General features: G+C 51.8%; 2 protein-coding genes and 3 long non-coding RNA genes across 11 annotated transcripts; 4 read left to right on the top strand and 1 right to left on the bottom strand.

Annotated features, from left to right (window-relative positions):
• Window positions 1-19,516: 19,516 nt before the first annotated feature.
• Window positions 19,517-24,864, top strand: TMEM106C (transmembrane protein 106C). Of its 5 annotated transcripts, none has more exons than XM_003252229.3 (8): window positions 19,517-19,605; window positions 20,180-20,394; window positions 21,264-21,327; window positions 21,818-21,977; window positions 22,069-22,209; window positions 22,663-22,712; window positions 23,190-23,243; window positions 24,114-24,864. In XM_003252229.3, exons 2-8 carry the CDS (start codon window positions 20,208-20,210, stop codon window positions 24,208-24,210), a joined length of 753 nt encoding a protein of 250 aa, XP_003252277.1. In that variant the 5' UTR covers window positions 19,517-19,605; window positions 20,180-20,207; the 3' UTR covers window positions 24,211-24,864. The 5 variants fall into 5 exon arrangements, with proteins under 5 accessions (XP_003252277.1, XP_030672536.1, XP_030672533.1 ...); XM_003252231.3 differs by having other exon boundaries at window positions 19,568-19,676; XM_030816676.1 differs by lacking the exon at window positions 23,190-23,243.
• A 2,731-nt stretch (window positions 24,865-27,595) lies between these two features.
• On the bottom strand, window positions 27,596-59,130 carry COL2A1 (collagen type II alpha 1 chain). 2 transcript variants are annotated; one of them, XM_003252227.4, is made up of 54 exons: window positions 58,891-59,130; window positions 54,582-54,788; window positions 53,082-53,098; window positions 52,836-52,868; window positions 52,699-52,731; window positions 52,538-52,591; window positions 52,273-52,374; window positions 51,215-51,292; window positions 50,542-50,586; window positions 50,377-50,430; window positions 49,921-49,974; window positions 49,090-49,143; window positions 48,660-48,713; window positions 48,475-48,528; window positions 48,124-48,168; window positions 47,544-47,597; window positions 44,421-44,465; window positions 43,888-43,941; window positions 42,272-42,370; window positions 41,931-41,975; window positions 41,740-41,838; window positions 41,497-41,550; window positions 41,000-41,107; window positions 40,577-40,630; window positions 40,393-40,491; window positions 40,188-40,241; window positions 39,650-39,748; window positions 39,200-39,253; window positions 38,741-38,794; window positions 38,334-38,387; window positions 38,036-38,089; window positions 37,751-37,795; window positions 37,506-37,604; window positions 37,160-37,267; window positions 36,765-36,818; window positions 36,434-36,487; window positions 35,992-36,045; window positions 35,563-35,616; window positions 35,198-35,305; window positions 34,653-34,706; window positions 34,152-34,205; window positions 33,241-33,402; window positions 32,935-33,042; window positions 32,654-32,761; window positions 32,246-32,299; window positions 31,966-32,073; window positions 31,731-31,784; window positions 31,441-31,548; window positions 31,143-31,196; window positions 30,585-30,692; window positions 29,948-30,236; window positions 29,306-29,493; window positions 28,718-28,960; window positions 27,596-28,182 (listed from the first exon to the last, which is right to left on the bottom strand). In XM_003252227.4, the coding sequence occupies exons 1-54, from the start codon at window positions 58,973-58,975 to the stop codon at window positions 28,036-28,038; spliced, it is 4,464 nt and encodes a 1,487-aa protein (XP_003252275.2). In that variant the 5' UTR covers window positions 58,976-59,130; the 3' UTR covers window positions 27,596-28,035. The 2 variants fall into 2 exon arrangements, with proteins under 2 accessions (XP_003252275.2, XP_003252276.2); XM_003252228.4 differs by lacking the exon at window positions 54,582-54,788.
• On the top strand, window positions 35,294-40,216 carry LOC115836315. Its single transcript, XR_004031261.1, has 5 exons — window positions 35,294-36,076; window positions 36,318-36,508; window positions 37,073-37,279; window positions 37,455-38,869; window positions 40,144-40,216. It is a non-coding gene; the product is annotated as an uncharacterized LOC115836315 (long non-coding RNA).
• On the top strand, window positions 41,832-44,723 carry LOC115836313. 2 transcript variants are annotated; one of them, XR_004031259.1, is made up of 4 exons: window positions 41,832-43,611; window positions 43,706-43,970; window positions 44,306-44,598; window positions 44,692-44,723. It is a non-coding gene; the product is annotated as an uncharacterized LOC115836313 (long non-coding RNA). The 2 variants fall into 2 exon arrangements; XR_004031258.1 differs by having other exon boundaries at window positions 41,832-43,970.
• On the top strand, window positions 44,915-49,579 carry LOC115836314. Its single transcript, XR_004031260.1, has 3 exons — window positions 44,915-47,625; window positions 48,015-48,188; window positions 49,410-49,579. It is a non-coding gene; the product is annotated as an uncharacterized LOC115836314 (long non-coding RNA).
• Window positions 59,131-68,681: the final 9,551 nt, after the last annotated feature.

The following is a 68,681-nucleotide window of genomic DNA, read 5'->3' as shown; positions in this document are numbered from 1 at the left end:
TTAGCATGGCGCCTCCCCTGGGTCGGCCTGGTTGGCTGTCTTGGCCAGGCCAGGCTGTCTCGGCAGAGCCTCCTGAACTCAGGGTCCCTCAAGCCCGAGTTCCTCCCAGTTCTGGGAAATTAGCCAGCCTCAGAGGCCAGGAGCTGGGAAGCAGGGAGCCCACGCAGGAGACCCCCAAACCCACAGCACTATACAGAGGTCAAGGGTCAGAGGGAGAAGGGCAGGGGGACAGAAGACAGAGGACTGGAGAAGGAGGTATGGACTTGGGGGTGGGTGGGGTTGTAGAGGTGGTGAAGGAGCAGAGTTCTGGAATCCATTTGCAAGATGTCAAAGGGCAGCTGAGGCTGGGCTGCTTCCCAGGGTATGGCCGACATTGACTAGTCTCCTTGTCCTCACCCCATCCCTCTGGCACCCTACTCTTGCAGCTTCTGGGGGAGCTAGGCACGGAATGATGAGTCTACCCGGGTAAACAGATGATGAAACACCTGTTTAATGGAGTACTCTTCAGCTGTTAAAAGTGACATGAACCCACTGATACTGGCAGAGAAAATGACCAAGGTTTACTAAGTGGGAAAAAAAAGGTAAAAAATGATATGTAGATTCCGATACCATTTTGTTAAAAATAAACCTAATACTACTACATTTGGATATGTGTATCTAAATCATGTAAATAACTATATATTTGAATGTACTTGAAAGAAATATAAAAAGATAAATATGGAATAGTTAAAAGAAATTATATCTAAAATAATTCAGACTTAGACATTTGTATATGAATTTTTATAATAAGCATGTACAATCTTATAATAAAGAAAAAAGGCGAGGGCAGAGAAAAGGGTTCAGAACAATCCAAGTCTGTGGATAGATGTGGACATGCCAGGTACACATGCATACACACACATGCACACACACATGCACGCACATGCACACACGTACACATACATGCACACATGCACACACACATGCACACCTCCCACATCCACACACACATGCACACCCACACAGGCACACACACACACACCGAGCACACCTGGCCCACCAAGGAGGGCACACCTGGTGGATCTGGCAAAACTTGGGCAGCACTTGGCTCAGGCACATACCCACAATCCTGGGTTCCCTTGGCATGTGTCAGGAAGGGCCCAAAGCTCTCTCAAGTCACTGATCCTATCTCAGGTCAGCTCAGCTCCTCTTGCTTCCCCAGCCTCTAACTCTTCTCCCTAGGAGCCTTGCCATTTCTTGCCAGGTACTCAGAAACCAGGATCCTATTGATAAAGCCAGGAGAGTCAACAATTCCTGGTGAGCAGCACCCCTCCTGGCTATGAAGATGCCCTCCCTCTTCTCTAGGGCACTGGGGTGCTATCTGCAATGTTGGGCTGTCCCAGAGTTTCCTGTGGATTCTAGTTTGACCAAGGAACACCCTGGGAAACACCCAGCCAATCCAAAACATGATCCTGGTTCTGCCACTCATTTCTTCTCTAGTGTCGGACTAGTTATTTAAACTTCCTGAGCCTCAGTTTCCTCATCAGTAAAATGGGAATAATAAGGTGATTGTGAAACTCAAAGATGATAATATCTAAGAAACTCTACAGTCTTTGGAAGACAAACAAGGAAATGATGACACAAACATCAGGATCCCAGTTCCCTCAGGGTGGGGCAGGGGTTGTGATCAGGGAAGAACACAGGGCTTCTAGAGTGCTAGCAGTATTCTATGTCTTGACCTAGGCAGTGGAAACCTAGGTGTTTGATTTATAATTATTTATTAATCTGTACATATATATTTAATATACACGTGTTATGTTTCACAATGAGAAAAGAAAAAGTAAATAATTTGGACATTTTTCTGCTCAATATAAATGTAAAAGTAGTGCTAGGAAGTGCAAATTCCCATCTTCATACCCTCAGAGGAGCCTCTGGGACTCTAAATTTCACCTGGTTTCCCAGGGAATTGAAAGCGGGTAGAGAGTGGTAGGGCTGTGGCCGAGTTTGCTGGATGGCGAAGATCAGCTAATGAGTAGAGATTCCAGTTATAAATTCAGACCAATGTCGTTTTCCTTGCTGGGGGTGCCCAGGAGGGCAGATGACTTTCTGGGAGGCTGTCAGTCCACTCCAAACAGCCCTCCCTCCCGTGGTCTCTCTCCTCCGCAGACTGCTGAGGACAGCGGGCACATCGCCCCACTCTTGAATTCCTGCCCGGGGTGGTCCTGTCCCCTGCAAAGCTCCCTGGACCCCAGACAGGCCCCTTTCCACACCTACCCACTGCCCCTATTCTTCAATACAGCCCCTTCCTTGGGCCTGGGCACCCCACCTTGCTGGCCCCAGACAAGGACCCCTGCCTTCCCCAGCCCCCCAAAACCCCAACATCCCCAGCCCTTCCTTCCCTGCTGTGGGTTCCCCTAGACTTTGAGGAACACTCTGCCACTGAGCACAGGCATCACCCCCTTTCATCAGCCCGCTGACTTGGCAATCTCCCAAGGTGAAGGTGGAGGGAGCTCTCAGAAGCCAGGACAGAGGCAGGGCCTCCTGCCCACCCAAGCCCTGGACCCCAGGCATCGGGCAGCCCTCAGGGCTGAGCCCACCCTGCCATCAGAGGCCACAGGAATGTCCATGAGGGCCTGGCCAGGGAGATGCCCAGTGATCATCAACGCCCTCCCTCCACATCTGACTCGCTCCCTGTTCCTCTGACTCAGCTTCTGTTTGACTCTGATTTCGTTTCTCTCCCATCCTTGGTTTTCTGTGGGTCTCTGTCTTCACAGTCCCCAGACTGCACAAGGGCGGCATGATCCTTTCCTCCGACTGCGTGTGGTGTGACCCTGAGCCTCTGGGCCTGGCTGTCCGCCTGCTCCAGGGCCCGCTCTGTCCGGGAGGTCTCCCCACCCCCACCGAGGGAGGTGGCTGAGGTGAAGAAAGAAGCCCGAGGGCCTCGGTGGCAGAGCCGGGCTGAAAGGAAAGAAGAAGCTGATGAAACCAGGGCACTGGAGGACAGGGCCGTGGAAGGGCGAAAGGGAAGTGCGTTTAGGTGAATGGGGTGCATTGGAGGCAGGTGGGGGTGGCCAAGGCGTTACATAATCAAAGCTGAAAAGGAGTTGAGTTCTGGAGAAAAACAAGGTCTTAGGGGAAATAAAGGTGGATTACAGGATGGGCTCAGATACCAAGAAGTTCTTTTCAGTGTCTAACTTCAATCCCGCCTGAGGCAGAACTAGCTTTCTCCACGTGTAGTTCTTGCATCCTGGAAACTCACACACGGCATAATGTGAAAGGAAGCACGAGAAGCGCTTGTGAGGGGCAGAGAGTCTTTCTCCTTGGCCTGCAAAGCCACCACAGTGTCCCGTCCCCACCGCCAACCACCTGATAGCTCCCCAGTCCTTGGCATGGCCCAGAGACCAAGCTGTTGGCAGTGGTAGCTCCTAGCCGTTTAGACAATCTTCCTTTCACAAGTTTATTTATTATTCTTTTCCCACCTCTCCACCCCTTCCCCACCGGCTGCTTAAAATATTTTTCAAACAGAAAAATCCAACCACAGCTGGAAACCAACCCTAAAGTTAGTCCGGAACGTGGGAGCTGCCAGGGAAAATTGCTGGGGCTCAGGCTGTGGGAGGAAGGGCCTGAGCCGTGGAGATAGGCTCGCTCTGGAGGGGCTTGCAGCAGGGACACAGACGCAGGGAGAGGGGATCGGGCCTCATCATCATTCCACAAACCGTCAGCGAGAACCGGCTGTGAACCAGGCCCTGCGCCAGGACCGTGAGGGACATAAATTGCCTTAAGTAAAAGGGGCTGACCCCATTCTCAAGAAGTTACAGGCTTAATAAGGAGGTAAGGCACAGACACAAACACTCCAGTGGCAATCATAGCATGCACTTAAAGGGTGTTTGCCATGTACAAGGTCCTGACCTAAGCACTTTACATGTAGTAATTCATTAAAAACCCTCATCAGCCCTGTAAGAAAGGTACTCTCATTATTCCCATCTTATAGAGGAGGAAACTGAGGCACACAGAAGGTAAGAAACTCTTTTTAAAAAAAAAAGAAAAAAAGAGTTGCACTCTGTTGCCCAGGTTGAAGTGCAGTGGCGCAATCATGGCTCATTGCAGCCTCAACCTCCTGGGCTCAGGTGATCCTCCCACCTCAGCCTTCCAAGTAGCTGGGACTACAGGCGCACGTCACCACGCCTGGCTAATTTTTACTTATGTTTTATTTTTGTACAGGCAGGGTTTAACCATGTTGTTCAGGCTGGTCTCGAACACTGGGTTCAAGTGATCTGCCCACATCAGCCTCCCAAAGTGCTGGGATTACAGGCGTGAGCTACCGCACCCAGCCAAGAGACTGTCACCCCACAGTACAACTAGTAAGCAGTGGAGTCAGGATCTGGGCCCGGGGAGTCTGTCCGGAATCCATCTTAGCGGCTATGCTATGTCACTTCTGTACAGTCATGCAAGGGGAGAAGCAAAACCCCATGAAAGAAGCATAAACAAATTAACATGAGAACTCAAGGAAGGGAGAGACTGTCCCCGGCAGAGGGTCAGAATCAAGGAGTGCTCCCTGGAGGAAGTAACACAGAGCAGCCTCTGGAAGGATAGTGGGGCTTCTGAGCCTATATTCAGGGGCAGGGACGGAAGCTCTACAGCAGAGATCGCTAAAGCAGGAGCACAGACAGCACCCAGGAGGTCAGCTGCTGGTGTACAGCACCACCCAAAAGCCTGTCCTCATGGCAGCCCAGTGCCCAGAAGGGACGCTGGCCAGAGGAAGATGTCCAGGCAGGCCAGGCTCAGCCACAGTGGAACAGCAATTCAGACTCGTGCTCCAGCTCTCCAGCACCCTCGGCCTGTATCATCTCCCTGCACCTCCTACCTGCTCCATTCTCTCACTCTCACCACTAATCCGGATCCCCATGCAAATCTGTTCATGGGGAGAGTGAAAGACAAAACTACAACACTTGAAAAACTCTTTATAATACAAATATCTGATGGCATCTAATTTAGACAAAAATCACCCAGTTGTCTTGTTTGGACAGTTGGGCCCAGTAGAGTGGCCACAGAGCCATGTGGCCTGAAGCCTCAGGAGATAGGCTGGTGGGTGTGTGGGCAGACTCTGCCTCTCCCTGTCAGGCCTGTACTTGGCTGAGATGCCAGGTCATTTGACATCTCTGGGCCTCAGTTCTCTCAGATGTGACGATGAAGAAATATGAGCCCTTTCCTGGCTCTAGACCGACAGCTCCAGTCATAGCCTCCAGCTGCAAGCATCTACCTATTCCAAGGTGCATCCCCATCCCTTCCTGTCCCACCAGGCAAGAGCAGGTCATACCAAACCCCAGCCCACGGTTTTGGGTAATCCAAACTTGGGTGGGCTCCTTCCCTTTGATCCTGGCTGCCTCCTGATCCCTTCAGTGGAGGGAAGCAACCTCCAACCTCTTGTGGATTTGTGTTTTGTTTTGTTTTGTTTTGTTTTGTTTTTCAGAGATGGGGTTTTGCTGTGTTGCCCAGGCCAGAAAACGCAGTGGCTATGCATGGGTACAATCATAGTGCACTGCAGCCTCCAACTCCTGGGCTCAAGCCATCCTCCTGCCTCAGCCTGCCAAGTAGCTGGGACGACAGGCGCGCCTGGATCCTCTTGTGGGTTTTAAGAAAGGAAGGAATTACTGGAGTCTGGAGGCCCGGCCCAGGCCTCCTACGCCCCCTGGCGGAAGGAACAGAGCTGTGTCCAGACCTGCACTGGAATCTTTGGCCAACCTTCCCACCACTCTCCTCCCACCCGTCCTGTCTTTTCCTCTGACGTTATTCATTCACCCTTAACTGCACATGTACTGGGTGCCAGGCACATGCCACGAGATGGGGCGTGGAAGTGACTGAAATTGTCCCTGTCCCAAGGTGCTGTCTGTTCACTCAACTCTGTTCAATTCATTCAATAAATATTTATGGAGCTTCTACTCTCTGCCAGGCTCTTCTCAAGGCCCCAAGGACACCATCCTGCCCTCACAGAGTTTAGTCTAACAGGACCTATGGCCTGGTAAACAGACAATCATCATACAGTAGATGAGCCACAGGTGCCAGAGGAGAGGCCAAGAGGAGACACGTCAGATGCGCCAACAGCGGCCCTCACGCCAAGCAGGGGGCTGGCGGGGCAGAGGAGGGTGTGGGTGTGCACGCGTGTACATGTGTGTGCATGCTGGGGGATGGTGGGAGACGGATTTGCAGAGATGGCAGAGCCACATCAGGGCTGGGCTCGAGCAGCTGTGTAGGATCCCTCCAGGCGCAGGAAACGGGGTATGGGGTGGGGCAGGACGGAAAGAACATCCCACACCAACAGGACAGAGCGAGCAAGGGCACAAAGTCCCGGCATGTTTAGGAAGCTACAAATAGTTTGCTGTGGTACAAGTGTGTGGTCAGTGGCAAGGAGGCAGCAGGACGGTGGGAGAGGCCTCGCGGGTTGGATAAGGGGCTTGGGTCTCATCCTGGAGCCTGTGAGGAGCCACTGAAGGCTTCGAGAGACAGAATGATACGAATGCTTCTGCTTTCAGAAGAAGACCGCTAGACGAGTGGAATGTGGAGCGCGGCTGGGAAGGCAAGTGGTCGGAGATGGCATGGTGCTTGTACCCCAGCTGTGTGACATCAGGCAAGCCACATCACTTCTCTGAGCCACAGAGGCCTCATCTGTTAAATGGGGGTGCATCTGCCAAATGGGGGTGATGATACTCAGCCTATAGCCTTGTTAAGAGGAGTAAGTGAGATAATATACAGAAATGCCTACTGTGGTACCTGACTCATAATAGACACATAGTAAATGATATACATATGCATATATATATATATATATATATATATATAAAACGTCAGAGAGCCTACCAAGAAGGCTATTGCAATTGCCTAGGCAAGAGATGCAGAGAACCTGAATTCAACCATTGCGGAAGGTGAGAAGAAGGGGACGTCAAGAGCTGTTTCAGACAGTTGCCCTTTGGGAATGGGTTGGATATGGATCTTGTCTTTCTAAAAACATCCCAGAGTTCATCTCAGCCTTTTGTCCTCAGGCACTAATCCGTGACTCCTGCATTCCTCATCACCTTCTCGCATTTTTTCACTGCCTGCTTTGTATTAGGTGTACATATGCTTGTTCAAGGCTTGTCCATTTGCAGTTTGTCTGGCTCAGGCACAGGCTGCCTGGAGTTCAGGCAAAGGCCCTGCCGGCTGAGCCTCTAGGTAGGTATGTCTCGGGCAGCAGTGGACAGATTCATGGAGGTTTTGGATGACAATCAGATGAGGATCTGTCCAGCCACCACGTTCATCCCTGAAGCTAAGGTTGAGAAAGGAAGTGCTGGGAAAGTTGACCACGGAGATTGTCTGGCTGGCGCCTGGGTTTCATCAAACACTCATTGCTGAGTGGAAATCCAGCAAGCCCATCTCCAGCCTACCCCTCAGGCACAGCTCCCCCAGTTCCCCGGCCAGTCAGCCTTCCTCTCACACCTGCCTCCAGGGTGCCAGCTCTTAACACAGGTACCACAGGTACCATTCGGGGGGTGCTCCAGCCCCTCTAGAAGGGCAAAAAGGGGCAAGCAGTTTGCGTGTGTGTAGCTCGATCACCATTTAACCTACTTAGAGTGTGTTCATCTGAGGTTGCCAGCGGTGGAGAGAGTTGTGGCAATTATTAAGGGCTAAGACCCCCCAAAGCCATCTCATGGTGTTGTCACCCTCTCCAGGCCATACTGAGCCTGGGGCAGTTGTTAATAGTGTCAGAAGCAGCTATTAGTCTCCGTGGTCTGCAGGTCCCCCTCCAAGATAGTTTGATAATGTTCATTTTAAGATGTTAGTTTGTGTTTTGTGTTTTTCCCCAGTATCTGTCCCCCGTTCCAAAGGGATAACTCAGCTCTTTAGATTTCTTTGGGGTAGAAATTTAAAAAAAATCATTCAAAGACAACCTCTTGAACTGTCTCTCATGAATTCCTGGGCTTACTCAAGAGATGATATCAGGTGTTCAAGATGCTGTTGAGAGAGGAAAGCAAGGAGTGAGCAGGGTGAGAGGAGAGGAAGCTGAACTCCTGCTCCAGCATCACTGTGGAGAAGGGGCAGGGTCTCCAAGGGGCATGGCTGCATGGGCGTGTTGGACCCTGTACACCAGCTCTACCAGCCTGGGCCAAGGTTCCCAGGTCACAAGGAGCAGTAACATGACCCAACACAGAGGCCTGTGGGAAAAGGAACAAGGAGGAGATCAGCATGACATGGTGAGAGGCCCTTGCGTACCCTGCCTCCTGGGCTCCAAGAAGCAATTCCCCAGGACTCCTGAGCGACCTTGGGGAGGGGGAGGTAGCCTCAGTAATGGAGGAGATTAAATCCCCTGGGGCCAGTCAGGATGGGGCTTTGAGTTAGATTTAGGTTGGTTTAAATTTTTTAAAAATAGGACCTCTTTCGTCCTCCAGGATTTATGGAGGAAGATTCATCCCTCCAACTGCAGCCAGGACATTTATTGGCTGTTCCAGGTGCACCTGAGAGCCAGGTGAACATGGGCACAATGCAAGCGAGACCCTCCTTCCCTGGTCCCACAGGCAGCCTCGTCAGGTCCCTCAAAGGAGGACCTGAGGATGTGGCTTTTTGGACCACCTTGGTTGACTGGCTTCCAGGTCCCCTTCACAAGGTCGTGGTGAATTGTCAGTTCCTTGATGTCATGCCGGACCCCTATTAACTTCAGTAGGGGGGGCACCAGGTTCAAGAGACCGAAGAAGAGAACCAGAGCCAGCATACGAGACCAGGGGCTTTATTAATGGGAAATTTACACATGGGGATGCTCCCATGGTGGCACGCTGGGCAGGAGAACCACAGCCACTTGAGAAAAATATGCAGTTTATAGCATTTTCACTTCGCACCCTTCCCCTAACAGCCTCCACCTGGCAGCCTTCATTTAATCCAAAAGAAAGGGCCTCAATCCCCTGTATGGCCGTGTCCCACAGGACAGCAGCGAAACTCAGATGTTCTCATAGATAAGAAATAAATCTCCGGGTCGGCCACTCCCAGAATCTTTAGCTCAGACTTCTGAACTGCTTTCAGGTGCATCTGCTGTACAGGGTCCCTCTCAGGCTGTGCTTGAGTTATCACTCTCAGCTGTGTCTACCATACACTTGAACACATAAGCCCCCTGCACCCTCACTGTGTCTAACCTGTCCGAGCAGAGCTCTCTGCCTCCAACTGCACCCACAGGTGCAGACCCCTGCCTGGGACCTTCTCTATGTAGACACCCTATGTGCTACTCCTCCAAGAAAAAGTCTGTAAACTCTCTTCCTGTGTCCATTCTTCACACAAATTAGCACAGTAAGGAAAAAAGAGACGACTTGGGAGCAGAAATCGCAGTGATCCAGTTTGGACCCTACCACAATAGTTAAGACAAAGCAGCCTCCGTCTCAGTTTTTCCACCCGTAAAATGGGAATAACAGCTGCCTCACATCAAAGGAAGTGCCATGTAAGTGGTAAAATGCTCTAAGGTTGTAAGGAGTTTTTAAATGCAAGGGACCTTATTCTTCATTTAGAGAACTGAACCCAGAACTTCAGAGGGTGAGACTCTCTCCTCACTCTAGATCTATGAGCCAGGGCTTTGGGCTCTGAGATCTCTGATTCACATAAGAATAAACGCAGAATCCATTAAATAAAGGTCGTGTGCCTCTTAAGTCCACCCAGGTACTACAGTGGCTGCAGCAACGGGGTCATGACCTGGCTCAGCCTTCAACTCTCCAAGCTTTAGCAAGTCCCGATCTCTTGGGAAAGTGCACCCAATAAGCAAACAACGGACTTGGTTCTGGTCCTGATACTTTCACTCACTGGGTGGCATTTAACCTCAAGCAAGCTTTCTCAAGTGTGGAATCAAGAAAGTGGGGACAGAATGAAGACCATGAAGAGCACCTCCAACTCGAATTCCTCAGTCTCCCCGCCAGTGCAAAGGGAGGTCAAGACAGCCCTGAAGATCCTCCTGCCTCATTCCGTTCCTGCACATGAGTCCAGGGAGGGATGCAGAGCTGGGCAGAGCTACTCGCTGACCTGCCCCTGGCCCCACAGGGCCTTTTCGGACCAGCAGCCCTTTCCGGCCTGCACTGCCCTGGGCCTATGGGGCCAAGAGTACATGCACGTGGAGAGATTGAGGAGGCTGGGAATACAGGAGTACACAGCTGGCCCCCTCTGCCCAGGCCCACCCAGAGAGCCCCAGTGAGCTCACGTCTGCAGTAACCTCACTTCTCATAACTGCGACGGTGAGACACGCCTGGGAAGCCAAGCCCAGGTGAGAAGTGATGGCTGTCTCCTCAGGAATGTGCTGCCCAATTAACACTGCCTCCCAGATGGCTGCTGCGGAGGCTAGGACTACTCCGCCAGGGCGGTGCTGGCCAGCCTCCAGGCTGAGTCATTCTGTGAGCATTTATTGAGGGCCTACTATGCATCGGGCATAACAAGGAGGAATAAAAGCCACACTGGAGAGTACAGTCTATCTGTCCCAGACACACTTTTGGAGACAGATTGTCAGACAGCCTCAAGAGCTCTACTGGTGAAGCCCCCAGACCTCCATCAACCCAAACCCGCCCACTTCCTGACCACAGCTGCAAGCCCTTAACTTGCTTCCCTCCCTTTTCAAAGCATCCACAGTTCCAGTCTCCTTCTAGGCTCCTCTTCATCTCAAGCTGTATGAATCAGGCTGCTGCCTCCTCATTTTCCTGCTTCTGGGACAGTCTGAACCACCCACTGTCCACCCACTTGCAGACATTAGGTTTGTCGCTTCCTGTCCTTGGCAGGGTGTCCAAGAGAGGCCATAAGGTGAGGCAACACCCACGTGCCTGGAGGATGGGCTCTCACTAGAGGTGCTCTCCGCGTGAATTACCTACAGAGGCAGGTCCTCAGGCAGGAAAGCCTAACTTGGAAGACAGGCCTCAGTCAGGCAAGGGGCCTCCTCTCAAAGGGCATGTGTCCCGAGGGCTGAAGGTGGAAGAGGTCAGAAACCACAGCGTGGCCTACATGGTATGTGCTCAAAGCAGTCATTCTTCTTGTTACAAGATCCAGTCTTTTATCTTTACTAGCTCTGTATCTGCATGTTAGGATTGCGTCCCACCAGGAAAAAGAGACACCCAAAAGACCAGCCTTACATGATTTTGAGGGGCTATTTTTCTCATTTAATGAGAGCTCAGAGGTTAGGCAGTCAGGGCCTGACCATGGCTCCAACGCCATCAGGGGTTCAGGCTCCTTTTACGCTTCTACCCAGCCTCCCTTAGCATGTACTTCTTATCGTCACAAGATGGCTGCCGCATCTCCAACATCAAGTTCAAATTCCAAGCAGGAAGAGGAAGGTCAAAGGACCAGTTGAGTCTCCATCCCTTTTAAGGAGCTTTCCTGGAAGTGCCACACAAGTTCTTATACCCCTATCTGAGCCACCTCTATCTGCAAAAGAGGCTGAGAAATGTATTTTTAGTTGATCATTTGCTGCCACCAACAACATCGGATTTGGTTAACTGAGGAATAAAAACTGGTATAGAACTTGCAAGGAGAGAGATGTGTAGGAGCAAAGGGAAAACTGCCCCCTTTTCCTGTGAAGGGGCTCCCACTTGGTCATAAGTCAGGCTCTCAACGACATAAGACAAGGCGAGAGGGGGATGTCATCCAGTTTTTATTTTGGGGACTCGGTGGTTTTTCTAAATAGACACTGGACTGGTCAGAACCACAAAACTGACCAGTCTGCAAGGCTGAATTGAACAGCAGGCTTTTGGGGTTTTAGGCGTATGTTCTATGCTATGGTACCCACTTTATGGCATAAGAACACAGAAAGACAAAGGCAAAGGAAAACAGGATTTCTGGGCGGAAAAAGGATCAGACAACATGAATATTCATTTGAAAAGTATGCCAGAGTTGCCATACCCAAGACTAGTCAGACAAATGCTTTTCTCCGATTAATCAAGATTTGGGAGAGAAAAAGGCAGTTTTTTTTTTACCGTTTGCTCAACCAGATTCCACAGAAAGAGAGACTGAGAGCCTGGCTGGTAAAAATTTCTTACCCTTCTGCTGACTTGGGAGGTCCTGAGTTCTTTTCACTGCAGCTTCCAGAGGAGCAGGGCAGCATTGATGTGCTGCTCACAGTGCCAAAACGGTAGGGGAAGTTTACTGAAAATCACCTGAAAAAAGGCAGATTAATAGAAGAAAAGGCATACAAATTTTATTAATATGCATGCAAGGGGAGTGCGGGAAGAGGGAATCATAGAGTGATTAGCCCAACACTGAAATGGGGTACAAAAGCTTATACACCCTCCATATGATTTGGATTTGTGTCCCTGCCCAAATCTCATGTTGAATTGGTGGAGGGGCCTGGCGGGAATGATTGGATCATGGGGGCTGTTCTCGTGATAGTGAGTGAGTTCTCATGAGATCTGATGGTTTAAAAGCATGTGGCACTTTCCCTTCACTCTCTCTCTCCTGCTCTGCCATGTTAAGGTGTGCTTGCTTTCCCTTCACCTTCTGCCATGATTCTAAGCTCCTGAGGCCTCCCACCCATGCTTCCTGCACAGCCTGCAAAACTGTAAGTCAATTAAACCTCTATTCTTCATAAGTACCAGTTTTGGGTAGTTCTTCATAGCAGTGTGAGAATGGATTAATACAGAAAACTGATACCAGGAGTGGGGCATTGCTATAAAGATACCTGAAAATGTGGAAGCAACTTTGGAACTGGGTAATGGGCAGAGGTTGGAACAGTTTGGAGGGCTCAGAAGAAGACAGGAAGGTGTGGGAAAGTTTGAAAATTCCTAGAGACTTGTTGAATGGTTTTGACCAAGATGCTGATAGTGATATGGACAATGAAGTCCAGGCTGAGGTGGTCTCAGATGGAGATGAGGAACTTATCGGGAACTGGAGTAAAAGTCATTCTTGCTATGCTTTAGCAAAGAGACTGACAGCATTTTGCCCCAGCCCTAGAGAACTGTGGCATTTTGAACTTGAGAGAGATGATTTAGGTTATCTGGTGGAAGATAATTGTAAGCAGCAAAGCATTCAAGAGGTGATCTGACCTGGCTGCTTCTAACAGTGTACAGTCATATGTGTTCACAAAGTGATGATCTGAAATCAGAACCTATGTTTAAAAGGGAAGCAGAACATAAACGTTTGAAAAATTTGCAACCTGACCATGTGGTAGAAAAGAAAAACCTATTTTCTGGGAAGAAATTCCAGCTGGATGCCAGGCACGGTGGCTCATGCCTGTAATCCCAGCACTTTGGGAGGCTGAGGAGGGTGGATCACCTGAGGTCAGGAGTTCAAGACCAGCCTGGCCAACATGGTGAAACCCTGTCTCTACTAATAATACAAAAATTAGCTGGGCTTGGTGGCAGGCACCTGTAATCTCAGCTACTCAGGAGACTGAGACAGGAGAATTGCTTGAACCTGGGAGACAGAGGTTGCAGAGAGCCGTGATTGCACCACTGCACCCCAGCCTGGGCAACAAGAGTGAGACTCCAACTTGGTGGGGGTGGGTTGAAATTCAAGCTAGCTGCAGAAATTTACATAAGTAAAGCAGATCTGAATGTTAATAACCAAGACAATGGGGAAAATGTCTCCAGGACGTGTCAGAGATCTTTGTGGCAGACCTTCCCATCATAGACATGGAGGCCTTGGAGGGAAAAATAGTTTCATGGGCCAGGCCCAGGGCCCCTGCTGCTCTGGGCAGCATCAGGACATGGCACCCTGCCTCCCAGCCACGCCAGCTACAGCTGTGGCTAAAAGGGGCCAAGGTACAGCTCAGGCTGTTGCTTCAGAAGGTTCAAGCCCCAAGTGTTGGTGGCTTCCATATGGTGTTGGGTCTGCGGGTGTGCAGAAGGCAAGAGCTGAGGCTTGGAAGCCTTCACGTAGATTTTAGAGGATATATGGAAATGCCTGGATGTCCAAGCTGAAGTCTGCTGCATGAGCACAGCCCTCATGAAAAACCTCTACTAGGGCGTTGCAGAGGGGAAATGTGGGGTTGGAGCCCCCACAGAGTCCCCACTGGGGCACTGCCTAGTGGAGCTATGAGAAGAGGGCCACCATCCTCCAGACCCTAGAATAGTAGATCCACTGACAGCTTGCACTGTGCACCTGGAAAAGTAGTAGGCACTCAACACCAGCCCATGAAAGCAGCCAAAGGGGCTATACCCTGCAGAGCCACAGGGGCAGAGCTGTCCAAAGCCTTAGGAGCCCACTGCTTGTATCAACATGCTCTGAATGTGAGACATGGAGTCAAAGGAGATTATTTTTGAGCTCTAAGATTTGGCTGGGTATGGTAGCTCGCACCTGTAACCCTAGCACTTTGGGAGGCCAAGACGGGAGGATTGCTTGAGGCCAGGAGTTTGAGACCAGCCTGGGTAACATAGCAAAACCCCATCTCTACCAAAAAAGAAAAAAATACACACACACAAATTAGCTGGGCATGGTGGTCCGTTCCTGTAGTCCCAGCTACTTGGGAGGCTGAGGAGGGAGGGTGGTTTGAGCCCAGGAGGCAGAGGATGCAGTGAGCTGAGATCATACCCAGGCACTCCGGCCTGGGTAGTGGAGCCAGACCCCTTCTCAAAAAAATAAAAAGATTCAATGACTGCCCTATTGTGTTTCAGACTTGCATGGGGCCTGTAGCCCCTTTGTTTTGGCCAATTTCTCCCATTTGGAATGGGAGCATTTACTCAATGCCAGTACCTCCATTGTATCTTGGAAGTAACTAAATTGTTTTTGAATTTACAGGCTCATAGGCAGAAGGGACTTGCCTTTTCTCACATGAGACTTTGTCAGAGGCATGTGAACCAGAACAGCTCCATCTTGAATAGGAGCTGGGTACAATGAGGCTGAAACCTACTGGGCTGCATTCCCAGACAGTTAAGGCATTCTAAGTCACAGGATGAGACAGGAGGTCGGCACAGGATACAGGTCATAAAGACCTTGCTGATATAACAGGCTGCAGGAAAGAAGCCAGCTAAATCCTACCCAAACCAAAATGGCCATGAGAGTGACCTCTGGTCATCCTCACTGCTACACTCCCACCAGTGCCATGACAGTTTACAAATGCTGTGGCAACGTCAGGAAGTTACCCTATATGGTCAAAAAGGGGAGGCGTGAATAATCCATAATCCACCCCTTGTTCAGCATATCTTCAAGAAATAACCATAAAAACGGGCAACCAGCAGCCCTTGTGGCTGCCCTGTCTATGAAGTAGCCATTCTTTTATTCCTTTACTTTCTTTTTTTTTTTTTTTGAGATGGAGTCTCACTCTGTCACCCAGGCTGGAGTGCAGGGGCCCGATCTTGGCTCACTGCAAGCTCCACCTCCCAGGTTCACGCCATTCTCCTGCCTCAGCCTCCTGAGTAGCAGGGACTATAGGCGCCCGCCACCACGCCCAGCTAATTTTTTGCATTTTTAGTAGAGATGGGGTTTCACCATGTTAGCCAGGATGGTCTCGATCTCCTGACCTCATGATCCGCCTGCCTCGGCCTCCCAAAGTGTCTTTTCTTAATAAACGTGGTTTCACTTTGCACTGCAGACTCGCCCTGAATTCTTTCTTGAGTGAGATCCAAGAACCCTCTCTTGGGGTCTGGATCGGGACCACTTTCCTGTAACAACTTTGGACTTGGACTTTTGAGTTGATGCTGGGATGAGTTAAGACTCTGGGGGACTGCTGAGAAGGGATAATTGTATTTTACAATGTGAGAAAGACATGAGATTTGGGAGGGGCCGGGGTGGAATGATGTGGTTTGGATTTGTATCCCTGCCCAAATCTCATGTTGAATTGGAGGAGGGGCCTCATGGGAGGTGATTGGATCACGGGGGCTGTTCTCGTGATAGTGAGTGAGTTCTCACAAGATCTGATGGTTTAAAAGTGTGTGGCACTTTTCCCTTCACTCTCTCTCTGCTGCTCTGCCATGGTAAGATGTGATTGCTTCCCATTTACATTCTGCCATGATTGTAAGTTTCCTGAGGCCTCCCACCCATGCTTCCTGTACAGCCTGTGGAACTGTGATTCAGTTAAACCTCTTTTCTTCATAATTACCCAGTCTCAGGTAGTTCTTTATAGCAGGGTGGGAATTGATACAACCCTTCTTTACAGGGGAGACAGAAGATGGGGAATGTAAATGATTAGGGAGAATGAAGAGACAAGGCAGACACTTAAACTTGTAGATGATTCTCTTTGCAATCTGAATGAGTAGGAAAGGCAGGCATTATCTTGTGAAAAATTCCATCCAGGCATGATTGCATTCTTCAGTCTTCTTCTCTGCCATAGATCATGATATTTCAGGGATGGGATACAAGCTCTTGGTAAGAAGTTTTCTTGGCCAGGCACAGTGGCTCATGCCTGTAATCCTAGCACATTGGGAAGCTGAGGCAGGAGGACTGCTTGAGCCCAGGAGTTTGAGACCAGCCTGGGCAACATGGGGAGACCCCATCGCTAGTAAAAATTTAAAAATTAGCCAGGCGTGGTGGCACACACCTATGGTCCCAACTACTTGGGAGGTTGAGGTAGGAGGTATCATCGAAAAAAGTATCAGAGGTAAGTCTCAATTAGTTTAGGAGTTTATTTTGACAAGGTTAAGGACATACCTGTGACACAGCCTCAGGAGGTCCTAACGACATGTGCGCAAGGTAGTCAGGTACAGCTTGCTTTTAAACATTTTAGGGAGACATGAGACATCAATAATTATGTGTAAGATGTACATTGGTTGGGTCCAGTAAGGCGGGACAACACGAAGGGTGGCGAGGTGGGGGTTTTTCAGGTCAGAAGTAGATAAGAGAAAAAAGGTTGCGTTCTTTTGAGTCCTAGATCCGCCTTCCACTGAATACACAATTTAGTCTGGCTCAGTACACCTGCATTTTTACATACACCGTAGGGCAGAGGAGGCAATCAAATATACATTTGTCTCAGGTGAGCCTCAGAAAGATGACTTTGAGTCCTGTCTGTCCTTTGTCCACAAGGAAATTCCTTGTGGGCAAATTGTGAGGGGAGTATGTAGCTTTTGATCTTCGTAGCTACCTTATTTAGGAATAAAATGGGAGGCAGAATTGCCTGACATAGTCTCCAGCTTGACTTTTCCCTTGGCTTCATGATTTGGGGGTCCTGAGATTTATTTTTCTTTCACAGTGGTAATGAGGCATGTCTGACTCGCCCTTCCCATCACGGCCTGAACTAGATTTTCAGGTTAACTTTGGAATGCCCTTGGCTGAGAGGAGCGGTCCATGCAGATGGCTGGGGGTAGAGGAGGCTTAGCTTTATTTTTGTTTCACAGAGGACTGCTTGAGCCCCAGAATTTGAGGCTTCAGTGAGCCGTGATGGCACCACTGTACTTGAGCCTGGATGACAGAGCAAAACCCTGTCTCAAAAAAAAAAAAAAAGCTTTCTTGGTGAGACAAGGAAATTCCAGAGACAGTCTTCCCCTGTGCTTGGGGTTGAGGGGAGGAACAAGACAAGGTTAGAGGGACCTTGATTCTGAGGCTTGTTTTCTTTTAATTCTCAAAAGCACTCAGTATGCTCAAACACCATTATTTTGGGGAATCATTTTCTGTGACCCAACAGATGAAAAAAAACATTTCAAGAAGGAGAAGAGGTGGATCAGAGATATGAGAGGGGAAGTAGAGGGTCCTTGTTGCCTCTTACTAAAGACTCAGTGGGCTGATTGTGGCCAGTGCTTAGGCAGATGGCTAGACAACAGCAGGTACACTGGCATTCCCCACAGGAGAAAGAGGAAAATATGGAGGTGGCAGAAACCTGAGGGGTCACCAGCCTCACTCTCTATTGCCAAGTGGGCCCCTTATTCATCCCATTTCAGAATATCTCCTCTCCCCTAGCATCATCTTTAATAATTTCACCTAGTTAATGTCTGTACTCAACTCTTGCTGCTGCAGGCTAAGCTCGACCTGGCAGTATGAACAAAGAAACCCACCCATTAAAAAGTACCCTCTAGGCCTGGCACAGTGGCTCACGTCTGTAATCCCAGCACTTTGAGAGGCCAAGGTGGGCAGATCACCTGAGGTCAGGAGTTTGAGGCCAGCCTGGTCAACATGGTGAGACCCCGTCTCCACTAAAAATACAAAAATTAGCTGGGTGTGGTGGTGTGCGCCTGTAATCCCAGCTACTTGTGAGGCTGAGGCAGGAGAATCGCTTGAACCCGGGAGGTGGAGGTTGCAGCCAGCTGAGATTGTTCCACTGTACTCCAGCCTGGGCGAAAGAGCAAGACTCCATCTCAAAACAAACAAACAAACAAACGAAAAGTGCTTTCTAACCTCTTATGTACGTGCCTTTTTTGCGGAGGTCTGGGGAAGGGGGGCCCTACTACAGAATGAATCTACTCCTTGGTGCCTCTTGGCACCTAATTGTCTTGCTCAGCTGTGGGGTCCGTTCCTGCGAGAAGCCAGCAGGACTCCCCATGGAAGCTTTCCCTCAGGCTGGGCCCCTCTCACTTGTGAGACTTCCAGCAGCACTTTTATCTACAGTATTGGAGGGGTCTGATGAAGCCTCTGGGTCCCCTCCTGGACTGACGACAGGTTCTGATGTAATTGCCCGACGGGTTCTCCTTGCCCGTTGCCCAGAGCTGATTCATCAAGACAGGGGAATTGCAATGGAGATTTTAATTCATGCAGAGCCGGCTGAATGAGATACCAGAGTTTATCACCCAAATAAGTCTCCCCAATAATTCAGAGACTGGGGTTTTTTAAGGATAATTTGGCTGGTAGGTATCAGGCAGTCGGAAGTGCTGATTGGTCAGGTTGGAGATGAAATCATAGGGGGGATCTAAGTGAGTTCTTCTTGCTGTTTTCTGTTCCTGGGTGGGATTGCAGAACTGGCTGAGCCAGATAACTGGTCTGGGTACTGCCAGCTGGTGCCTCAGAATGCAGGGTCTGAAAAATATCCCCAGCACCCATCTCAGATTTTACAATAGTGATGTTATCCCTTGGAGCAATAGGGAAGGTTTGGAATCTTGTGACCTCTGTCTGGATGACTCCTAAACCATAATTTCTAATCTTGTGGCTAATTTGTTAGTCTTACAAAGGCAGTCTGGTCCCCAGGCAAGAAGAGGGTTTGTTTTGGGAAAGGGCTGTTATCTTTGCTTCGAAGTTCAACTATAAACTAAATTCCTCCCAAAGTTAGTTCGGCCTATGCCCAGGAATGAACAAGGGCAGTTCAGAGGTTAGAAGCAAGACGGAACTGGGTAAGTCAGATCTCTTGCACTGTCCTAATTTTCTCACAATTTTAGCAAAGGCAGTTTCTCTGGATGCTCTGCATGTGTGTACCCTCAGCGACTACACCGCTCCTGTGCTATAAAGAATATTTCAGAGTGGCTTTGGTAGCCGGCAGCACCTTCCTCCTCTCGCAGCAGAGATGTGTTTTGCTCGGGAAACTTGACTGGAGCCTTTCCCAGGCTATCTAGCGAACTGCAGAGCATCGTCCGTACTCCGCGGACTACCTCGGCCCTACAGCAAGGGTCGCGGCTCCCCGGCGCTCTCTGCCGCCCTCTACCGGAACCGAGGGAGCTAGACAGCTGCGATATTGGGAAGGCCTCCGGAGCCGCGAAGAGCGCACGCGCGAGCGCGCGCCGGCTTTCCCCGAGCGGGCTTGGTATTTGGCGCCTGCGCGCTGAGTGCGTGCCGCTCCGCCGACCGAAGTGGCTGGTAAGTCCTCAAGCTGGCAGGTGGTCGGGGGAGCGGCCGGAGAGGAGCTGCCGGGAGTTCGTGCCCTGCAGGTCTGGGACGCTGGCGTTCGCTCCTGCCTGGGCCACTTTGGTGGGCTCAGAGCATCGCTTTTTGCCAGGGGGCGTGACCTGAGCCCGCCTCCTGGGGCTAGGGGGTGGAGAGGAATGGGAATCGTTAAGGCCCGTTATCAATTTGGTGCCTGTTTGTTGCTCGAGGAGGGCACAGAGCTTACAAATAGTGAAGAGGAAGGGGCGAGGCTGGACCAGGTGGGAGCAGGGGTGCCCCAAGTCCCAGGGCGGTGAGGATCCAGGCAGGTGCGTGAAAGGCAGGCCCCGTTCCCCCTCCCCACCCCCGCCGGCTGTGTGTGGCGGGTAAGAGGGGAGTGGGGAGCAGTACTACAAAATGAGGGTACCGATAGAAATCGTACAGGTGTTGGGACCACACTCAGGGCGGCAACTTGTCATTTTTGCGTTTTTAATTTTCTTATAGAAACAAGAGATTTCTGTCGTGATTCACTGGGGCCGCTAACGTGCACTCCCTCTTTTCATCTTAGGACATGACACCAGTGGCATATCACGGCCATGGGGTCTCAGCATTCCGCTGCTGCTCGCCCCTCCTCCTGCAGGCGAAAGCAAGAAGATGACAGGGATGGTTTGCTGGCTGAACGAGAGCAGGAAGAAGCCATTGCTCAGTTCCCATATGTGGAATTCACCGGGAGAGATAGCATCACCTGTCTCACGTGCCAGGGGACAGGCTACATTCCAACAGGTGATCATGGAGGGATGATTCCCTGATGAGAATCCCAAGGTACCCTCGGAGTTCTCCTTTCTGCCCAGACAACTTTTCTTCTGGGCAGTAATACCGTAATAGTCAGAGACAGTGCCCTGGACAGGAGCCAGCTCAACTGACTTAATACACTTGGGCAGTTCCACAACTTCTCTTCCTCTGCTTATTTTTCCAACCCTTTCTTCTTTTCTTCACCTCCGCTCTTGTTCTTTTCCTGAGGTTTGGAACGTTCAGTTCGCTCTATGTGGTGGGATTTGTTGACAGGCACATTTCTTTATCTCTGTCACTCACAAGAATTGGGACAGCTTTGCGGGGGAACCATCTTGGAAGCTGCTTTTCAAGGCAATGGATAGCTAATCCTTAACAGGCTAAGGTCAGAAAAATATATCAGGTCAGGAGAGAGAGACAAATACTTAGCCTTGGTACAGGATCATCTATTGCTATTAACAAATTGGCCCTCAGAAAGTCTTTAACAGTTTAGCTGGAGAGTCACAGAAATTTAGAGCTGGTTAGAACCTTAGAAATCATTGACTCCAAAGCTTTCCTATGAAAGGCGAGGAAACCATGGCCTTGAGAGATTCAGTGACTCTGCCAAGCCCATGTAGTAAAGCCAGAACAGGATCCCAGGTTTTCAACTTCCACGTCACTACCCTGGCAGCACTGATAGGTGTTTTATAATTTGTGGCACTCTCTTGTTTCTTGTTCATTAGACCCAACATGTGAATTTCACTAGTATTTTTTAAAATGTCTCATTCCAGAAGAACATTTGTTGTGGCAGGCTCAAGTGAGACGTGAAGGAAAGTACTGCCAACACGTGGGATTTACAAAATAATTGTTTGGCTCTTTTCTAGAGCAAGTAAATGAGTTGGTGGCTTTGATCCCACACAGTGATCAGAGATTGCGCCCTCAGCGAACGTGAGTTACCTGCCTCTCACCTGTTAATACCTACTTCTGTCCCTAATCTCTTTCTGTATGTATGAATGCCAGTTAATTCTTTGAAAACTACATATGTTCTTATAAGTTCCCCATTTTCCTTATAACTGTTTGCCCAAGCAACGTATATCTGCCCCCATCACAATCTGGGAAAAGAAACTTGAAGCTGGAAATGCTTTGAAGGTCAAGGAATGAAATTAGAAGAAATTGGGAAAGTGGGGTGTTCTGGGAGGTGTGGGACTGTTCTGTCCACGTAGCTCCTTTCTTCAGCTTTTCTTCCCAGAGTGCAAACAGTGTTTAAAGGAGTTTTAAAAGGTTTCTCCTGCTTCACTGCTTCTTGACTGGTTTATGGTTCCTGGCTCTTGGAACTTCCCTTTCACTCCCTTCTTTTTCCTGGTTTTGTGTTTAATCTTGACACATTGAACCTTGATATCTGACTGCCTGGGTCGGTCATGTGCTGTGTCATTTGCAGTAAGCAATATGTCCTCCTGTCCATCCTGCTTTGTCTCCTGGCATCTGGTTTGGTGGTTTTCTTCCTGTTTCCGCATTCAGTCCTTGTGGATGATGATGGCATCAAAGTGGTGAAAGTCACATTTAATAAGCAAGACTCCCTTGTAATTCTCACCATCATGGTAAGCCTTAGGGTCTCATTCCCTGGGTTGTGCACCTGCCAGGCTAGGACCCAGGGCACTTACACTTGTTTCCTGACTTGCCCTAATGTAGGCCACCCTGAAAATCAGGAACTCCAACTTCTACCCGGTGGCAGTGACCAGCCTGTCCAGCCAGATTCAGTACATGAACACAGTGGTCGGGACATATGTGACTACTAACGTCTCCCGTATTCCACCTCGGAGTGAGCAACTGGTACGCTGTTCTTTTAGGAACCTTGCCCCACAGGCCTAAGAGAAGAGTACGGGGCTGTAGGAATGCCATAGCTGTGTCACTTTTCTTTTTGTCTCCTCATTTCTACTTGTAGGAACTGGTGATGAGGAAGACCTGATGGGCCCTGTAATTATAAATAATTGTGAGAAAAAGCAGCTAGCATTTAAGCATTTGGGGAGCAGAATAATTTGTAAGAGAAAAAGATTTGCTACAAAATAAGAAGCAGCAGTGTTATAGCCTGAGGTCCATTGGCCTCTCAAAAGGGAAGAGGTTGGCAGTATCAATTAGAGGCTCATAGACTATATTAGGGACAATCTCAGGGAAGTATTTTGTATGTGATGGAAGAATGACCCAAGGTCTTTGGATTGCTAATAATAATACTGTTCTGTGTCAAGCCTGCTTGGCCACAGACCGACTCTGGTATCTTATTTTCAGGTGAATTTTACCGGGAAGGCCGAGATGGGAGGACCGTTTTCCTATGTGTAGTAAGGACACTGTTCTCTGTGTGTGCTCTCTACTGGAGGAAAGGGATGCAAAGTCATACTCCATTGATTGGGGCCTGGTCCTGCCTTAGATCTCAGCGTTTGGCCTATAGGTTCCCTGGCTTTGGATGTCTTGAGATTTATTTGAAGAATGTATTATTATTATGTGTGTATTTGAAGAATGTATTATTGGATATGTGACGGAAGTGCTGGAATTTCTAAAAGAGAACATTAAGCCACTAAAAACATTAGCAAGCTCCAGCACTTATGTGATGGGTTTGAAAAAACAGAAAGTGGTATGACGTTGTGGGAGGATGAAAACGACATGGCAGGGACTGAGAGCTGACGAGCCTTGGCAGCACTTAAGTCGGAAGGGGGAGGGGGCACCCCAAACAGGACAGTGTAACTCTGCACTCTTCTGCTGAGGCTTTTCAAAAAAACAAAAAAAAACTGACTATTTCCATATTTGCTGTTTGGTAGCTTCTTCTGCACGGTACCTGATATCCTGGTTCACAACATAGTGATCTTCATGCGGTGCGTCTCTCTTCCCTATCCCGACGGCCTGTCCGGCCATGTGAGCCTACCACCTTTGCTCAGGAGGCCCCTGTGTGACCACAGGGCAGAGGCACCTAGCCCGAGGGGACGCCCTGTGCCTCACGGGCACTGATACAGTAGACCCTTGGTGTTCTCTAGACGCAGTGTCCACGTGCCCTTCACAAATCACCAGTCACCCTGAGCAGTCAAACATTTTCTCCATAAAATGGGTCTAGTTTAACGAATCACATGATCCCCTCAGAATCCTAATGAGACAGTCACGAACAGAAAAGCTTTCTCAAGATGTTAAGCACTGGGCATTTGACCAGACTTCCTCTCTAGCCACACAAATTACCACATGGCATGGACCTTTAGGGTTGTTTCTGGAACCGTGACTGTTAAATTGGCAAGTGACAAGACTCCGCTGCAGACATGAAATATGAGGGGTTAGAGCAGAGTTTCTCAGCCTTGGCACTGTGAACATTTTGGGCCAGACCTTTGTTGTAGGGGGCTGTTCTGTGCATTATAGGATGTTTAACAGTATTCCTGGCCTCTACCCACTAGATCCCAGTAGTAAACCCTCCATCCCTTAGTTGTGACAACCCAGAATGTCTTCAGGCATTGCCAGAAGTCTCCTGTGGGGTAAAATCATTCTCGATTGAGAACCCTTGTTTGGAAGGCCACCTCCTGGCACAGTATCTCTGTGAAAGTGGAAAGATCTTCTGGCCTCCTGGTTACACAACCATGAGGATATGTGCCTGGGGCCCATGGGTATTGTTCCCTGAACTTGGAAAACATTTCCTGGGACATTTTTCTGGCTTATTTCATCCCCCAAACATAATCAATTCTTCTTGGTTTTCTTTTTCCTAGCACTTCAGTGAAGATTTCATACATTGGCCTCATGACCCAGAGCTCCTTGGAGACACATCACTATGTGGATTGTGGAGGAAATTCCACAGCTATTTAACAACTGCTATTGGTTCTTCCACACAGCGCCTGTAGAAGAGAGCACAGCATCTGTTCCCAAGGCCTGAGTTCTGTACCTACCCCCACATGGTGTCAGCAGAGGAGGAATTGGTTCGCTTAACTCCCAGCAAACATCCTCCTGCCACTTAGGAGGAAACACCTCCCTATGGTACCATTTATGTTTCTCAGAACCAGCAGAATCACTGCTCAGTGCCTAGCCTGTGCCCAGCAAATAGTTGGCACTCAATAAAGGTTTGCAGAATTTAATACGGATCTTTTCAGCTGTTCTTAGGGCATTATAAATGGAGATCATAACGTGGTTCTAGGTTATCAAACCGTGGAGTGATGTGGAGCTAGGATTGTGAGTGAGCTGCTGGCCATTATCAGTGCCTCATCTGTGCAGAAGTGGCAGCAGAGAGGGACCATCCAAATACCTAAGAGAAAACAGACCTATTCAGGATGTGAATTTGTTTCAGCTGTTCCCAAAGGCCTGGCAGCTTTTCAAAAAGAAAGAAAAAAGTGTGTTGGCTTTTTTTTTTTAGGAAGTTAGAATTGTTTTTACCAAGAGTCTACGTGGGGCTTGATTCACCCTTCATCCATTGGCTGGAACATGGATTGGGGATTTGATAGAAAAATAAACCCTGCTTTTGATTCATCTGTGTCTCCTCTGATTGCCTGGGTGTTTTGTAGGGATCTCTGGGGGAACCGTAGAATAGTTCCCTTCCAAGTGGGTCAGGATGGAATAGGAGGAAAGAGACTGCACCCTGATTGTACTCCTGTTCCCATGAGTTCCTGTCACAGCAAGCAGCCTCATTTTCCTCCATCTGCCTCTTGCGGCAGGGGGCTACCCTGTTCCCTTCCAGGACAGAGCACTCAGTGCCCCGTGGAGGTTGGAATTTAGTCTTGAATAAGACATCCTGGTTTGAGGTTGTAAGTTTCTTGGGTCATCTCCACCTGCTCTGCCACCAGAGGTTAGGCTACAGCCCCAGGACGGCAGAGAATCTAGTTAAGAAGCTTGAGTAGTCAGGTGTTAGAAGTCAGCTCTTCCCATAGCACTGGGACCTCCTGAATCCCTAAGAACAACAGGTGGTGGCTGGGGTTGTATATTAGTTTTTGTCTCCATTCCCATAGCTTGGTTTTCAGTATTTGCGTGATGATCTGTATAGTCTCGAATCTTCAAACTAAAGCTAAGTTTCATGACTGTTGGGCTGACTTCGACCATAACGGAGGAACCCAGAAGCTGAGGGTTACGTTTTGGTGTTGCCCTGGATCATGTAGTGACACATGTACATGACAGTGATGACTGACGTGGATTGATGACAGGACATCACCACTTACACGGAAGCAAATGTGCACCATTTCTGAGAATGTTGCCCTAATCAGAACATGCCCTAAACACATGAAGATGTTCACGTTGCTACATTTGCTCTTTAGTTTTCCTGTTTTCCAAATAGCCTGTGTAGCAGATTTTTCGTGGGAGTTTGAAAAAGATACTCATACTGGTACTTCAGTTTTGAAACATTTTTTTTTTGTGACCATGTGCCTTAGTAACATTTCTTGCTTTTGATATTATCTTAAAATCCAGTTATGATATTAGAATGAGAGCACTTACATTGCTAAAACATATAGCAATAAATCTGATGTTATAATACTATCAATTTCCATATCTGTTTACATTATTAGCACCCCAAACTGCACTTTGGGGTGTTCTGCAGAGGTTTATTGTAGTGTCTGTCAGTTCTTGAACAAATGCCTGGAATATTCTCTCAGCACCCCAGCATAGAAAGAGGAAGTGGCTAGCTTTGGTGTCATTGTCATCACCATTGTGTTCCCGATGGATTGAAGTTTTCAGAGTGTGTTTCTTGGAGAGAGGCTTTGCCAGCTCTCTCTTCTCTGTAGTTTCTGGCTTGGCCTGTACTGTGACCTCTTTCTTATCTCAAACTACTTGTACTGGATCACCTGGTTGAAGAATTTTTGCGTACAGAAATCTCCATTTATTTACTCATTCTAGAAAGTATTTGTTGAGTACCTGCTGTATGCCTAGGATTGCAATTTCTAATGCATTTTGTCCAGAGTCATAGCTAGAGTTTAAAACACCATCACAAATCTTTTATGCTCACCAGGCCTTATATAGGCCACAGTTTATCTCCACCAACTATTCTGCAACCCTAGGTATATTGTATAATAATATATAGGTATATATTATTTATATTGTATAATAATATATAGGTATATATTATTTATATTGTATAATAATATATAGGTATATATTATTTATATTGTATAATAACATATAGGTATATATTATTTATATTGTATAATAACATATGGGTATATATTATTTATATTGTATAATAATATATGGGTATATATTATTTATATTGTATAATAATATATAGGCATATATTATTATCTGGTGATAATTTATATCATAAATTGAGTATTAATACATACAAATCCAACACAAGTGTCTCATTTATTTTTACTATTTAATAGAAAAGCTGTCAACCTTAACCTGGAGGAAGCAGGGGCAGGGATGGGAGAAAGGGACAGAGAAAGGGGTAGCTCTCTGTTTTATCAGCTGTGCCAAATATTTGGAAATTTACTTCACAAAATGCTACTGCCCTCTGATTTGGAGTCTCCCGCCCACTTCATGCGTTCCCATCACCGTGGAGAAGGGGACAACTTGCTCATTGTTGCCACCTGTCCAGGTCATTGAAAGGCAAGGGACACCCAAGAGCAGGAAGAAATGGGAAGCAGTCCATTCTTAAGCCTGGTGTTCAGAGTCCGTGGAAATTTTAAGTGCAGGCCCAGGGAGTGAAGAATGGGGGCTGGAGTGGCGGGGGCAGGAAAGAGGAATATGAGTGGGCCAGGTCACATTTCCACCTCTCCTTGACCTACAACCAAAAGTCTTATAGCGGGACACAAATAGACCACTCAGATTGATCGTGTGCACTTAACCACGGGCCCCTGCAGGATTTACTCCCCTATCTTCTCCCTTTCTCGAGGGAGTGTCTCCCACGTCTCCGATCCAGCAGGATGCAGCCCACATGTGGTCTTACACCCTAAGCTGGCAGGGCACTAATGTGTCATAGAGCTGTGTTCAGTGTTTACCTTCAAGAGCAATGCCCTCCCTCTGGCATACCTCCCTTCCCAAATTTTGGTCTCTGGTCCTGTTCCACAGTGGGTTCCACATAGTGCCAGCGTTTACCAGAGAGGCAAGTTCATGTTTGTGTGAGGCTGCTAACCCTGGTGGTGTGGCTTCAGTGTCCTTGCTCTAGGTTGAAAAATCAACAGAAGAGGTCCTTAGGACTGCTATTTGGGCACGCCTACAGAGTGGAGGGTTAATGGAAAACAAACTAAAGAACAAACCACAAGTCAATATGTACTTTCCAATAATCTTTTCATTTTTAATATCAATTGATGTTTTAAAAAATACAGAGGTGTTTGACACAGAATAGCACCATTGTGTAGGACACACACAGTTCCTGCGCCCGGCACCTGAAGGGAGGTCTTCTGGCCTGGGCTGGGGGCAGTCACTCAGGGGGCATTTGACTCACACCAGTTAGTTTCCTGCCTCTGCCTTGACCCGAAGGTCTTACAGGAAGACAATAAATAAATAAAACACCGAGATTTTATTTTGCAGTCTGCCCAGTTCAGGTCTCTTAGAAAGAGAGGGGAGAAAAGTCCGAACTGTGAGAGGGTGGGATGAATGGACATCAGGTCAGGTCAGCCATTCAGTGCAGAGTCCTAGAGTGACTGAGATTGGAAAGTACTTGGGTCCTTTGGGTTTGCAACGGATTGTGTTGTTTCTGGGTTCAGGTTTTTACAAGAAGCAGACCGGCCCTATGTCCACACCGAATTCCTGCTCGGGCCCTCCTATGTCCATGGGTGCAATGTCAATGATGGGGAGGCGTGAGGTCTTCTGTGACCGGTACTCGATGACAGTCTTGCCCCACTTACCGGTGTGTTTCTGGGGGAGAAAAAAGGAGGAGGCTCTGTTCAGTAGATGCCTTGCTACCCAGTTCCAGCTGCCCAGAAGCCCAACACTGAACAAACTGGCGAGCATCAGAGCCTACAAGGCTGAACCACACCGAGGGGGCTCCCGAGACCTCTTCTTGGCTTGCCAAAGGCCTCTCCACCTCAACTCCTATCCTTAGCGGCAGGGCCCTCCTCCACCCTGCCCTTCCCCTCCTTCCCCACTCCCCGCAGTGAGCTCCCAACCTGTGACTGCTTCTTCACCCCGTACACATTGCGAGAACACTTCTACAACAGTCACTGGGTTCCAGGTAGGGTTTTATTCCCCTGAGCCAGGGGAATGGAGAAGATGGAATGATATGTGCCTCTCTCTCACCTGTCACTCAGCCTATCTTCTCTACATGACCCTCAAACTCATGCCTCTGATGATCCTGTCACTTTAGGACCTGACAGCTGCTGCGGGCCAACCCTCAGCCCTGCTCCAGGCAGTTTGGGCACAGGCAGCTCTTCTCTCTGGCAGCCCCACTCACCGTGCAGCCATCCTTCAGGGCAGTGTACGTGAACCTGCTATTGCCCTCTGCCCGGATCTCCACGTCGTTGGAGCCCTGGATGAGCAGGGCCTTCTTGAGGTTGCCAGCTGCTTCGTCCAGGTAGGCAATGCTGTTCCTGCAGTGGTAGGTGATATTCTGGGAGCCTTCCGTGGACAGCAGGCGTAGGAAGGTCATCTGGACGTTGGCAGTGTTGGGAGCCAGGTTGTCATCTCCATAGCTGAACTGTTGGGGCAGAGAGCGGCAGTGTGAGGCCTGGGAGCTGGCATTCAATGGGACCAGGGGCTGTAGGGGCTGCCAAGAGCTCACGGTTCAAGGACCTCAAGGGTGCTGGGGCAGCAGGGAGCTAGTTGGACATTTTTGCTTCCAGGAGTGGAGCAAGCTCAGGGGACCTCTTTTCCCACCTCCACGTGGGGAAAAAAAATACTCTTCCTCCTCTTTCCCTCCTCTCAGGCCCAACAGAAAACTGGAGGAAAATATGGGGAAGGTGCTAAAAGCTTCCGGGGAGAAAGAAAAGAAAGAGTTTGAGGAGCCATCTCTGCTCATCATCTAGGGCACCCAGGTACTCACATGGAAGCCACCATGGATGGTCTCTCCAAACCAGATATGTTTCTTCTCCTTGCTCTTGCTGCTCCACCAGTTCTTCTTGGGAACGTTTGCCGGGTTGGGGTAGACGCAAGTCTCGCCAGTCTCCATGTTGCAGAAAACCTTCATGGCGTCCAAGGTGCAGCCTTGGTTGGGGTCAATCCAGTAGTCTCCTGCAGGGGGAAGAGGCAGCACCCATGGGGGCCCAGACAGGCACAGATACAAAAGCTTGAGAGGCCCAGGCCTGACCGAAAGAGACAGAGAGGCCTACAGAGAGAAGGGGTGAGGTTCCCCTGTGGCCTGAAAGGAGGGGGACCCGGGAGGATCCGGGGGCAGGGAGATCTGCATGAACTAAGTCCAGCCCTAAGGAAGGACACATGCAAAGAGGGCAGGAGCAGTGCCCAGCTGGTGGATGGAGTCCACCCTGAGGTCACCTCGGCCAGGTAGCCATGGCAGGACAGGGGCCAGGGCTGCAGCTTCTCTGCTGTGAAATAAGAGAGGAATCCTCTGGCAGAACCTTCCAGGCCCAGCTCTGCCCTGTACTAGGGGGCGTCTCCTCCCTTGCTGCTGGGCCTAAGGGATGACTCCCTGCTTCCCGGGGCAGGGGATCCTGTTCTCCAGGCTCACCACTCTTCCACTCAGGGTGGCAGAGTTTCAGGTCTCTGCAGGTGCGAGCAGGGTTCTTGCGGGAGCCCTCGGGGCTGCGGATGCTCTCAATCTGGTTGTTGAGGGACTTGAGTGTGGCATCCACCTCGGCGTCATGCTGTCTCAGGCCACCGGCTGCCTGGTCGGCCCGCATGTACTGCAGGGGGTCCGGGCCCTTCTCTCTCGGGCCCAGGCCAGCAAAGGCGGACATGTCGATGCCAGGGCCAGGGGGACCTGGAGGACCAGGGGGTCCAGGACTTCCAGGAGGACCCTGCAGCAGGAAACAGAGAGATCAGCCAAGATTGTGGGAAAGTGCCCCTCCGTGTCCATCCCCATTTGCTAGAGTGTCCCTCTTCCCAGCCCCATGGGTAGGGCAGAGGTGTAGCAGGCCAGGACCAAGGAAACCACAGCACCATGTCTATTTCTTCCTTAGCCCGTCTCTTCAGTTTCCCAGCACTGATCATGGGCCCTGTGAACCTCTGAGGAGACCTCAGGATAAAGGATGCCATCACTGCTGGCTGCAGGCTGATGCCCTAAAAGGGGCCCTGAGCAAAAAAGAGCTCGAGCCTCCCGGATGGTAGGGACACCTCGACAGCAGGGAAGGAGTCAGGACGCTTACAGCAGGGCCGGTTTCGCCTGATCGTCCACGGGGACCAGGAGGCCCAATGGGGCCAGGGATTCCATTAGCACCATCTTTGCCAGAGGGACCGACGGGGCCAGGAGGACCCTACAAGAGAGAGAGGTCATGAGGAAAGAGTGGTCACCACAGGGAAGGCTGGGGAGTCGCTGGGGCTGGGTAGGTGGCTGTCCTGATAGCACCAGCCACTCCGCCCCCAGTTCTTCACATTTCAGTCATGGAACCCTAAGTCGGTCTCTATTTGGCCAAGAACCAGCAGGATAGCTCCATGGCTTGCCTACCCTCCTAAGCTCCTCTTTGTAAAATGCCATTACCAGGGGTCTATCTGACAGCGAGAGCTGCTTCATGTTTTTCTTACAGCCATTGTGGCCTCAGGCACTTTTCTGGCCATAGGCACATGAGCCAGTCCTGCCCCCATTACTGAGTGAGGACCCCTGAGCCCACAGCTTCCCCAGAAGCAGCAGCATTTCCCTCCCCACGGGAACACAGGCCCGCACCCTCTGGAGGGCCCCCTCCATCTTCCAACTCCATGTCACTTACTCTAGGGCCAGAAGGACCAGCAGGACCAGAAGCACCTTGGTCTCCAGAAGGACCCTGTGTAGAAGGAAAAGGCAAAAGGCCGCAGTCAGCATAGACATATCTATCTATATTCTGGGAGCTGGGGGAGCAGCTTTATGTCCCAGCCCCATTCCCTTTCTACTTCCTCCTCCCTGCAGCCCTGAGGAAGTCCTAGAAACTGCTTAGGGTGATCCCAAGCTGTCCTGGCAGCACAGGGAGCTCAAGTGGGCTCTGAGTGGCAGGAGGCCTTGGGAAGTCCCGCGCAGGCAGTGACACTCACAGGAGGGCCAGGCAGACCCTGCAGACCAGTGAAGCCACGGTGTCCCTTCAGGCCTCTCTCGCCAGGCTCTCCAGCCTCTCCTTTGTCACCTCGGGGGCCTTGAGGACCCTGGGAACAAGACAGACACAGATTGAGTCAGGTCAGGGCCAGGACAGGAGCCCCCTCCTGTCCCACCCAAGCTGAGGAATCCCCGGAACCACAGGGCTGGAGGCCCGGGAACCACCTGGAGGCCGGCTGCCCTCCCGGCCTATCCCTGGTGGGGACTCAGTGCAGGACGCTTGGATACTCACCTGGATTCCCCGGGCTCCAGCTGGTCCTGAGGGTCCCATGGGGCCTTGTGCACCCTGAGGAGAGAGTGAGCGCAGCGTCAGAGAAAAGCCAGGACAGGTGGGGGCCCCCTCTGCATCTGCCTCTGGCTGGGCACTGAGGCCACCACTCCATAGTCCAGAGACCGCCTAAACCCAGGGACTGCCTCAGCCCCACCGCGCAGGGGAAGGCGGCTTTGACTGCATCCAGGATACTTACAGCTTCTCCTCTGTCTCCCTGCTTGCCAGTTGGACCAGCGGGGCCAGGAGAGCCAGGGGGCCCAGGGGCTCCAGGAGCTCCCACAGCACCAGTCTCACCACGATCACCCTGTCGGGAGAGAGGTCTCCGGCTCAGAGAAGAATGTTCCAGAAGAGACAGGAACAGAAGGTCCTTCTAGGCTGAGATGAGACTGATTCCAACCTGCCACCCCCAGCTGACCTGTCAGGCCCAAGGCAATGTCCTCCCCATCCCACCGCACACACAGACACCAGACACTCACCTTGACTCCAGCCGCGCCATCTCTGCCAGGGGGGCCATCAGCACCTGGGCTTCCCTGGACAAAGTGAAACAAGAATGCATTTAGAGCTGCTTCCTGCCCGTCTCTCCCTCTGCTCCCCCAGGCCCCCTCAGAAGCCCAGGCCTCTCTCTTCTGCCCAACTCACTCACACTTCGAAGCCAAAACTTCTCACCAAGTTTCCCTCCTCCTTCCAGAAGCAGCTCTTGGTCTCTATGCCCGTCTCTCTCCCCCACAACCTTCCCATTGCACCTAGGCTCTCAGGCCTGTCGGCCAACGCTGCCACCCCCTTCTCCAGGGCCCTGCCTACGACTTGTCCTGGCTGGCCCAGCACAGAGACTCACAGGGCCCCTCTCCCCAATCAGGGCCACCCCAGGAGGTCCCACTGCTCACCTCTCGTCCAGGTTCACCTGCAGGACCAGTCAGGCCAGGAGGACCCACGGGGCCAGGAGGACCTCTGTCTCCAGATGCTCCAGGAGCGCCCTGCTTGCCGGGCTCACCCTGGAGGGACAGAGACAAGGATGATGAGTGCACATGGTAAGCACCCCCGCCCAGGGCCCACTGACCCTCCAGGGAGAGGGCAGACAAGGGACAGTCCTGAGGGTGCTGAGGGAGGTAGAAGCCTTGGCAGGCAGGGACCAGCTTGGATGGAGGGAGGGACACCCCACACTCACCGATGGGCCGGGCAAGCCAGGGAATCCCCTCTCACCACGCTGCCCAGGCAGACCGACGATACCTCTCTGACCAGCCAGACCCTGGGGACCTGGTGGACCTTCGGCACCCTGAGAGAGGAGAGGAGGGAGATGAGAACTGACAGGGGCCCAGCCTCTTCTGCCCTCTCAGCACAGCTCTGTCTGTGCAGCCCCGCTCCCTGGCATCCCCACGGCCCCTGCTCCCTCCTACCCCATGCTCTGTGAGCTCAGAAGCCACTCACGACCCTGCTCCCAGGGACCTTGGCATGGGCCTGGTGAGGGACTTACAGAGGGACCGTCATCTCCAGGCTCTCCCTTCTCGCCAGGGGGTCCAGCAGGACCTTGGAGGCCGGGTTCACCAGCTCGGCCAGGGGGGCCGCTGTCTCCTCGAGCACCTTTGGGACCATCTTTTCCAGAAGGACCAGGGGGACCAGGGGGTCCAGGGTTGCCCTAGAAGGAGAAAATGCGGGAAGTGAGGACTCATCTCACCCTTCCTCATCCAGGCTGCCAAAGTCACTGTGGCCTCAGTGACAGCAGTTTCCTCTCTGGGGGCTTCTCTACCTCCCCACACTAAGGGCAGGCAGCTTAACCCCCCAACCCCAATCTACCTCCGCAACCTTCTCACCATGTGAGACAGCTCTGGGCAGCCAGCCCTGGCTTCTCCAGCCCCTGCTCGCTTTGCTTTCTCCCGTCTACTTGGAATCCCTCCTCCCTCCTCCCTTTGTCCTCAATCCCCCTTCCTCAGGAGCTGCTCCAGCCCTGCCCCTCTGACCCCTGAGCTTGCCCCCAGCACTCGCTCCCTCTGCCTATGGCGCTGGTAACCCAGTGAGTTCATCACCACTACTCCCTCCATGCAAACTCCCTGACAGTGACCCAGGACACGCGGACTTGCTTTAAAGCACACAGGCAAGTGCACAGAACATGCTCAAGAAACGTCTGTCCAGGATGAAGGTAATCGTGGCAGCCCTGTCCTGCCCACCGAGCCAGCAGGAAAGCCACCCATGGCTAACAGCAGGACCACAACCCTGCCCCCAGCCACCCTCAGGGGATAGGTCCCCATGATCAGTTAGCTACTCCTCCAGGGGGTGGGAACGGACTCAGAGGAGTGGAGGCCGGCCTGGAGCTCTCCAGACCCTGTGGGTGCTGGGCCAGGCTATTCCACGCCTGCCTGTGCCTCTCATGCCAGGAGCATCACTTACATTGGAGCCTGGGGGTCCAACGCGGCCAGCAGCTCCAGGGAATCCAGTGGCTCCCTGTGTGGGGAGAGGAGAGCCCCTGAGAACCTCAAGCCCTCAGGAGGTTTGAGACTAAAATGGGCGGGGGGCGGGGGTGGTCTCAGAGCCTGGTATGGAAAGGGCGAGGGGCTGCAAAGCAGCAAGGGGGAGCCAGGGAGGGAGAAAGGGCCCCGGGGTCTGGCCATAGAAGCAGGCACAGGCTGTTTTCCCTGCCTCCGGCTTCCGCAGTCAGCACTTCAGGGAGCTGAACGAGGGGCAAGCCTCGGGCTGGGGAATCCGGGACCACAGTGCACCCAGCCCACAGGCGCCCTCTCTCCCACCTGGCTGTGGGTGGGCTTAGGCTGGGGACCAACGCAGGGCTGGGAAAAGAGTCGGGGGCATCCCAGAACACCCCCCGCCATGGGAGCCTCTGGGGCCGGGCCCTCTTTGTGAGGTGCAGGGTGGGGTGTGAGAGGCCTCACTCACCGGGGGCCCTTGGGCACCTCGGGCTCCTTTAGGACCAGTCACTCCAGTAGGACCCTGGGAAGGAAAGAGGGAGACAGTGAGGCCCAGTGGCCCAGGGAAGACGGTGGGCTTCTGTCTGAGCCCCAACAATGGACCCCTGAGGTTTTCAAAGATGCAGCTTTCTTGGCACTAGAAACCCAGCCTGAAGAGGCTGCCCCAGGCAGGCCTGTCCCCTGTGCCGCAGGAGACTTGTGTTCTAGGAGAAGCCGGTCAGGCAACCACAGAACCGGTCTGGGGTCTGGCCTCCCGGGAAGCAATTCCTGCCACCGCCCCCTCCTCCCCAGGAGACCAGCAGCTTGGTTGTGGCTGGCTGTGGCCAGCCTGTACTCTGTCAGTCCCTACACCCCACCCATACAGCCCACATGCCACATGGAAGCTCCTTCTACTGACATGGGGGTGTTCCCAGGCCTGCGAACCATCCTCTGTGCAGCCTGCTGGGGCCTCCCTATCTGCACCCCAGGAGCCCTTCCTTGAGGGAACAATTCTTGGAGTGCCGCGTTACCCACCTGAGGCCCAGGCGCTCCAGAGGGCCCCTGAGGACCGGGGGCACCAGCGTCACCTTTCTGGCCAGCCTCTCCTTGCTCACCCTTGGCCCCAGGCTGGCCATCAGCACCCTATAATAGGAGGGAGGAAGCGGGTGAGTGAGGGGCAGGCCAAAACCCTGGAGCTCTTCCAGAAGAGCGGGAGACTCTGTGAGTATCTGCATGTGTGTCCACCCTGGTCTGGACATGATGGTTCTATTAGTATGGAGGTGGGAAAGGAGAGGAGAGGAGCATCCATTTCCCTCCCCGACAAGCTCCAATGCCCGAGGATGCTGGATGTGGGACTGGCCTGAGTGGAGGGACCCAGGAGGATGGACAGAGATACTCACAGGAGGCCCAGCAAATCCCGCTGGTCCGGGGGGCCCAGTCTCTCCACGTTCACCCTGTGAGAGAAGGGGGCATGGCGAGAGGTCAGGCCCCACTGCCTGACCTGCTTCTCCTCCCCTCCAAGAGCCCCTTGGGCCCTGCCCAGCCTCCTGTTCCCCAGAGACGGGCATCTGAAAGCAGCCTTAGTCCTGAACGCAGGCAGAGGCTCTGTTAACCCAAAAGCCCTCACCCTGAGCACATTGATGGGAGTGACGTGCCTTCCCCCTTCCCTTCCCATCTCTCGTCCCACCCTAGACCCAGTGGGCAGGGAGGGAACGAGTGCCTGGCAGCACCCAGGCCCACCAGGCAGCATGACGGCCCGCACTGGCTCCCTGGCTCTCTGGTTCCCAGGGGCCTCGGGCAGAGCCAGGCTCAGAGGGGCAGACACTGACCGGAGCGCCACGAGCACCAGCACTTCCTGCAGGACCAGGAGGTCCAACTTCTCCCTGAGGGCGGGAAAGGGAGGAAGAGCCAGGGGTGAGAAGGTGGGGAGGCAGAGTGGGAGAGGGCAAAGTGCATTCGGGGGGCCTTGCTCGTGGGAAGAGGGCTCCAGGTCCCCCTGGCACAGCCTGTGTTACTGTGCAGCCCACAGTTAAACCCGCACCCTCTCGAGGGCCTCTGCTGAATGCGCGTTTAACCCCAGCCCAGTTGCCCCACCCGACAGGGAACACTGCCAGTGGCTTCACTTATGAGAAGACCTCCTCTTCACTCCTCACAGCCCCGGCGGACGGTGACAGTGGTGAGTGAGGACAAGACAGAACCGCCTTTGGCAGGAGATAAGAAGAAGGCGTGACAGGGAGGCAAGGCGTGGAGAGGAAAGGAGCCGGGACTCACCTTCTCACCGTTAGCACCAGCTGGGCCTGGGGGGCCAATGGGACCTGTCAGGCCCTATGGGGAGAGCAGGTAGAGGTGAGGGAGGCAGGCTGAGCCAGCCGAGCACGTGCGGCCCAGCACCAATCCAACCTTGGTGCGTGCTCCCACCGCCTCCAGGGCTCCCACTTACCCTCTGGCCCCAGTTTAACAGAGAAGTCCCTGCAGTTGCCCAGCCCCGACAGAGACAGGACCAGGGACCCCACTGGCAGACTGCCCAACCCCCTCTCCCGCTCTCCTGGGTGCAGGTCTAGGATCCCAGTGCCCAGCAGTCCGGCAGCCCGCATTCACTTACTCGTCCACCATCCTTTCCAGGGGCTCCCTCGGGGCCTTTCTCCCCAACGTCACCCTGAGGGAAGAGAAAACCAGCTGCCTCAGCCGGGCACCCCAGGACCCCCATGGTTTGCTCAGTCCCACCCAGGCTGGGGTGCTAGGGAAAGCCCAGTCCCTGCCCAAGAGGGATTTGCTGTGGTCTCAGGGTGGGTGAGGAGCGGCAGGGACGAGATGAAGGAACAGGGGAGAGGATGTCACTAAAAGGCAGGGAGCTTTGGAAAGGAGTCTTTAAGCTCCTCAAAAAGGGCTAACAGAAACCCTCATCACCAGGTGCCACGAGGGAACGGAAGGGATCACAAGGGGCAGGAATGTGGCAAAGCCACAGCTTTGGTGAGAGGCTGGAACCCCAGTACTTACCCTGTCGCCTTTGGGCCCAGCGATACCAGCTGCTCCCCTCTCGCCAGGCATTCCCTGAAGACCTGGAGGGCCCTGAGCCCCAGGGGGGCCTGCTGGGCCAGATGCACCCTGCAGGGGGAGGTAAGAGGGAGTCTGTAGTGGACAGCACCTCTCCCTGAACCCCTGTTCACGGAGCCTGGGTAACCAGGGCCCCAAACCCCTCTTCCTTCCCTTCCTCCCGTGTAGTCCTCCTTTCCAGCTCCCCCCACTTCTGTTCTTCATTCCTCCTGAGCCCGCTCCCCTTCTCCCTGCTCAGTGGGACTCCCAGGCTGCCAAGAAGACCCCTACAGGATGCAGCCTCACTTACTTTGGGACCATCAGTGCCAGGAGTGCCGGGGAGGCCACGGGGACCCTGGAGGCCCTGGGCACCGGGAGAGCCACGTTCACCTGGGAAACCTCGTTCACCCTGCAGCAGAGACACCAAGAAGTGATCAACCAACAGCAGTGGGGGAGAAGGTCCAGGGAGAAGCAGGGAGGTGGGGAAAGGAGCAGGAGCCTAGGACCCAGGGCAGGCCCAAGAAGGCTGCCCACAGTGGCCAACAGGACACTCACCCTGGGACCCACGAGGCCAGGGGCTCCAGCTTCACCGGGAACACCCTGGAAAACAAAGAAAGATGTGTGAGAGTGAAGGCTTCATGTCACAGACCCCTGAACAATCCTCCACAGCGGGGCTGAATATCACTCCTCCCATGGGGGATTGTGTCATCTGTGGAGGCTGGGACATGGGTCCAGGACATTCCCAGGCCTCACAGGGATCCTCATGCCCTCTTGCCCTTGCCTCCTAGGCATCAGAAAAGACCTTCCCATCTAAACAGGTCCAAAGAGCCCCATACTCACCTGGTCACCTGGTTTTCCACCTTCACCTGGGGGACCAGGAGGGCCAGGAAGTCCCTAGAAGCCGAAGTGACAAGTGTTAGCAAAGGAGTGAGTTTGCTGCCCTGGCCTCCAGGGAGGCACAGTATAGGGCAGACCCAAAGGAAGGAGGCAGCAGCAGTGACAGCCAGGGGTGCAGGGAAGGCTCGATGCCTGGCACCCTGCAAGAGGTGTGGGCCCTCCACCGGTAGTGCCTGCTGCTGTCCCAGGGAGCCCTGGGTATGGCAAAGGACTGGACAGAGAGCCCGGTCCAGCCACCTACCTGGAAGCCAGATGGCCCAGGAGCACCCTGCTCGCCTCGTTCACCAGCAGGTCCCTGCAGTGGAAAAGAAAAGGTGAGCTAAGCCAGTGTTCCAGAGACCCTGAGAGCCACAGCTAGTAGGGCCCAGGGGAGGTCAGCAGGGTGGCCAGGACAGGCGTCTTCCTGCACTGCTCAGACAGTGCGTGCATGCCTCCCTGCTGCATTCCCATCAGCCACCCACACTCCTCTCCACCAATGTGGGTCCACACAGCCTCCTGGGACACCCTGCCTCAGCTCAGAGTGAGTCTGGTGTACCAGCTCAGCTCACATTCACGTCTGTCAGCTCCATTAATGGATGGGCTCTCCCACCCCCACCCCTCCCAGCCCCTGCCCCCATGGCCACCTGGGGAGGCTGGGCAGGTACTTACAGCAGGGCCAGGGGGTCCTGCAGCACCTGTCTCACCATCTTTGCCAGGAAGACCCTAGACGGAAGAGAAAAAGAAAATGCAATGACACGCTTTTCTTCCTGCTTGCAGTCCCCCTAGGATTGGGCAAAGGTACTTCTGGCTCAGAGTTTCCAGACCTCCACAGTACCCCAGTTGAACTCCATTTCCACACCTTCACCTCCCTTCCTTCCCAGGCCCCGTCTTTTCTTAGCTGTTTTCAGCATGGAAGCCTTCCCCAGTTCCCTGGCCTGCTGACCAATGCCAAACAGAAGTCTCCCTGTGTAGACACCCAAAGGGCCCAGCCAGCACGGGGCTCAGCCACAGAGATCAACACTCAATACTGAGGGGTCCCGGGACCATGCCATGGGGAGGCCGTTCCCCTGTCCTCCCTGCAGATGCCCTGCCAACACCAAGCCATGGGCAGCGGGGAAGGATACTTACCCTCAGACCAGGAGCACCAGGCAGTCCCTTCTCACCAGCTTTGCCAGGCTCGCCCTGGAGGAAAGAGAGGGCAGGGCCATGAGGCGGATGGTTTGGGAGGGAGTTGGGGGCAGAGCGGGCTGCAGGGACTGAGGCTTGGGGCCACATCCTGATGGACGGCCAAGATAAAGCAAAGTACCAGTGCTTCTCTTCTGTTCAGGGGCCGTAATGGCAACCAGCCTGCTGGGCACTGCCACATGGAACAATTATGGCCGCAATGCCCCGAGGCTCTGTGGGGCCATAGATTTTCCCCAAATCACATGCAGACCCCCCACTGCCACCCATGGCACAGGAGCCCCACTCATCACTGTCCCTGGCTAAACTCTACTCAGGACCCAGCCCTTTCCCCAAGAGGGCAGGGAGGTAGGTAGCACCACATGGAAGGAAATAGGAGAGCAAATTATTACTTACACTGGCACCTTTGGGGCCAGGGAAACCCATGACACCAGGCTGCCCACGAGCCCCCTGAGGACCTGGAGGTCCAGGACGACCATCTTCACCAGGGGCTCCCTGAAAGAGAGAACACCATTCTCAGAACACAGACACTCTGATCACATCCATCCATCCAACATCCACTAAGGGCCTACATGGCAGGCCCAGGACTAGGCACCAGCCACACATGCTCAGCATCTAGGATTGAGCACATCACACCCATGGGCCCATCTACAACAAGACACCACTGAGCTTAGAAAGCTGCCCCAGAAAGTGCACACACGATGCCATCATTCCCCCAAGGATAAGCCCCGAATGCATACTGGGGTGGCATTTTCAGTGCTCATGGCTACTGCACAGGTTACATCTGGCCCCAGTGCCTACCATCTACCCCCTATCACGATTCTCAAAATTCACAGTACTCCAGGCCTCCCCAACCCAAACTCCATCTCTCTTTTCCCTTGCTTCCCCAGGGAGATCCCCCCACCTCCTAGCAGCCCTCAGAGGATAGACTTACAGAAGGGCCAACTTTGCCTTGAGGACCAGCATCACCAGGGCGGCCAGTGAGACCCTTTGTTCAGGAGAGAGAAGAGGGTGGGGTCAGGAGCCGGCCCCAGGACCTCCCAATCCTGGCAGTGCAGGGCTGGAGGGAGCCAGCCAGGAAGGGCCCGAGGGTCTGCCCAGAGTCTGAAGCCAAGGGCAACAGCAGCTCTGCTACTTACCCGGGCTCCAGGAAGGCCAGGTTCTCCAGGACGGCCAGGGTCACCGTTGGCTCCCTTGGGGCCAGCAAGACCACTGGGCCCTCGCTCTCCAGGGGCTCCCTACAGGGGTACACAGGGAGTCAGTGGGATACCACGTGACCTCAGCGATGCAGGGAGGGACCCCAGCCCCTCTTCTCCCACTCACCTTGGGACCTGCCAGACCATCTTGGCCTGGGAAACCACGGTTGCCGGGAGCACCCTAAGGAGCCACAGGGAGGAGAGGCAGTGAGTGAGAAGGGCCCCAACCCAGCCAAGCTCCAGCGGGTCCATCCCACTAACCCACCAACCCCAATTTCTGGGGAGCAGTAGCTGTGGCCTGCAGGATGCTCAGAGGATAACTTCTGGAGCCTGCCCCCCTTCCTGGGAAGGAGCTCAGATTATTTCACGTCAGTCTGGCAGTTGGCAGCACAACTCAGGATCAGACTGCCTCTCCCCGTGGTGTGGATGGAGAAAGAGGAGGATGACATGCGGAAAAGTCATGGGACTTGACCAGAACACAGACCACAAGGACTCCACTTCCCTCTCGAGGTCACAGCCCCCATGGGATGGAGCCTCCTCATTCACTTACTCTTTCTCCAGGGGGACCGATGGGCCCAACGCCACCGGGCTCTCCACGGGCGCCTCTCTTGCCTTCTTCACCAGCGGGTCCAGGGGCTCCCTGGGGGCCAGCGGGGCCCTGAGGACCAGCAAGAAAGAGAAAGAGTGAGCCTTCACCTGGCCCTGGAGCAAGCCTCGATTCAGAGTACGGAGAAAGTAGCCTTGGCAACTGTCTCAGGGCCGGTGGGGGGGCTTGAGGACGAGAGGCCATAAAGGACGAGCCGTGGCAGGGCAGAGGGAAGGGAAAGGGTCTAAAGATCCAACTGTTCACACGGCCAAACCAAGGATGGGAGCTGAAGCTGTATCTGGGCCTTCTCAGCCCTGTTAAGTCTCCTCCAGGCATAACCTGAAAGGACCCAGATTGGGGGATAGAGCCCCGGAGGAGGTAGGCAGTGGGGCGGTGGGGCTGAGGCCTGTGCCCCATAGAACAGCAGCAGAGAAGACAAGGGCTTGGGGGCAGATACTCACAGGTTCTCCCTTGGGGCCTTGTTCACCTTTGAAGCCAGCAATACCAGGTTCACCCTTGAAAAGAGAGGCAGGTCCTCACACCAGATTCTCTCCAGGGAGCCTGCCCCACCCCAGAACCCCTGTTCAAGATGCCCTCGGATGGAGGCTGCTGTGAGGCCAGGGCAGGAGAGTGTGGGAAAGAGGGGTGATGGGGTTTGACTCCAGAGATGTCAGTGGAACTTGGGGGTCACTTTGGGCTCTTACCGTCTGACCTTTCGGGCCCAGAGGACCAGTTGCACCTTGAGGGCCAGGAGGGCCCCGTGGCCCAGGGAAGCCAGGAGCACCAGCAATGCCAGGAGCACCCTGTGGGCATGAGCAGAAGGGAAGGGTGTCAGGAGAGGGGAGAGGCAGGACCGGGCTCTCTTGGGGTGGCAAAGTCCAGGGGCAACACTCACAGCAGATCCTTTGGCTCCAGGAATTCCATCTGTTCCAGGGTTACCCTGAAAAAGGAGACATTGTCAAATAAGCAGCAAAGAATGAACCCCAACCACCTCCAGCCCTCCAGGGTCCAGATCCAGGGACCTGGCATAGGTGCTGTCCATTTCAGGGACATTCCTACTGTGTGTTTCAAGGGGAAGATGGGATAGAAGGGGATACATCTAGAGATGGGGACAGGCATTGGGCCAGAATGAAGGTTTGGTGAGTGGAGCCCACAACTGTCAGAGCAAAGTACAGAGTCAAGAGTTCCAAGGCCACAGACCCCAGACCCCCCAGGCCAAAGAGAAGCTGCACTTACAGAGGCACCAGCAGGCCCAGGGGACCCAGGAGTACCAGGTTCACCACGAGGACCTTGAGCACCTTCAGGACCACGGGCACCAGTGGGGCCGGCTTCACCCTGGGAAGAGACAGGGAGGATGAAATGAAGAAGAAGAGAGGGGACACAGACCTCTAGCGGGTGGGCAATAGCTCAGGGCCAGCTGCGAGCACAGTACTGAATTATCCACATGCACCCAGCCCTGCACATGAACATGTGCCTTCACACACAGGTCACGCTGCCGTTTTTGTCCCTGCCTGACTGAGCTGATGACTTGATGACTTCCCACGCCTGCCCCCTCTACTGCTCACCTCATCCCTACACAGCGAGCCTCCACACGCCACGGCACAGCTACATACTACAGCAATGGGCAACCTGCTGTTCCATCGACACCATCAGAAAATCGTGGGCTGGGGACCCTGCCATCCTGGCACCGTGGGATGATGGACGGACACCGCTCTCTCCCCCACCTCCTGTTTTTCTATTTTATTGAGGACCTGAGGTCCCTTCTAAGTCTCTGAACATCCCGGCTCAGAGCACCACCTCACTCCCATCTGGCTGACGGGTGAACAGTGACACCCTGGCTCTGGCCCCAGTCTGTTCTCAGTAAGCCAGAAAGCCAAGGCAAAAGCACATGGGGACTCTGCCCTCCCTGCTCTCAATGCAGCCCAATTCCCCTTGGGGGGGCCTCTAGCAAGCCCCCTCCCCACAGAATGGCTTGTGCTTTTACTTTCATTTTTTCCTGAAAATTATAACCCACTCTAGATGGCAGAGTCCCTGGGGAGGGCTGCTGACCTGGAGAGAGGGCAGAGCCTCCTCAGGTTTCTTCTCAGAACATTCCTGCTTCACTTTGGTAATTATTATTTTCCAAAGGTCAGCCCCCCTCACCTTCCACTGTCCCTCTTCACAATGGGTCTCCTTCACCCGGCTCCAGGACCTCAGACACTGTCTGGTTGCCATGGAAACCCCGAGGAGGGGAAAAGCAACCTGATGCCAGTGACACATGGAGGCTCCTTATTCATTCCCAGGGACGTTCACACTGGAATCCCTCCTGGGCTGCGAGGCCTGTCCCTGAACTGGCTGGCCTCCCACCGGCCTCTAGTAATCCTCCAGAGAACTCCATTAACATGGCTTGGAAGAGCCAGGCACCCCAAATGAAGCAGAAACCCAGAGGGGAGCGGGGCCTCCCTGCCTGTGCCCTCTTCCCTGCCCAGTTCCCTCCAGTGCCCGTCAGGGCCCCGAGCTTGCTCAGCTGTTGGGTCTCCCCTAGGTTTGCTTCCCTGTGCTGCCACTCCTGGCCTTCTGCCCCTGCCAGGCCTCTGGTATATCCCTGTCTTCTTCTCTGTCCGCCTTTCCCCACTCCAAAGTTGTAACTGGATCTCCCACATTTTCTCTTCTGTCTTACTTTCCCTCCAGGTGAGGCTGCGAGTGTCTGGCTTTTTGCCCTGCCTGGATGGAGGGGCCAGTGGGTGGGGGTGGTGAGGAGCTACTTCTTAGAAGGGAGCAGGTGGTTGTTGAGGGAGCAGTGAGCAAGGGTTACGGGGAAAGGACAGCTTCTCGGCACCCAGAAATTCCTGACGGGACAACAGGGCTCGTACCTTGGCTCCAGGAGCACCAGGGAAGCCAGGACCACCAGCAGGACCTACGGGACCCTGGAGAGAGCAGGCGGATGAGAAGAGAGGTGAATGCCAGTTCTGGCCTCCAAAGCGAGCCACCCCCACACCTCACACTCCTCCCCTCCTCTGTACTGATTTCACTCCATATCCATCGTGGCTAAAAGGCCTTTGATGAAAATTGTCCCCGTTGCCAGCATCCCCAGGAAACTTTGCCCGGCTTCAGAAGGCAAAGCAAGTTTCTGACTACATCTGTGGTGAGAAGCAGAAACTCCTTTGACCTCCCTCCTCTAAAAAGGCTGCTGCAAGGATGGCTGAGGAAAATGAGCCCGTGCTTCAAAACTTGTTATGGACATGCTCAATTGATATTTACAAACTTCTTCTCTTTCTTCCCCCTTTCCAGTAGACATCGGAGTGCTGCTGTGGTTGCACCCAGTACACCCTGCAGACTGCCTTGGGCTGCGTAACAGGACTTAAAGCACAGCAACAATGACCTGCTGAGGATGAAATGAACTTACCGGAGGCCCTGCGGGGCCTGGCTGACCATCGTTGCCTCGGGCACCCTGTGAGCAAGAAGGAAGTGACCATGAGAGGTGCCCACAGGCCCTGTCCATCCCTGCTCCCGGCCCACCCTTACAGAAAACGAAGGAGACGCTGTATCTTGGGTGTCCCAGGGCAGAGCACAAGGATGGCGAGGTGTGGGCTGCAGCCTTGGTGTCTGTGTGAGTGGGTGGCCAGAGGGCAGTAGTGGGCTTCTTCTAATCTTTTTTGTTGTTGTTTTTGAGACAGAGTCTGGCTCTGTTGCCAGGCTGGAGTGCAGTGGTGCGGTCTTGGCTCACTACAACCTCCACCTCTCAAGTTCAAGCAGTTCTTCTACCTCAGCCTCCTGAGTAACTGGGATTACAGGCATGTGTCACCACACCTGGCTAATTTTTTTATTGTTATTTTTAGTAGAGATTGGCTTTTGCTGTGTTGGCCAGGCTGGTCTGGAACTCCTGACCTCAGGTGATCCACCCGCCTCAGGCTCCCAAGGTGCTGGGTTTACAGGCGTGAGCCACCGCACCTGGCCCCTAATCTTAAACAAAGCTTAAATCATTTCCTCTTTTCTTCAACTTCAGTTCAGACCCCAAATATCCGTAACTTCAAGGCCAAGTGATCATTTAAAGACTGAGAGAATTGAGTGCAAGGAAATGAAACAGTGAGGCAACCACGTGGACTCAGTGCTTCCTGCCTGCTCAGGGGGAAGCGCTTTCAAGGCTTGGTTAACCTCTCTGGTTAAGGCTTGGTTAAGGCCTCGTCTTGGTTGACTCCAGGTTGCCTCTTCCTCTGGCCCATCCCCAGACAGCCTGTTCTTACAGAAAACAAAGATGCCCACAGGATGTCTTCCACTGGCTCCCTGATGGGGCAGGGCACCAGCCACAGCTCACACACTACATCTGAGCTCAAGCCCTAAGACGCTTTGGCTTACAAAGCAGGGCAAGGTTGCCAGCTCCTTCTCTAAGACTGGACTTGGAGGGGGAGGGTTTTTTCTGCCAAGTTTGTGGTGGCACCCCTCAAATGCTCTCTCAAGGTTCCTTAGGGCCCAGGGAACTCTTTACCCAAACTCTGAGGGCCACAGGCTGGATGGAGCTGGGCCTAGGGCCTGACTGAGCAGGTCAGGGGGGTACCTTTCCCTGCTGAGTCCTGCCTGCCAGTCTCTGCCTCTCCTTAGAAGCTAGAGAAGGATGCTTTAGGGGGAGCTCGTGTTTTAAATACAACTCAACTCTTCTTCCTGGCTGGGGTCCATTTCTCTTAACGGAGACTCTCCAGATTGGCATTTAAGAGGAAAGCAAGAGAAGACTTAGAAAAAATGTCAGCAGGAACATAAAGCTTCAGGATTGGCCACAGCCCCTCTGGGCTGGCCTTGCTGCTTCCGGAAGCTGTTCCTTGGGAAGCCCTGGAGCACCCTCTCCCCAGGGGTTAGCCAGCAGGGAGGCCCAGCCTGGGCCTGAGTGAAAGGGAGCTGCCATGCTGCTCTGAGAGGCCAGAACTAGGCTGGCATCTGCCACCTCTCCCTGCAGCAAGTCTGGAGAGAGGACACAGTCAGACCCAAGGGAGGGCACATGACCACAGCAGGCAGACGCCAACCCAGCCCAGTCTCCAGGCCAGCCTTGACACTAGATCAGCACTTGGATCTCCGTGAGCCTGCCCCGTGTCTGGGGCCTGCACACCCCGGACACTGCACAGCCCACTTCTGGAAGTCAAGGCTGAGAAGGCTGCTGGGAGACCACAGAGCAGCGGCCTCGCAGAGCAGACTCCAGAGAAGAGTCTAATGGGAGGGGAGAGGGAGGGGGAGCAAAGAAGGGTTCAAAGGCAACGTTGTCAATCTTCTAAGCCAAATCCTACACATGCTACCAGCCTAACTACCATGGGGACAGGAACCAACAAACAGAACCAAGAAGCAGGGCGGCTGTGCCCAGGAAGGAGGGAACAAGGACAGGAGATGGAGCTTGTCTTTAGCCCATGCAGACTAGGGCCACTGCAGCTCTGAGCCTCGCTAAAAGGCCACAAGCCAGCCTCCTGCTAATGTGTAGAAATGGCAGTGTTTCTTGGCAGCCCCGGTGCTTTCTAATCCCCTCACACAAAGTGACCCTGGGGCAAGGCACTTCAGCAGCTCTGGCTGACAAAGGGGGGTCGAGGCTTCTGCTTATTTCACTGATCTGCCATTGAGGGAAACTTCTGCCAAACAGACACATTAGCTGGAAAGCAGCACAACGGAGTGAAGCTGCTTTATTTTGGCCAGCCCTGCAAGGACCTGTGAGGAGGGGCCTCAGAGCTTGGGTGGTAGGGGTAGGAAATCAGCAGAAAGCATAATCTTTCTTAAACACAGCTTTCATCGCATCACTCGCCTGACCAAGCGCCTACAAGGACTCTCTATTGCTAAGGGATCAGAGCTAAACGCCTCTGTCTGGCACCCTGCACCCTCCATCAGCTGCCAATCCCCTCACCCTTAATTTCCCACATTAACTAGAGGCCACCGGAGTCTGAGGCTGCAAGGCACCATTTGTCTTAAGCTATTGCACCTTTCTGTGTCTCAGTTTTTTCATCCGTAAAATGGGGAGAAGAATAGAACCACCTCTCAGGATGTGGAAGAAGATGAGATGAAGTAAAGCATATAGGGTATTAAACACAGGAAGTGCCTATGGAATGGTGGTCCCTAGTACTATAGCATAACATCCCTCGCAGCAGCAGCCAGCATAGAGCCCTGTGAGTCGATGCTCAACTGTTCCACTTTTCTAGGGCATTTAAGCAACCAGGAAGAACGGAGAGTAGCGCGGTGGTACTATAGCCAACTAAGTCTGTCTGTAAACTCCAACTGGATTGCCCAGGGAGTGGGTGGCGGCTGTTGAAGGGATTACCTGATAATCTGGACCGGTTAAGAGAATCCTGCTTTCACCCATCCACCCTCCCATTCCCATCCTTCCTCCTTCAACTGTGCAGACTCAGCCTGGGAATTTTTGATGAGCACACTGGGGGTGAATTCTTAAGGGATAACAATACTCCCTATGCCTCACAGGGTTGTTTCGAGGGTCAAGAGAAACAAACCTGTAAACTCGAAAGTGCTCGGCAAATGGTGGCATTTGGCTTTATCAATTACTCACCGCAGCGCCAGCAGGGCCAGTCCGTCCTCTTTCACCAGGCAGGCCACGAGGACCCTGGAACACACACAAGGACAGCCTAAGCGTGAGTTGGCTTCACGGTGCTCAGGGCGACCATTGCTACCTGTGGGCCCTTTGCAGATGCCAGAGGAGAGGGAGGATGCCCACACCCAGGAAAACAAGGACCTCCTGATGGTGCTGGCTCCTTGACTAGCCAGGATGCCTCAGATCACACCCAACAGTTTTCTCCACAGGCAGAACACACGAATGTTCCTGTTGCTACCTGTTGGGAACCTCTGTTACAAGCACACCTTGCTCCTTGCAGTAGATGAGCTTGACAAAAGGTTGCGACTCAACAGAATTTTTTACAATGGGAGCAGCTTGAGTGTGATAACGTGGCTATCTTAAGGAAATGTTGGTGAAATCTTGAACAAATCATCTGTCTAATACATTTTGCTTTTTGCTCACAATCAGATGAAATCTACAACACTGAATATGAACTTTGCACAAAGGGTGATCTTTGCAGCCATCTGATAGTCTGAAGAGTCTCTGATAAACCTTCCTGGAGGGTGTCCATACTTACCATTGGGCCCGGAGATCCGCTCTCACCCGGGGAACCACTCTCACCCTGGAAAAATGATGCTCAAGGTCAGTGTCTGGGACCCCATTCTTGGCCCCCAGAAAACTCCTAGGGAAGACGCCAAAAGCCCTCGTCATCTCAGCTCGCACTGACACAAACTTCAGTCCTGTGAGGGACAATGCCCTGAGCTCTCCAGGCCTGCTGTTGGCCCATCAGGATGTAGGGCTGGTGTTCCCAGCCAAGGCTGTTCTGAGGAGCTAGTTCCACTGAGCTCCACCGCGTCTCCCTGGCTAGGAAGAGGGGCTCCTCATTGTCTGCCTCCTCCTCATCCCATTGCACTTTCTGGCCTCTCACCTTCACACCAGGAGCACCTGCCTCTCCCTTAGCACCATCCAGGCCTGGATAACCCTAGGGAACAAGAGAAAATGTTCAATCAGACTTCTGGGAAACCCAAGTTGGAAGAAATGCACGCACCCCAAAGTGCTTTTCTCTCCCACCAGACATCTCTTCCTTCCAACCTTCTCACCCGTGATACTTACTCTGTGACCTTTGACACCAGGAAGGCCTGGGGTTCCTGGGAAACCACGAGCACCCTGCAATCCAAAGTGGAGGTGTTCAGAGCACAGAGTAAAATAACAGGGGAAAGCTGCCCTGGGCTGCAGGAGGGCCTCCAGCTCCCTTGGGTCACCAGGGCATTGTCTCGAAGCCCCACACTTGGACAGCTCTTTCTGTAAAATCCAGACCACCCCTCCCCGTATCCCCCATTTTATGCAAAGTGGTATAAATAACAACTGCCCAGCCTCCCTCATGAGAGCCTGAGTGGAGATTCCAAACATGGTTGTGATAAATGTAGGGGCTACTGGTGTTTCATCTCAGAAGTGACCTCATTGAACTGGATGCACTGTGTTTAAGGCCACAGGGAGGGAGACGCTGGGAAAGATGCCTGAGCCTGGGAAAGGTGGCGTTTACCTGAGGACCAGGCGGACCCCTTTCACCAGCTTTTCCAGGTTTTCCAGCTTCACCCTGAAGGGAGAGAGAGAGATATCCCAGCTTCCTCAGAGACGCAGTAGCATAGTGGGGGCACCCCAGAGGGCTTCCCTCCTTCCAGCCCTCCATGCCTTTGCCCACCGGCTCACTCATCTCCCTCACCTCCTTCAGACTCCACGTGCCTGGATGCCTTTCAGGGGTCACGATTTATTCTTTTGGACACATGCATAGCCCATGGGCAAGCTCTTCTGTCCTCACCAGCCTCCAACTTCCCCTGAGAGGCTTTTTCTCTCCTCTCCTAGGTTCTGCTGACTGGACGTGCTCTCCCTAACCTCGAGAGACTTTTACTGTCTAATGCTATTCATAAAAATAGCCCAAGAGTGCCAACTCTTGTCTCTTCATTTTGTTTGCATCCTTTGTAGACATCCTGACTCAGGCTGTGCTTTTTCTAACTCATTTACAATTAAGATAATGCTGGGTTGTTGAACGCTGCTTTCTTTGTTTTTCCTTCTCTACATCTTTCTGCCTTGTATTTTTTCTCTCCCTTCTCTCATTTCTCAATTTCCCTTCCTGGGGCTAATGATGTTTTAATTATTTCTCTTCCCCTTGGATCCAAAGCAGTCCCCAGGGAACTTGCCAGCACAGTCACAGTGGCCATATAGATAGGAGATGGCATCAGGGTTTGGGACTGCCCAGTCTTGCTCCTCAAGACACCTCCACCCTGGGTGCCTCCCTGTCACTCCCCCAGCACACACCCTCTCCCGGCCCTTTCAAAGGAGGCAGCTCCGCATTTGTCTACTCGTGTGTACTCACATCATCACCAGGCTTTCCAGGGGGACCAGGAGGACCACGGGGACCCATGGGACCCTACAAACACAGGAGGAGAGTTTAAGAGCTGGTTGGAGCGGGAAGACACCTGAGCAATGGACAAAGCTTTGACATCGTAGTTTTGGAAGCCAGTTCTTCTATGAAGAAGAAAGATGGGAAGGTCAGAGCAAAGGTGCAGAGATCACAGTGGGAGGCAGCAGACAGCACAGGCTGGGGTGACCCGGAAAGGGGGCTGTCAGGACAGAGTCCCTGGTGGTCCTTGCCACATTGGGCTGTCTGTCAGAGTTCCTCCACAGCTAGGAAGTGACATCTGAATTTCCTTGGGGCCACCGATCGTGGGAAAGAGCTGGGCAGAGCCTTGGGAGGGACAGCAGCTGCGGTCCCAGTGATCTATCATTAGAGGCTCCCCCGGAGAAGGGACAGGGCCATGCCGGTACTCACGGAGACGCCAGGTTCACCAGGTTCACCAGGATTGCCTTGAAATCCTTGAGGCCCCTAAAAAGTAAAATGAGGATACCAGGTCAATCCCTATAAACTGCTAAAACATCATAGTGCTTGGGAATCATCTGCGACACCATGGAGGCGAAAAGACTTGCAGATACTTACGGGAGCACCTGCAGGGCCTGGAGGTCCTCGAGGTCCCATGGGGCCCTGCATCAGAACAGAAAATGAGGGGTTTACTGCACATGCTTCCTCAGTGGCCTCCAGTGTGCCATCTTCTTCCAGCCAACAGCCCGGGCAAAAGACAAGAAGTTACTCTGTGGGCAAGGGGCCTAGAGTGGCTGCTCCCTCTCATTTCCCACTCCCCACGCAACACTCTATTTTTATTTATAGGCACCATTTGGACAGAAAAGCTGGCCTTGCTTTCTCCTGGACAGCAGCCATGTTTACTAAAGGCTGAGTTTCATTTAGCATGCGCCAAGTCAGAGCTGCGGGCTGAGATTTCCTGCTGGAAGTCTGTGGATGCTGGAGAACAGTAGCTGCTGTCTGCATTCTTCAGTTCTCATTCCAAGAGCAATAGCAACTGGCCTTCTAACAGATCAGCCTATATGCATCTCCCCATCTTCATTCTTCTTAGTCACTCCAGCGCATCATTAAAAGTGGCATCCATTGCCATTAAAAACCAAATGCTTTGGGCTAGCTGAATGGGAGGTTACATAACTATGGAGGAGAGCCACTCTAAGCAATTATCTGTAAAGCAGAGGTTGTCAGACTCTCTGGCTCTGCTAAGGGCCACCTCCTGCCATTTTGGCTGCAAAGAACTAGTGTCTTTTCTTACCATTGGTCCTTGCATTACTCCCAGCTGGGCGCCACCAGCCTTTTCATCAAATCCTCCAGCCATCTGGGCAGCAAAGTTCTGCAAAGAAACCCAACAACATTAGGAGGCTGAAAGGCACTAGGTCTTCCCTACTTGGCTAGGTAAGCTCTATCTGGATACAAAGAACTCTACTGAGATAAACTCTGATTGTTGGAGACTAACCTATCATTGATCAGAATTACCACTGATGCCTGGAAAGTAATTTTGGGAATGGATTATTAGATGACAGCGGCAAAATCATTTCACTGGAAGGGAAAGTGCTATTTGGAGAAGTATCAGTTCCTTGCATTTCATTTTATAACATTATTTTTATGCTCTAAAATATGACAGATATTACTTAACATATATGGAGAAGCATAACCAAACCTTCTAAGGGTGTTCTTTATTCTTTAAGACTTTAAGGCCCAGCAAAAGACTAAAATCAACAGTCTTGGAATATTTCAGCAAGAGATGTAGTAGGCGTCTGTGAGCCCATTTGAGTTTAAGAATTTAAAATACAGCAAACGTCAAACTAGCAAACCTGCAAAAACTAGGCAATCATATAATTTGTTGATTGGTTTGATTCCAAAATTGACTTTAGCCACACACCTTCACTCTGTGGAGCTCTTTCATGAGAGTAAATAGTTGCTTGGAATGTACTTGGCAAGAACCAAGGAGAAATGTCTTCCAAGGACAGTGGTCACTCTTCTTCCAGGGAAATACAAGTGCCCAGTCATCCTTCCTCCTGACCCTTACACCCACCCCCCAGCATCAACCACATGGTACAGATGCCAGGAAGCCAGGTAACTGAAGACTTTCTTTATAGAGTCCCAGTTAGTGAAAAAAGCCAGCCCTTAGCACCACAGTCTCATGCCTAATATGTGACTCTACTAAATTACAGGCCTGAGGGCAAAGCCCATGGACAGGCTAGGTACACACTGCTGGCAGCCCTGGGAGCCAGCCAGGTAAGTGCAAGTAGCAATTTAAAAGCCACATTTCTGGAGGGACAGCCTGAAGGAATGGGAAGTAAGCATACTTACTCCTCCAAGACCAGGGGGACCAGGGGGGCCGGGAGGACCAGGGGGGCCAGGATTTCCAGGGGTCCCAGGTTCTCCATCTCTGCCACGAGGTCCAGGGGCACCCTTGGCATAAAGAGAAAAAGGCATCAATGGGAAGCAGTGTTTCTCCAAGAGCCATCTGTCCCTGGGGTGCTGTTTAAGAGGTGACCAGGCTCTTAAACACAAGATGGGGCCTTGGGGGACCTGGGAAGTCCACCGGGGTCAAGCAGCATTGCTTTTTACTCACTTTTTCACCTTTGTCGCCACGATCCCCTCTGGGTCCTTGTTCCCCTGCAGGTCCCTGAAGGTGAAGAACATGGTGAGATGACAGCAAGGCCAGGAGCCTGCAGATCAGTAACTTGCGTGCGGTGAGGAAGGGACAGAGAAAGGGATTTCTCCCTCTCTTACCTGAGGCCCAGGAGGTCCTTTGGGTCCTACAATCTGTGAGAGAGAGCCCCACGGGATGGGGAGTCAGAGGAGAGCACAAGGAAATGACCCATTTAGAGGAGCAGCTGCAATACCGGGTGAGAATAATTGGTACTTACATCCTTGATGTCTCCAGGTTCTCCTTTCTGTCCCTGAAACATGAAACATTCACAGGATTAAGCTGAGTAAGCCCACTAAGCCCCTAGTCTAAAACCCTGCCAGCAGCCCCTGTGTTGAGGTGCCCTCTGAAACAGATATCTTCTGATGTCTAAAAAATCACAGACTGGATTAACATAGCATTGCTTTTGAAGCAGGAAATATAAAGGCAAACAAATATGAAAAAAGAAAAAGAAGAAACCCCTTACCTTTGGTCCTGGTTGCCCTGCTAGGGAAAAAAGATAGAGAAGAAGAAGGTAAGAATCTTGAGATGGAAAAATACCAACTCTTGTCACTCAAACACTCATTAGATCAAACAAGTAAAAGGACACAACCAAGGAAGGCGGCAGCTTCCTGTGACTCCACTGAACCCCTCTGTTGGGGTGTTAGGGCCACTGCGGCCCTGGGGCTGCTGAGGCCCCATGAGGAATGGAGGTGACCCAGACTTTGTTATTCAAAAAGCAGGCAGCATGCAAAAGAAAGGAGCAAAGGCAGCACAAAAAGGCAATGAAGAGCTCAAGATCTAATCAGCCACAAGAAGGAAAGCACAGATTCAGTCTCTCTTCCCCTCACAGGGTAGGAAGCCCTTCCCGAACCCCAAGCCCTCCCAGAGGAAGAGTTAGGTACTTAGAAAGGTCTTACATTAGAGCTGGGTCTCCTTGAAGCAAGCACAAATAAAAACACAAAAACAGCAAGGCATATGAGTTATGAAGAGCATCGGAGCATCATAGCCTGTGCCATCCCCAGTCAATAACCCCTCCCTCACGGTAGCAGCAAAATAGTAAAGGCAATCAACACTTCGCTCACATGGGCCCCTCAGAAAGGATCTGGGAATCTGCACATGAAGGAGCCAGTGTTGGTGAAGTGTTAAGGAAAGGCAACTTCTCACTTCCCTTGCCATGCCTTCTCTACTTCAGCAGGAAGGGGACAGCAAGAACTACCCAAAAAACCTAGACAAGTGTCCCCACTCACTCTGCAGGGAGATAGGACATCTGTATGAATGCTGGGAAGGGGTCACCTGCACATATATCATCCACCAGCACTGGATCTAACTGGGAGTTTATAACCACCCACCACAGCGCAGACACATGGGGCTCTGTCTCCACCCGTCCCCACTAGAACTCCCAAAGCCTAGCCCTTCCCTCTCCTATTATTTTGCTTCTGAATTAATGGTCAACTCCAAGAGAGGTAATAGCAGAGAGGAAACTACCACCAATGTTCCATAACTCAAAGAGGGAACCTCTGCTCCTGCAGTCTCCCCACTAGCTGGCAGAGCTTTCTCCGCACTGAAGACCACATACATAGAAGTCTTCTAAGGAGAAGACAAGGTGTCGGTGGCAGAGGAGGAACTAATTCGTGGATTGGCCAGACAGAGCATTTGATCTCCATAGTGGCCCTAGTAATTTGCAGAGATGATTTCAGAGAGGTTTTTTTTTTTTTTTTTGGAGAATCACATCTGTCCTTTATGTGTCTTAGAAGCAAATGTTTCTGGAGATGTTGGGCAAAGAAGGACCCCTCTAGTGTCTCAGGCTCATTCACTCAGTTTCAACCTGCAAGTGAGAAGTGGCCTTTCCTTTCTACCCCAGCTACCGGGTTCCATGGATAACTAGCCCCTCTACTTTGCAGAGACGACCAGCATCTATGGGAGCGTGTTTGCGGTGCTTGCAAGTAATTTATTTATGTTGAACAGGAAATAAATAAATTACAACCACTGGCAGTGGCGAGGTCAGTTGGGCAGATGGGGCAGCACTCTCCGAAGGGGATCTCGGGGCTGAGGCAGTCTTTCACGTCTTCACAGATTATGTCGTCGCAGAGGACAGTCCCAGTGTCACAGACACAGATCCGGCAGGGCTCCGGCTTCCACACATCCTTATCATTATACCTCTGCCCATCCTGCACACAGCTGCCAGCCTCCTCTGCACCAAGGGTGGGGAGGGAGAAGCAGAGAGCCAAGGGAAGGAGGGGGTGGGGAGCCAGAGAGAAAAAGAGAGAGGTTGCAGTCAACTTGACAGAATTCAAATGCTGAAGAATGTAGGCTGGGGCCACCTGGACATATAGAACTTAAAAATTATTTTCCTAAAACATCATTGATTTTTCCATGTATTCAACAAATATTTATTACGCACCTTGCATCATGTTGTCTATTCACCAGTGAAAATCTTGACCCAGCAATGAAGGTGGGGGTTACTATACTATATTCTCTTTACCCACCTAATATGGGGGAGACCAGGTGATGGAGTGGGTGGGGGGAGTTGGAGGGTGAGCGGAAGGGAGGAGACAAGATATGCTGAGTAGGAATTCTGGGACTATAAAAAGAAAGGAGACAGAAAAATGGCGAGACCTCCCCTCCACCAGCCCAGGAGCAGAGAAGTCTTTCTTCTGCCTTCCTCTGGGAATTATGGGATTGGCTAAATACAACTGACAACTCACATTCAGAGGGAATGTAGAAAATTCTACCTACAAAAATTGGAATCTATAAGCAGCGAGGCTCCAAAAATAGATATATAAGAGAGGGGGGTGAAAAAATGAGCTATTAGAATTAGGATCTTGTCTCATTCTTTGAACCATATTAGAATTAGGACCAATTTGGGGAGGGGGATAGACCATTCAAACAATACAGTTGGGGCTTGGGCAGGCTAATAAACTGCTTAGGAGGCAAGTGGGGCCAAAGCGCCCCCAGTGCTGACCTCCACCTGTAGCCCTGCCTGGAGAGGCCCTGCCTCCATCTGAAAACAGCAACCCAGTTTGGGGAGCAGGGGTCCTTGAAGACCTGGCTAGGGCTAAGATTGGCCAGTCCAGGCCTGGCCTCCTCCAAGAATGCAGAGGAAGAATAGCAGGGACTAGTCTCCTCCACCAGCGCCCTGCCGTCTGGAATTCATGCTGCAAATGAAACCCGTGCTGACAAGAGCGCTCCTTAGCAGCCAAGAGCTGTAGAGCCCGCACCACGTGCTAGGGAGCGCCCAGCGCTGTTTTTCTCATCAAAATCCCCAAGGCAATAGCAGCAGCAGGGGATGAATAATAGGAAAGAGCCACAAACCCAGAGGGCAGAGAAAGAAACGAGCCTGCCCACTGCTCTTTAAAGAGAGTGAAAATCCAAAGATAAACGTTCCCTTTTACTTTCCCACTAGAAGAAATCCGCCTAGCCTTTGGGCAAGATAATCACTGGAGGGTGAGGGATTCCAGGGAAAATACAGAAGTTGCTGGGACACACCCGCCGTTAAAATAGCTGGAGCAGTAGAATGCAGGCGGTGAGGAAGGTGTGGGAGAGGGGGCATCGGTTAATGCGCTCCAGCCCAGACTAAAGAAGAGCCCACCCTCACCCATGAGGACCCAGGGAGGAGCGGGGCAAATGCTAGGAGAGGGGCCACTCCCCGTGCGGATCAGATTTCCCGGGGAAGGGCGGCCCGGGAAGCGCGGGCGCAGGGGCGGGGCCAGGCTGCGCTGGGTGTAAGAGCCGCTGAGTGACTCTGTGGCTGCGGCTCTGGACACGGCTCGCTCACAGACACTGGGAGAGTGAAAAGTGGGATTAAATGACTGCCCCAGAAAGGAGCCAGCGCCGTAACCGGATCCCCTAGGTGTGGACGGAGGAGCCCAGCACCACCATAATTGCTGCTCCAAAACGGCTGCAGATAGCATCCCGGCGCGCCTGATCCGGTTCCCCTCATTACCGCAGGGCCGTATAAGTGATTCTTTGTGGCAAGCCAATTAAAAAGCTACCTCTTTCGGGGAACTGTTTTGCTTCACCGCCGCTCTGCGCAGGGCTGGAGCCGAGAGGTGGCGGCGGGCGGGCACAGGGGGGCATTGTGGGAGAGGGGGTCGGGGAGTACGAGAGAACCCACCGGACCTCGTCTCTCATGAATGGGGCTTTTCTCGAGCGCACACAGAGCCCGATTCACAGGTCTCCGCGAGGAACCAGTTTAAATAAATACGGGCAGCGTTTCAGCCCCATCTGGAAGCCATCGCTGCCAATCTCCCAATGCAAACACGCCTCACAAAGGAGGATTGAGATCTCTCCCCTGAGCCAGGGGCACTTTCGGAGGCGAGGGCTCTGAAATGCAGATGAGGGTCAAAGACGCCGCCGCCAGTAAGTTTCTCAAACTCGTGGAAAGACGGAGAGGAGGGGTGTGGCCGAGCTCTAGGTTTCTGACATTCCTGACGTCCACGCAGGCTGTGCGTTTCCCCACTTCACACCTTTGGGTCCGCTGACCCCAGGCGGGGGAAGTTATAAAAGGTGGGATGCTCCAGGGCTCAAAATCAGCCTCTCGGATGCAGAATCACACTCCCTCTAGGAGGAGGAGAGACTGGAAGGTTTGGGCCCGAGAAGCTGTGGAATCACTCCCTCCCAGGAAAGATGCGGCGGTGAGAGAGCTCTACCGCTTAAGCAAGCGACCCTAATACCGGATGGAGAATTTGAGAATTATTTTAAAGTCACCCAGCTAATTCCATTGCGCACTAAGGCAGGGGTCAGTCAAGAAGACAGCTTTGTGGGCGTGTGCTTGCAAATTTAGTACAAAAATATAGTCAGTCTGAGTCCAGGCCACGTATAGTCACGCTGTATTCCTCAAATGCCCAGGAGCGCGCCTCCAGCTTAGCGCACTACCGGGTGACCCGGCCAGAGTCCCCTGCTCCCGGCTCCTCGCAGCTGCGCCGCAGGCTCCAGCCCTGCCCCCGCTGCGCTAATGACCGGAAAGCCCGCCTGAGCCCCCCGCCTTCCACGCTATCCCTGGAGACAGCCTGGTGGCAGGAGAGGGCCCACAGAGCCTCGAAGGCAGGGAACTTTTATTCCCCCCGCCGAAGAGTTTCCCTCTGCGATTGATTTACAATCTGTAACATACAAAGACAGGGCTGGAATCCCAGCCGTCGGAAACGTGCCCAAACACGTGGAAAAAAAAAATCCTCTCTACCTAATACACTTTCCAGGCTTCGTTTGTCCTGAATATAATCCCAGACAGTGGACCTTACCAAAGGATGGGGTAGAAAGGTGCAGTCCGAACAGCATTTGGACCCGACTACAACAGCCATCTCTAACTATACCGGTTGAAATAGTTGTAGCAATCGACCAGCCTGCTCCCCTTCCCTGACACACACATACACACACGCGCGCGCGCGCGCACACACACACACACACCACGCAGCCTGGCTCTGTGAGTTCCAGAATTTAGAAAAGTAACTCATTGTAGTACCTCGGGGCGGCGGGGAATGGGGTAAGACGGCGGGGAGGGGGGAGCTATTTTCGGGGACATTTCAAAAGCACGGTCTGGTTGGAATGTTATCGTCTTTCAGATGGCCTCTCCTACTGGAAGCTTCTGTACCCTTTATCAGAAGAGAGGCGCAGGCGGACGGAGGGAAGTCGAGATGAGCGCGAGGGCTGCACCTTGCTGCAGGGCCAGCTGGGAGGGGGAGGGTGCCTTAAAGAGGCGCTGAGGACTCAGAGAGCCTCTCGGAAGCCGTTCTTTGTGGCCTGGGATTTCAGCCCACCAGTGTCAGAGTGTTAGTCCTCTTTGTCTAACTCTGCTTTGAGCCCACCAGCCACCAAGCCTCGGACAGGCTGTGAAGTCAACCCCTTGGCGTTTGCTTGCTCCCTCGCTCGCGCTCTCTCTTTTCCTACTTCTAAGTTCGATGAGTTGAGATCTGTTTTTGCTGAACTCGAAGAGCTTCGAAGAGGCGAGCTGTGTGCATGTGCGCCTAATGATCAAAGCTGGTGGAAAAGAGCCCATTTATATCTGTGCGCAAACTTCTCCGAGCCAACACTTTGCAAGTTCAGTATTCTAGCGCAACGTAGGGACCTGCAAATACTTGCAACCGCGATGGGCACCGAGGACCCTGGGACAGAGTCCTTGATTCGCAGAACTCTGCTTGGTGAACTTCTGCGTGTCCTGTGCCTAAGTCGGCGCGCTACGACCCCGGGAGCTGTTTTAGCCCGGAGCCGCGAGCTCCAGAGCTGGAGCGGGCCGGGGAGAAGGATGCTGAGGGACGCATGGAAAGCAGGCAGGCAGGCAGGGGCGGGGGACGACTTACGGACATCTTGGCCCTGACACCGAAGGACAGCGGCGACGAGCAGCGTCAGCAGCACCAGCGTCTGGGGAGCACCGAGGCGAATCATGGCTCACCGCGGGGCCTGGCTGAGCCGGGCCCGGGCGGAGCGCAGCGAGGCGGCAGGAGCACGGCGCGGGTCCGGGTCTCTACCGCGCCCTCATGCAGGAGGCTCTTGGAGCAGGAGGAGGAAGCGGGAGACCTGGCAGCCCAGCAGCGCTCTGCGTCTTCTCCCCGCCGCGGCGCCCGTTATATGCGCCCGGCCCCTTTCGAGGCTGGCGAACTCGCCCAAACCGCGGGCCGCCCCCTGCCCCCCGCTGGGCTGTAACCTGAACCCCCCGCCCCCGGAGCCCGTCTGGGCCCTGCCAGTGCCCGCACCTGCCCAAGCCGGACCCCCCTCTCGGGGAGTCACGCTTCCCGCCCCCTACCCCTAGTGCGCCGAGTGGCCTGATCGGGCGGGGCGCAGAGATGGCCCCTGCCCCCCAAACCCAGGGCTGCGGCGCTGCCCCCCTCTGACCACAGGCGGGAAGGGGGGCCTCCGGCCCCTCCCCTCGGAGTTCTGCCGGAGTTGGAGGGGAGGGGGGTGTTTGCAGAGGCGCAGGCCGAGAGCCCTACACCAAGGACGGAAAAGACATGGGAGGGAGGAGGGAAGGCGGTAGAAAGGAGCAGCGGAGGGAGAGGGGGCACCGCGTCGGGCGTTTGGGAGTGGGGACAGGGAGGAGCCCACAGAGTTATTCAGAGTCCTAAATCTTGGAGACAGGCTAGCTGAGCCAGATCTGAAGGGTTGTCCCGACCTATCTTTTAGCCCTTTCCTGCAGTACCTGGTCCCCGGACTCCCACCTGGACGTTCACAGGGACTGCCCTCCACCCCTCCCCCGTCCAGCTCTGCGTTGAAAGCCTCCTCTGGAGCACAGGCCGAGGTTGGCCTGAGCCGACAGCCAGGAAAAGAGCTGGTGTGTTACTGCGAGAAGGAGACCTGTGTGAAGGTGTGGGGGGCAGGGCAGGCCCTGGGAAGGGGACTGAAAGAGCCACAGAGGACGGAGGGAGCCGAGACTAAACGGTGCAAGCTGCCTGCTGTGGGGGGACTGTCTAGCTCCAGGCTCAGACGTGGTGTCTGCTCTTCCTGGCTGGGGTCCGGGAGTCCCCCAGGAGTGGGCACTGCCGGCCGGCGTAGAGCAGCTTTGGCCAGGGACGGTTGGTCACTGCTGCGGCCCTGGCCAGGGATCGGGGAGGCCGATCCAGCTGGCGAGTTCTGTGAGCCGGGGAGAAGCGCCAGAATTTCCCAGTCGGCCCCCTAGCCCTCCGCTTGCCGCCTCATCTCACCTTTCCCGGTGAGCGCCCTCTCTCACCTTAGCCAAACTGCCTTCTGCCCAGAGCTTAGCTGGTCTCTTCTGTTGGTGTCCGGTGCCTCCTTTCATACCAGGGAGGAAACATCCCCAAACAGACCTTCCTCTTGAGCGATATGGTCCCCCAAAGAACTTTAGGCAAAATGAAACTCAGAATTTGGGGTCTGACTTAACCAGAACTTCTGCCCTCCTAGGCAGTTTCGTTTCTCTGGAGCTTTCCCCCTACAAGCTGAGAGCACTTGAAAGAAGCTACTTCTGGGCCTTAGGCTTCCATCAGGGGTCCTGGGACCCCATCCCTAGCATATCATGCTTTGACACTTGTCCTGGTAGAGGCTGGAGTTGCAAGTGCTCTGGTTGGAAAGGGAAAGAACTCATTGTTGAAGGAAATGCTTCCAGGCTTTGTCCAGTCTGGATGGAGACGGGGAAGAATTCAACCAGTTTCCAGCATCTCCCCTACCTGCCACAGGCCTTACTTGTCTGAGTCTCCATGCTCCCATTCAGGGGCTTGCATTAAGCTCTGGGCTCTTCCTCAGGCCCAATCTCTACTAGAAGAAAGCTGGTCTCTTGCCAGCAGTGCCCCATGTCCTCTTTGGGGCTCAGAGGGTCCTATATTCTCTACCTGGAAGATAGAATGACCAAATTCCACACATTTATCAAGACCTCCTAGGTTAAAGCCCCTCTGAGAAGCCTTCTCTGTTATCTCTGGAACACAACTTCTCCCTGCCTTTCTGAATCCCCCTGGCATTTATAGCCTAAGCTACATCTGTTTTTGTGTAGTTTTAATTTTTTCCCCTTATATCCATTGGTCTTTATCTCATCAATAAACTTGGAAGATGCTTGGGGACAAGAACTGTGCCTAGCACAATTCTAACACATAGGAGTTAGGAAAGCCCCTGTGGACTAATAGTTTAGATACAACTATAAAGGTATTTATACAACTGACTTCAAATACAAGTTGTCATAAAAATTCAACAGAAAAAAAAAAGAATTTGGGAGAACACACTAAACTATGTGGAAAAAATCGAAGCCTAGTTCAATATGGTCTAGTTTAGTGAGCAGCAAAGTGGTACAGACTTTTGTTGCAAATTTGTTCTTAATTTCATCCTCTAGCTCTGTGATTCATCTTTGCCAATAGACTGTATCTACATATAAGAGCTTTGGATTCCTTCCAGCAATCATGGTCCATCTATGAATACAAGTTAAGTTCTCCACCCCCTGTGGGAAAATTTCTTTTCACCAGCGATGGGAATTGACATAAGAAAAATAAAATTTAAAATTTAAATTGACAAAGCAATAATAAACTATGGAAATTATTAAAATTCGAAAGCCAACTGAACACCAACATTAATATTTCACCCATCTGTGACTCCAAACAACTAATTAAAAACCTCTAATTTGTGACTCAAACTGGAATTAGACCTATATGTGGCACACATATGCAAATCACTGATTTGGAAATTGCTTGTCCAACAATCTCACTATCCAGACCATACCCAAGAAACTGAAAAGAAGGGGTACTAAACCACTAAATAGCCAGAATTTATCTTATATAAAGCTATGCATTTTGTGCACTGCAGAGTCTTTCTTACTCCATGTCTGTTAATTCATAGTTTAGATTATTGTATTAACACGTAATGGCATCTGACCTCACCAGTTAGATGCAGAAAACTAGAGGTAAGATAGGAGAGCAGCAGTTGTTGATGAAGCACAATGAGAATAGCAAAAAGGGAGAGTAAGAGAGGACACAGAAAAGCAATATGAAGTTGACACAACAAATACAAAACATGGTAGCCGAAGGTCAATGGGGTAGGGTCCATGCCCTTACAGTCATCAATGCTTCCAGGGAATATCCCGATCTACGGCATCTGCTGTAGTCTCTGTGATTCATAATGATGAACTGAAATGTCCAATAAAATGCTAATTTAAGTTTAATGTGGTCTCTTTGAGGAGACAGGAAATATGTATTCCATATTTGAGAAAGGTTGTAAATAAATGTTCATTCACTTAATGTGAAAAATATTCTATCACAGCAGCGTCAGACCAATAAGGAAATGCTGCAATTTCTAGAGCTACTGAACTGAAAACAAAGAGCTTCTGTTTTCCCCAGCTGGCAGAAGAAGAGCATCGATGGCTGAGATGAGTGTCCCACATGGCCAGCCTCACTTACACCTTTAAGTACAGCATGGGTAACTGTAGGTAGAACAGTTAGAAATTAAACAGGTACAATAGGGTGCTGTGGCTCACACCTGTAATCCCAGCACTTTGGGAGGCCAAGGCCAGAGGATCACTTGAGGTCAGGAGTTCGAGACCAGCATGGCCAATATGGTGAAACCCCGTCTCTACAAAAATATGAAAATTAGCTGGGTGTGGCAGTGTGCACCTGTAGTCCCTCAGGAGGCTGAGGCAGGAGAATCTCTTGGACCTGGGAGGCAGAGGTTGCAGTGAGTTGAGATTGTGCCATTGCACTCCAGCCTGGGCAACAGAGCGAGACTTCATCTCAAACAAAAGAAAGAAAGAAAGAGAGAGAGAGGAAGGAAGGAAGGAAGGAAGGAAAGAAGGAAGGAAGGAAGGAAGGAAGGAAGGAAGAAAGAAAGAAAGAAAGAAAGAAAGAAAGAGAGAAAGAAAGAAATTAAACAGTCACAATCAGTGTATCTACCCCAAGTCAGCCCAACTCAGAGAAACAGATGGATTAAATCAGCAATATTGTGTCATGTAGACAAAATAACCATTTCACTATTTTTCTCTCTTCTATGGAGGCATTAAATTTAGACTCAGGTTGACACAGCCTAATTGGGAAAGATATTTGTAGAGAGGCTGTAAAGAAAAGATATCTTTCTCTTCCTCTACACAAATCCCATTTAAAAATAGTGATAAAGTGAAGAAGGATTCACATTCCAAAGAGGTAAGCCCACCCCAAATATGGCAGGTGGTGAGTGCACAGACTTCACACAGCAGCCATGCCTGGGGGTGGTGAACCCAGCTTACTCAGTGACACTCAGCTTCTGTCGGTTGGGCTCCGTTCAGACAGTCTTTCAAGATGTGTTTATGTTTTCCTTTGGCATTTTTGGGGCAGAGTAACAGGATCAAGACTGTTCGGGATAGGGTTTTCCAGATTTATGGTGTACATTCCATTCCATAGGAGCATAAATGTGTTACTATGTATTCTCAAATGCAAATAGCACTAAGAATCCCACCCAGTCTCCTCCATCCTGTCCTAGTGCCGTGCAAATTCAGCTTAGGACTCGTACTGAGCACCTACTTCTGTATGAGATGGGGATACAGAGAGGATTTAGATACCACCTCTGCATCTGTAGGGGAAATAGGAAAAAAATGATTATACACAATGCTGCAAAAAAGGTATCCCACTCTCCCCAACCCCCTAAAAAAAAAAGAATAAGAAAGAAACAGAAAGAAAGGAAAGAAAGAATGGCATTCTGGAAGCCATGGAGTAAGCTGGGGGGAGGTTTCCTAGGAGAAGTGTGGCTCCAAGCATGGGTGGGGGTTTGAAATGCAGAGGTACAGTGAGAGGACAGGATGGCTCCCAAATGGAAGCGAAGAAGGGCAGTTGCACCAGAAGACATGGCAGTGGCCCCAGGACAGTGTGGAGCCATCCGCAGGGCCCTGGGAATAAGACATGGCAGTAAGGGGTGAAGGCAAGGCCAGACATGGAGGACTCCTTGAATGCCACCGAGTCCGGCTCAGACCTACCTTTCTTCTCATTTTCCCCTCTTCTTCTTACTTCCTACTAGCTAGACCTTTGCGGGAAAAGATAAAGGTGTCTGGGCTTTTTAAAGGCTTACATTTTGAAGAAATGTCTATTTTTATACAGAAATGATCTTCCTATTTCACTTTAAAAACAAAGACAACAAAACTCATGTGAAATCTTGCATTTTTTTAAGGTGGGTAGCTTTCTGCCTTTAAGGAGCATTTGTCCCTCTCATCAGCTCTTGATGGTTCTGAGATACAGGAAGAACACAAATGCTTAAATGCAGAGATGTTTGAGCACTCCCAGCAGAAGTTCCATGTGAAGCAACTGGTTCTACAGTAAACCACAACCATTCCCAAGAGCCAGAGAGCATCTGTTCCAGGCACTTCTCAAGCAATAACACAACATGGGGGTTCCAAGGGATACCCTTTGAGAGGTCAACAACCCACGAGACAGGTGGAACTCTCTCTCCCCATCTCTCTCCCTTCCTTGAACTCCTATTGCATTTGGGTACGGCCAGTTCTATCGAGTTACGCCTTTAGATCGTCATCCATCCATCTATCCGTCCCTCCATCCCTTCCTCCCTCAAACGTGAAGAAACTCCATGTGAGTCTATTCACATGGCTCCTTGAGAGCAGGGCCCATAACTTAATACACTTAACTTCCCCTGCAAAGCCTGCTTGGCACAGTGCGGTCACATAGTAAATGTGGTCCATGGACCAGCGGCATCAACCTACCCTGGGAGCTTGTTGGAAAAGCCGAACCTACCAAATCAGAGTTGGCTTTTACTAAACTCTCCAGATAAGTCATATGACCATGAAGGCTGGAGATGTGCTGGTCTAAATATTGGTCCACGGAAAGTTCCATGTGACCCTGGCTAACAGAGGGGTGTGGTCTGCATGGTCTGCAGTCACACATGACTGGGCTCAGGCGTGCACTGGAGGCAGACAAGGCAAGGAGGGGCCTGAGTTAAAGGTGGCAGAAGGGAGAAGTGAGTTTTAAGGAGAGGAATGGATGGAGGACCCTAAAGGAGGTGATGGATGCACGGCTTTGTAAAGCCTGCTGCGGTCTTTTTTTAAAGCCGGTGGGGGGTCACTTTTCCTATGTCCCTTTTTTTCCAGTAGGAATTGGACTCAGTGCAAGGAAGAGACTGACCCATGATTAGAACTGGAGCCCTGGATTCCATGGAGACAGTGTCAGGGCAGAGCCAGCAGGGGAGCGGAGTCAGCCACCTGAGCCTCCTTCCCATGGTGGCCCCTTAGCCCTGCCCCCCAGGGACTCCTGACTGATGAACTCCTCCTAGGTGGCACGTACCAAGGAAAGCAAGGAGCTAACTATGATGTCCCTAGGACTAGTAGGGTGGGTGCCACCGCAGAGAAAGCCAGGCCCCTGCAAACCAAGTTTATCCTGCCCCAGTGCGGGGAGCGGGGGGCAGTGGGCCTGCCCTCTAGGAAGTCCCTGAAAAGCCCCAGGAAACATACATGTGGTAAGTTTCTAGTGAGCTCCTTGGCCAAAAACAACCTTGAGAGGGAGCAGGACAGTGCATGCTGCCCTTCCCCATGAGGGCCCCTCAGCTGTCCCCACACCCAGCACCTATCCGGAGGCAGCCAGGGCCCCACTGTGCTCTGCACCGTCCCAATCTCCACTCCAGCCTCCAGGCCAGCTCCTTGGCTGATCACCCACCCACTGCCCTTGACACTCTCCCTCCCAGAATCCTGGGTGCAAAATCTTGGGGTCCTGCTCAACTGTCTCCCCTTACTCTATCCTCCCTCCTGTCCCATTCCCCCTCTCATTCCTCGGCCAGCATTTCTTCATCCCCTGTGTTGAGCACAAGCTATGCACCAGGCACTTGCTAGGTGGTATGGAGGGACAAAAGAAAGCTCTATTAGACATGAATCCTGCATGTAAGGAGATGACTACCTCTCAGGGGATACACAAAAAGCCAAACTGTAAGGCAAACAAGTCATAATATATCGTGATGTTATGTGGCACTCTATGATGTGCTGTAGCACAACACAGCATCATGGACAGAAGCGCTCTGTTCTGCCCTTTCACTGAAAATAGCTCTTCCTGACACAGCCTTGGGTAGTGAAGGCAGCTTGGTCACATCTGTCCCATGGTGTAACTAATCCTTAGGACCTGCAGAGACCTGCCTTCCTCTGCAATTGTAACCGTACCTCCAATCGTGAGTTTATTCTGGCAGCTTAACTGGGCTACCAGCGAGGTCCTCATAAGGCTTTTGCTCCTTGCCTCACAGAGACCCAACTCTGGAATCCTTAGCCAGTGGTATATGAGCTTCCTTCTCATGGGGGATAGGAGGAAAGAATCCCACATGTGCTCCAGTTTCCTCCCATGCAAGCCTGCCAAGAGGCCCATCTTTATCTTAAAAGTGCCTAGAGGCCAGGCGAGGTGGCTCACGCCTATAATCCCAGCACTTTGGGAGGCGGAGGCGGGCGGATCACCTGAGGTCAGGAGTTCGAGACCAGCCTGACCAACATGGAGAAACTACTAAAAATACAAAAAATTAGCCGGGCCTGGTGGCGGGCACTTGTAATCCCAGCTACTCGGGAGGCTGAGGCAGGAGAATCACTTCAACCTGGGAGGTGGAGGTTGTAGTGAGCCGAGATCGTGTCATTGCACTCCAGCCTGGGAAACAAGAGCGAAACTCCGTCTCAAAAAAAAAAAAATAATAAAATAATAAAATAAAAAATAAAAAATAAAAAAAAAACGTGCCTAGAAACTTACCACATTCCTAATGCTTTCCTGGGTAAAAATACAAAGAAGTGAGGGTTGGCTGCCTTTTAATTTCCCCAGATTAGATGCTGCAACTGCACTTCCTGGCTCTGTCCTCTTGAGCAAGTGAATTCGCTTCTCTGAGCATCAGAGAAGTAATCGGTAAAACAGGGATAATAGTAATTTACTCATGGGCTTGTTGTGAGCAGTAAATGAAGTAACAAACATAGAGTGCTTTATGCGGGAGGCTTAGGGTAAATGTTTATTATTGCTAGTACTACTCTCCTTGGTCTGCATCTGATTTATTTACCCTTCCTGCACGCACCTGCCATACCACAAAGAGACAATATCATTTATCTGTTTTTAATTTGGGTCTCATAAAAATTTTTGTCTTAAGTTATGTTTGCATGAGTTTGGATTATAGCTGATACGATCTAGGTTGATGGACGAATATCCTGGAATTTAAGGTATAGCGTTGAAAACACCTTAATTGTTTTAAAATCTGTTAGGAATAAAAACTAGATTAAGAAACTTTCAATATTACCTGAAAAAAAAAACAAAAAAACTTGGCACTGGGGATAAGCGGCCCCAATTCTTCAGCACAAGTTTTCCCTAAGAAGAACAGAAACTTCTAAATTGATCATGAAGGCTCGGAGGGCTTGGTTAGGTATTGGCCGTCTCATTAGTTACCAGCTGAAACAAAAAGCCAAGTATGATATAACCGTGGGAATATTACTGTTTGGGAAAAAACTGTCTGCAAGGCCTTTTAAATTTGGTTTGATAAGAAGCTCTAAAGGATCTAACTCAAAAAAATAAGAAGGAAAAGCTGGTCCTTCTCATGTCTGGATAGTGCCAATACTATATTTTGTAGTCAGAAACCGTTTAAAGTGAGTGAAAAAGATACCTGATTGTATATAGGTGTTTCTGTTTCTTTAAATCTTGCTTGGAGTTTTGTAACTTTATTTCTAAATTACCTATCCTGATTCTCCATGATCTTTGTACTTAGTTGTATTAATAAAAGTTTCTAGTTTGTAGGGAAGATGTATTTAAATAGAAAAGTGAGGCTGGGTGTGGTGGTTCATGCCTGTAATCCCAGCACTTTGGGAGGCTGAGGTGGGAGGATTGTTTGAGCCCAGGAGTTCGAGACAAGACTGGGTAATATAGCAAGACCCTATCTCTACAAAATCATTTAAAAATTTAGCTGCGTGTAGCGTTCATGTCTGTTGCCCTAGATACTGGAGAGGCTGAGGCAGGAGGATCATTTTAGCACGGGAGGTTGAGGCTGCAGTGAGCCGTGATTTTACCACTGTACTCCAGCCTAGGTGACAGAGCAAGACCCTGTCTTAGAAAAAAAGAAAGAAATCTTAACTGAAAAAAAAAAAAGAAAAAAGAAAAGTACATGTGCCAGGTTATTCAGACTCAGTCCTCAGATAAAACAGAGTTCACCTGTGACAGAGAGTCACAGTTGCAGGCAAAGTGCCCAGGAGTGCTGACTTGGCAAATGCAACCTAACTGCAAACATCACGCCATTCTCCTTTTCCACAAGTATTGTGAATATCTTACATGTACTTGTGAACATACTGAATATATTTTGCTCTTGATGAGGTAATAACTACTGATATTTACTAAATGCGAGCATTTAGGAAATGTTAGATTCCCCTAATATTAATGCCTTTCATCTGTCCACTTCTGTGTGTGTCGGCCTTTGGCATTAAAGAGCAGCCGGTACCGTCGTGTAGCACAGATTATGAATGGAGATAACACTCAGTGGTGACACTGGCATGGTTCTCTAGACTGAGAACTAGTAAGTAATGTGATCAGTACTGGGGTAGAGAGGCAGTAAGAAGATTTTGAGAAATGTTGGCTGAAGTAAATTCATGCATTTGTTAAGAGCCAACTGATGACCACGTTGGCGTCTTGGGCTGCATGGCTTGTAAATTTCCAGTGTGATGTATCTGTAGGACCTGCAAAAGAAGCCACCGTTCTCTTCT

The sequence above is a fragment of the Nomascus leucogenys genome, chromosome 8 (assembly GCF_006542625.1).
Source record: "Nomascus leucogenys isolate Asia chromosome 8, Asia_NLE_v1, whole genome shotgun sequence".
NCBI lineage: Eukaryota > Metazoa > Chordata > Mammalia > Primates > Hylobatidae > Nomascus > Nomascus leucogenys.
The sequence above is the reverse complement of the archived record's forward strand: the minus strand, read 5'-3'. Positions and strand labels throughout refer to the sequence as shown.

Excerpts from the sequence above, each read along its gene's own strand:
- TMEM106C (XM_030816673.1), top strand. The coding sequence starts at position 20,208 with ATGGGGTCTCAGCATTCCGCTGCTGCTCGCCCCTCCTCCTGCAGGCGA. Across the intron at positions 21,328-21,817 it reads AGATTGCGCCCTCAGCGAAC|TAAGCAATATGTCCTCCTGT; the intron begins GTGAGTTACCTG and ends TGTCATTTGCAG. Across the intron at positions 21,978-22,068 it reads TTGTAATTCTCACCATCATG|GCCACCCTGAAAATCAGGAA; the intron begins GTAAGCCTTAGG and ends GCCCTAATGTAG.
- COL2A1 (XM_003252227.4), bottom strand. The coding sequence starts at position 58,975 with ATGATTCGCCTCGGTGCTCCCCAGACGCTGGTGCTGCTGACGCTGCTC. Across the intron at positions 42,371-43,887 it reads CTGGTGCTCCTGGAGCCAAG|GGTGAAGCCGGCCCCACTGG; the intron begins GTACGAGCCCTG and ends GTCTCTTCCCAG. Across the intron at positions 30,693-31,142 it reads CTGGTCCTTCTGGCCCTAGA|GGTCCTCCTGGCCCCGTCGG; the intron begins GTAAGTGACATG and ends TCTCTCTTGTAG.